This window comes from Coregonus clupeaformis, chromosome 1 (genome assembly GCF_020615455.1).
Source record: "Coregonus clupeaformis isolate EN_2021a chromosome 1, ASM2061545v1, whole genome shotgun sequence".
In the NCBI taxonomy this organism is placed as follows: domain Eukaryota; kingdom Metazoa; phylum Chordata; class Actinopteri; order Salmoniformes; family Salmonidae; genus Coregonus; species Coregonus clupeaformis.
In genome coordinates this window covers 25,658,987-25,717,380 of record NC_059192.1, presented here as the reverse complement: position 1 = coordinate 25,717,380, position 58,394 = coordinate 25,658,987, and the positions used below count along the sequence as shown (strand labels likewise).

The following is a 58,394-nucleotide window of genomic DNA, read 5'->3' as shown; positions in this document are numbered from 1 at the left end:
AGTGACCCATCGGTGTATTGAAACCCGTCAACCACTCGTCTCCCTCTCTGATCCGGACCATGTGATACACATTGCGTAGGTCTAGCTTGGTGAACACCGTAGCACCCTGTAAGGAGTCGAAGGCAGAACTCATCAAGGGCAGGGGATACTTGTTCTTGACCGTGATGTCATTCAACCCCCGATAATCAATACACGGTCGAAGAGAGCCATCCTTCTTACCCACAAAGAAGAATCCTGCCCCAGGGGTGATGACGAGGGACGAACGAGACCAGCAGCTAGGGACTCCTTGATGTAGGTCTCCAAAGCCTCACGTTCAGGGCGGGAGATACTGTATAACCTTCCCTTGGGGTAGACAGCTCCAGGGAACAGGTTGATGGCACAATCATATGGTCGGTGGGGAGGGAGTGACAGAGCCTTCTGCTTACTGAACACTTCCCCCAAATCGTGATATGTCTCGGGAACCAGGGACAAATCTGGGGGTTTAGCCTCAATCACCTGACTGGGAACCGAATGGGGACAGGCAGTCTTGAGACAGTTAGCATGACAATCAAGGCTCCAACTCGTTACCTTGCCCGTCACCCAATCGAACGTGGGATTGTGTTCCTTCAGCCAGGGGTATCCAAGGACCAGAGGAACATGGGAAGACGGCAGAATGAAGAATGAAATCATCTCCGAATGATTCCCCGACAACAGCATCTTAACCGGTTCAGTCCTCATCGTGATACGTGCCAGACTACTGCCGTTCAGAGTGGTCGCTTCAATGGCTTCCGGCAATTGCTCCTTGGAAAGCCCCAGCTGTTCCACCAACTCGGCATCAAGAAAGCTTCCATCGGCACCTGAATCGATAAAAGCGTTAATCGCTAAGCTCTGATTCCTGTTCACAAGGGTAGCCGGGAAAACGGGGTCTGACAGAGGTACTGAGAGGTTGAAACTGGCTCGCTAAAAGTCCTCCCAACTTTAGCGAGCCGGGCAGTTTGACGACCGCCGGGAACAAGTGGAGATGTAATGTCCCGAGCTACCACAGTAGAGGCAGCAGTTGGTCTTACGTCTATGTTGACGCTCCTCCTTGGTTAACCCGTGCCGCCCCACTTGCATGGGTTCAGAATCGGGAGAGAGGACCTCTCCACTAATCCTTTGTGGTGGAGCATGATCGACGTGTTCTGGTCCACCACCCGACCCGACTGGAACCTGAGAAGCTGATCGGTTGGACGGAGCCCATTGCTTCTCCCTCCTTCGCTCTCAGACTCGATTATCCACCCGAATAGACAAGGCTACCAAGCTGTCCAGGTCACTAGGCTCCGGATAGGAGATCAACTCATCCTTGAGCTGCTCCGACAGACCCTGGTAAAAGGCCGCTTGCAGAGACTCCTCATTCCACCCACTCTCCACAGCCAATGTCTTGAACTCGATCACGAAGTCGGCCACGCTGCGAGTTCCTTGGCGAAGCGAAAACAGGCGCCTAGCTGCGTCCCTCCCTCGGACGGAATGGTCGAAGAGCTTCCTCATCTCGGCCGTGAACCCCTGGTATGAAGCCATGCAGGGATCCTGTCGTTCCCAAACGGCTGAAGCCCACTCCAGCGCTCGACCACGCAGCAACTCAATCACAAAGGCTATCCTAGCCTTGTCTGTGGCATAAGAGTAGGGCTGTAGATCGAACACTAATCCACACTGCATAAGGAAGGAACGGCATCTTCCCAGCTCCCCCTCATATTTATCCGGCGTCGGAACCTTGGGCTCACGGAAGGACACAGCTCCAGAAGCGGCAGGCGAGATGGGTGAAACCGGTAGTGGATCCTCCACCGGACTCTTGCGTTGGTTCTGGACCTCCGTCAGACCGGTAGAAAGGTTCCGAACTGCCAACGCGATCTCCTGTAGCTCCGTGCTATGATGGCCCAACATCTTCTCCTGATGGGTAATGGCATGGCGAACAGAGTCCAGGTCCGCTGGGTTCATTACTGGCCGGATCGTTCTGTCACGAGTTACAAAGCCAGAACCCAGAAGCAGACCAGGACAAGGTAAGTTGAAAGCGAAGGTGAGTGTTTATTTACAAATTCAAGAGTGATGCTGAATAATCCAGGGAACAGAGCGGGCGGCGTTGATTAGTTGTTGGGGGTGCAGTGGTTGATCCCGTCATGGCTCGGCAGCCGCCGACCACCAGGCAGAGGTTGGATGAAGGCTCCGGACGAGTGACTGCAGATGGAACAAAACGGAGGTAAGTAAACAACAAACCAACAAGGTGCAAAAACAACAAAACTACCGCTAGAGGCTCTAAGACTGATACTCTGGTAAACCTACTGTTCATGGCTAACGATCCGGCAGGGAATGGATGTTAGGCCAGAGCCTAAGAAGGGTGATGATCAGGACCAGGTGTGCAGATTGCAGATGGGATGCAGGTGCGGAAATCAAGAGAGCTCCCCGGAGCGTTCCAGAACCCTCGGGAAACTGGAGATCCCGAGCAGAAAAACTAGTCCACAGACAGGACCCGACTCAGACTGCCGGGATCGTTACATTAACTATGTGCACTTGGTGCTGACCTGAGGATGCTTCAAAAACCAGGGATGGGACACTTATACATAAGCATTGTGTGGAATTGGAGCAAGTCACCTAAACCAAAAAATGGACAGAGGTAAAGGAAAACATTCAAAGAATTTCTGTGACTTTGAAAAAAACCTCTGAAAGCGAATTGTGTAAAACCACCCAATTATTGAGAACAAACAGCATGATTCATCAACAGAAAACCACAAAAATAATGCCTGGACTACCATTTGTAATCAATTCAACGCAAATGAAAAAGTAAACAAAAGGATGCTACAACAACTCCAGGTAAAATATTGTATTTATTGTGGGCCCACTTTTACAAATCAGAGTCACTTTGAAATGTTAGTTTTCTTACTGGCGGACCCCCAGTAAGACCAGAGACAGATGAACTGGGGGACTTGTTGACCGGGATCATTGATAGCCAGCAACCCCTGGATGGTATCCCCGATGATGACCATTTGGACAGTTCAGATGGGGGACCGTTCCAATCCTCATTTGGTAGGGCACATTCAGTCAACATGTGCCATCCCCAGACTGCAGGGAATATGCAATGTTGTCAGTCATCTCTTGCACTCCCATAATAAAAAATTATGTAATGAACTCAACTCTTGAATAAATAATGTTCTCTAATGAAGCAATGTAATAATGTTCTAAAGGCAAATGATCACCATAGCTTGGAGGGGATAAAACAGGGTGAAGGTCAGCCTGCTACATCTGCAGCAGCCAGGAGGGAAGATTGTGTCACTAACCCAGGCCGGAGGACAAAGACAGAGGCTGAGCATGCATGAGAAACTGGCCATGGAATTTCATGAGCGCAAACTAATGTATTTAAAAGAAGAGCATGAATTTAAATCCTTCCTGTTGAGTTGGCTATGAAGAAGGAGGAGAGAAACATGAAGCAGCAGCAGTACCAATGTTCTTCTCAAACCAGCACCAGTTCGGGGTCATGATATTTCCATTTGTGAATTAAAAACCTATTTGTTACCAATCCATGGCTATTGTTTGCTTCAATCACTTGAGCTATCTTTGTTGTGAGAAGTGCTGCATAGCAAAAGCATCTCTGCAGGCTAATCCATTTCTGTCATTGTCTGCCTCAACCATGGGAACATCTGCGTCATCCTCATCTTCAATGCGAAGATCTGGGCAGCCATGTTGTTTGAGGTAATTGTGAAGCACTGCTGTTGCAATTATGACAATGGAGCATCTTCTTGGTTGAAATGTGTTTCTGAGACACTGGAAACGACTCTTCCATACACCAAACATGCGCTCCACTACACCTCTGGTGTGGATATGAGCTTGGTTGTACCATTGTTGCTCAAGTCCTAATGCATGAAGATAAAGGGTGAACAAGAAGTTGGTCTGTGCATACCCATTGTCACCAAGTATGATTCCACTATGTTGTCCTCCATCAAGCTGAGCACACAAAGAAGAGTTTTGGAAAATCCTTGAGTCATGAGTTGCACCTTTCCAACGTGCAACAATGCTGGAGAACTGCAAATTGGGAGTGCACATACTTTGTACATTTATTGAGAACTCCTCAGCATCTGTTGTAGAGGAATACTTGATGGGAATATGACATCCATCTATACAGCCAATGACTCCAGGGAAGTTCTCATATTCATAGAACTCTATCTTGTAGTTGGCTTGGGCAGCAGCATCAGATAACTTGAAGTAATTGTCTTTCAGTTCACATATAGCATTGAAGACTTTGTGGATTATTCTGTATTACATTTTTGTTAGTCCAGTTTAAAAGTGCAATTTAGTCTAGGATTAGACTTAATCTGTGTCCGCGAAACCGCCCTATAGAGTACTGTACACATTACAATTACTTAGGTTTAAAAATAAGCTCAACTGGACACCTAAATTAGATAGTGAATGAACTGAGAGATAAAGCACGCAGGGCATTCTATGCCATAAAAAAAAACAATTTCAAATTGAAATACCTATTAAAATGTGGCTAAAACTAATTGAATGTGTCATTAAATCAATTGCACTTTATGGCAGCGAGGTGTGGGGTCCAGCACAAGATTTCACCCAATGGCACAAACACACAAAAAAAGACTCTAACCACTCAAGCCATAGACTATTCTCTTTGCTCCCGCACGGCAAGCGGTACCGGTACATCAAGTCTGACACCAACAGGCTCCTGAACAACCTCTATCCCCATGCCATAAGACTGCTAAATAGCTAACAAAATGGCTACACAGACTATCTGAGTTAACCGTTATATTTCATTCTAATTTTTTCTTATTGTCTTTATGCACACTCACAGGGCCCTACACACTTACGCACACTGACACTCCAACACATACAAACACTCACTCATTTGCTCACACACACATAATATGCACATACTGTACAGTACATTTATACTGACTCTACACACACGCACACCCACTCACAGTCATCACATACGCTGCTGCTACTCTGTTTATCATATATCCTGATGTCTAGTCACCTTACCCCTATACATATCTACCTCTATCGATCCAGTATCCCTGCACATTGTAAATAGGGTACTGGAACTGACCCTGTATATCAGAGGAGGCTGGTGGGAGGAGCTATAGGAGGACAGGCTCATTGTAATGGCTAGAATGAAATCAATGGAATGGTACCAAACACATCAAACATATGGAAACAACTTGTTTAACTCCGTTCCATTTATTCCAATTCTGCCATTACAATGAGCCCGTCCTCCTATAGCTCAACCCACCAGCCTCCTCTGCTGTATATAGTATTCTTACTTACTTTATGGTGTTATTATTTCTTATTTTTATATCTTGTATGTTTTTGTTCTACATTGCTATTGATTACTGCATTGTTGAGATTAGAGCTGGCAAGAAAGGCATTTCACTGTACTTGTGCATGTGACATTAAAACTTGAAACTTGAAACCCCATGTAAACCCTGCATGCAGAGTTCTGTAAGATTCTCCTATATGTCCAGAGGAAATCTACAAACAATGCATGCAGGGCAGAATTAGGCCAATATCCACTAATAACAGAAACTCAAAAAAGAGCAATTACGTTTTGGAAACAATGAAATATAGTAACCCCCTGACATATCATTACCAAGCCCTGCAATGTCAAGAGCTGAGCAAAGAAGAGTCTCCTCTTCCAGCTGGTCCTGGGGCTGAGTTCACAAACCTGTTGTCCTAACACACTGAAGCCTCAGGACCAGAACATCCAATCAATTAGAATAAAACAAATTACAACACAGTCAAAACAAAACTATATCATCTATTGGGTAAGAAACACAAGCACAAAGCAAAATACAGCGTTATCTGGCCTTAAATCGACAGTACATCATGAAACAACTTTGGAAAAACATTTGACAAAGTGCAGACTCAATGAACACAGCCCCTAGCCATAGAAAAGGGCAGACACAGAAAAAACTGGCTGCCAAAAGAAGAAAGGCTGTGTGATCACTGCATTATGAAAGAAACAGAGACAGAGCTGCACTTCCCAATAAAATGCACAAAATACACAACAATTTAAGAACATTACTTCCACAAATTTGAAATGATAATTAAACGTTTCAAAAACCTCTTTGATTAAGAAAAGCTACCAATCCTACTAGTAGAGGACATAGACAGCGGTAGGTTGGCAGCACACTACATCACATCCTGCCACAAGATGAAAGACAGGTAGTGACAATACATTTCATAAGATGTGGAAGAATGTGTATTTTCTATAGCTATTATCATTTTATCTAGTCCATTATGTATCAATACATCTTACCAATAAAGCCAATTGAAACTGAATTGAAGTCAGAGAGAGAGAGAGAGAGAGAGAGAGAGAGAGAGAGAGAGAGGATGGATGGATGGGTGAGATCTACAGAAATTACCTGCTAAAGGCCACTGTAAGAGGAAGTAACAGCTAGGAACAAAAGTGAACGGATGAGAACAAACACAAACAGAGATAAAGGTACACAAAATCACATCACCAATCTAATTGTTAGACAGTGCAAACAAGTTTATTTCTATCTTATCTCATGTACAGAATCGATTTACAGTTTACAAACAACTGACAGTTTTTTTTTCTTACACAGAATAATATACAACGTGTTGTGTCCTCTGCCACTCCCATAGGTCTTTTTAATGTACAGCTGCTCTTTATACACAAGAGTGACAATAATGTGTTTTTGTGCAATCAGGGTATTGGATGGAAATCAGGTGACCCCAACATCTATTGAATTCACAACCACAAGTAAGATTTGCAGGACATTATTCAGACTTTTATTTTGTAATATTGTGATATCGCAAAACGTTTTTTACAAATACTTTGGGAAAAACTTGAATGAGGTCTACATTTTGAATGCATCTATTTTGTAATTATGCTCAATTCGAGGTGTGGGGTCAAAATAAACAAATCCACAATTACACTAAAATCAAGATGCTGTCATATCTGGCCTAGTAGTAGGTACGGAGATTCTGAACATTTATTTTGCCTCTTGTAACCAACCAAACACCATATCACATTGTCTTACTGCATTGGAAAAGGTTATGGACAGCTTGTATGAAAAAAGAACATAATTTGGCAAGAATAGACCTGGGAATCCATTAGAATAGGGCTACACAATTTTTCATCCAGAGTCAGTGTAGCCATACTATACATTTAAGTCAACATTATTCAGAACAACTTTGAAAATAGCAAAAACAAGACATTCGTAAAAGTCTACTGTCAATATAAACTGAACAAATTCCTCCCCATTTATAACAGAGAGAAAAAATGTACTGCAACAAAATAATGTTGTTTTACAGAGCATTGTCGCAAGATTGTGTATTTCAATTTTTTATAACTTTTTGTCTATTTTTACAATCTCTCTCAATCGTATTACATCCATTTATAAATCTACTGCACCAACTCTTTGTGACTGTATTGTACTGTAGCTATGCATTTCTTCATTTACATCTGTAAGAAATATGATTCACAGTTGTTAAGTGTCATAGGCAATTGTGATGCAAGCTACAGTGAGAGCATTTTGGCCAGTATGTTGTACTTGTAAACATTTAAGACCGGAAGTGAATTTGTAAGAGTAGAGCGAAATTCAGTGTATCTCCATCTAAAATGTGTGTACATTTGGCAACAGAATTTGATATACATCATGTGTGCCAGCAACATTCTGGATATTATCAAAAAACGTTCCATTAAAAACACTCTATTCTACATTTTACATGCACATACATTACTTATACACACACAATCTTATATAGTTCTCTGAATTTGTCACTTATCAAACTTGTACAATAAATAGCAATCACTTAGTCTACACGTTTGGTGAGAAAGGATAGATACAAGAAACTATGAACACAAGGACATATTGAACACAAAATGAGTCATTGATCAATTTTGGCAGGCATGCTCTCCCCCGAGGAAGATATGTGTGTTCTTAACTAAATACAGTGTGCTTCCATTTTTGTGTCTGTCCATTTGACAAGACCAGCTTAGGTGATGTAATCCTTCTTGGACTGCATTTTGAAAAGGCCCTCCATGCCAGTCACTTAACCCTATGTAAAAGGCACTTACAGGAGAAAAGTGGTACAGATTTGCATGGCCTTTTTTGGTGCCTTCTACTTATTTCATACATGCAACCTTCAACCAAAGGGTCTCTCAAAGCTAAATATTATTTACAGCAAGCAAATAACCAAATGGCACAGGAGAAAAGCAGAAATGTCTAGAATTTTGGCATAGTTTATCACTACTACTACACAAATTAATGAAGACCCTGGATGTAAAGGAAAGGTTGTGCATCATGACTGACATTTCAAATTGTTATCATCATCTTTGATAGCTATATACACTACAATACACCAGCGGCACCCCGCCCTACAGGCGGTAAATCAATAGATCTGATTAATTTAATCTTTGTGGACTGCAACCATCCAAAATTGTTTACTCAATAACCCCACCTGCAAAGCACAAATTCATGCTGCTAATAAGCTATTTGCAACTTCCCGTTTATTTAAAATGTTATGGTTATTTAGCTCACTGCCAATTGGTCACGGAAAATGACACTGTGTGCAATATTATATGTGACTCCCCACCAGAGACCCGGGTTCAATCCCTGAGTTGACCCTTCCAACTTTTCCCCTCTTTACCTTTGTATCCCCTTGTAATTAAATCTGTCTAAATAAAAACTTGAAAATATACAGTACCAGTCAAAAGTTTAGACACACCTACTTTATTTTTACTATTTTCTACATTGTAGAATAATAGTGAAGACATCAAAACTATGGAATGACACATATGGAATCACGTAGTAACCAAAATAGTGTTAAACAAATCAAAATATATGTTTTATTTTAGATTCTTCAAATTAGCCACCCTTTGCCTTGGGCTCCTGAGTGGCGCAGCGGTCTAAGGCACTGCATCTCAGTGCTTGAGGCGTCACTACAGACCCCCTGGTTCGATTACAGGCTGTATCACAACCGGCCGTGATTGGGATTGGCCCAGCGTCGTCCGGGTTTGGCCGGTGTAGGCCGTCATTGTAAATAAGAATTTGTTCTTAACTGACTTGCCTAGTTAAATAAAAAATGACAGCTTTGCCCACTTTTGTCATTCTCTCAACCAGCTTCACCTGGAATGCTTTTCCAACAGTCTTGAAGGAGTTCCCACATATGCTGAGCACTTGTTGGCTGCTTTTCCTTCACTCTGCAGTCCAACTCATCCCAAACCATCTCAATTGGGTTGAGGTTGGGTGATTGTGGAGGCCAGGTCATCTGATGCAGCACTCCATCACTCTCCTTTTTGGTCAAATAGCCCTTACACAGCCTGGAGGTGTGTTTTGGGTCATTGTCCTGTTGAAAAACAAATGATAGTCCCACTAAGTGCAAACCAGATGGGATGGCGTATCGCTGCAGAATGCTGTAGTAGCCATGCTGGTTAAGTATGCCTTGAATTCTAAATAAATCACCAACAGTGTCACCAGCAAAGCACCCTCACACCATCACACCACCTCCTCCATGCGGAGATCATCCGTTCACCTACTCTGTGTCTCACAAAGACACAGCGGTTGGAACCAAAAATCTCAAATTTGGACTCATTATACCAAAGGACAGATTTCCACCGGTCTAATGTCCATTGCTCGTGTTTCTTGGCCCAAGCAAGTCTCTTCTTATTATTGGTGCCCTTTAGTAGTGGTTTCTTTGCAGCAATTCGACCATGAAGGCCTGATTCACGCAGTCTCCTCTGAACAGTTGATGTTGAGGTGTGTCTGTTACTTGAACTCTGTGAAGCATTTATTTGGGCTGCAATTTCTGAGGCTGGTAACTCTAATGAACTTATCCTCTGCAGCAGAGGTACAGTTGAAGTCGGAAGTTTACATACACTTAGGTTGGAGTCATTAAAACTAGTTTTTCAACCACTCCACACATTTCTTGTTAACAAACTATAGTTTTGGCAAGTCGGTTAGGACATCTACTTTGTGCATGACACAAGTAATTTTTCCAACAATTGTTTACAGACATATTATTTCACTTATAATTCACTGTATCACAATTCCAGTGGGTCAGAAGTTTACATACACTAAGTTGACTGTGCCTTTAAACAGCTTGGAAAATTCCAGAAAATGATGTCATGGCTTTAGAAGCTTCTGATAGGCTAATTGACATCATTTGAGTCAATTAGAGGTGTACCTGTGGATGTATTTCAAGGCCTACCTTCAAACTCAGTGCCTCTTTGCTTGACATCATGGGAAAATCTAAAGAAATCAGCCATTGTAGACCTCCACAAGTCTGGTTCATCCTTGGGAGCAATTTCCAAACGCCTGAAGGTACCACGTTCATCTGTATAAACAATAGTACGCAAGTATAAACCCCATGGGACCACGCAGCCAGCATACCGCTCAGGAAGGAGATGCGTTCTGTCTCCTAGAGATGAACGTACTTTGGTGCGAAAAGTGCAAATCAATCCCAGAACAACAGCAAAGTACCTTGTGAAGATGCTGGAGGAAACGGGTAAAAAAGTATCTAGAGTAAAACGAGTCCTATATCGACATAACCTGAAAGGCCGCTCAGCAAGGAAGAAGCCACTGTTCCAAAACCGCCATAAAAAAGCCAGTGTACGGTTTGCAACTACACCTGGGGACAAAGATCGTAGTTTTTGGAGAAATGACCTCTGGTCTGATGAAACAAAAATATAAATGTTTGGCCATAATGACCATCGTTGTGTTTGGAGGAAAAAGGGGGGGCTTGCAAGCCGAAGAACACCATCCCAACCGTGAAGCACGGGGGTGGCAGCATCATGCTGTGGGGGTGCTTTGCTGCAGGAGGGACTGGTGCACTTCACAAAATAGATGGCATCATGAGGAAGGAAAATCATGTGGATATACTGAAGCAACATCTCAAGACATCAGTCAGGAAGTTAAAGCTTGGTCGCAAATGGGTCTTCCAAATGGACAATGACCCCAAGCATACTTCAAAAGTTGTGGCAAAATGGCTTGAGGACAACAAAGTCAAGGTATTGGAGTGGCCATCACAAAGCCCTGACCTCAATCCTATAGATAATGTGTGGGCAGAACTGAAAAGGCGTGTGCGAGCAAGGAGGCCTACAAACCTGACTCATTTACACCAGCTCTGTCAGGAGGAATGGGCCAAAATTCACCCAACTTATTGTGGGAAGCTTGTGGAAGGCTACCCGAAACGTTTGACCCAAGTTAAACAATTTAAAGGCAATGCTACCAAATACTAATTGAGTGTATGTAAACTTCTGACCCACTGGGAATGTGATGAAAGAAATAAAAGCTTAAATAAATAATTCTCTCTACTATTATTCTGACATTTCACATTCTTAAAATAAAGTGGTGATCCTAACTGACCTAAAACAGGGAATTTCTACTCTGATTAAATGTCAGGAATTGTGAAAAACTATGTTTAAATGTATTTGGCTAAGGTGTATGTAAACTTCCAACTCCCACTGTAACTCTGGGTCTTCCTTTCCTCTGCCGGTCCTCATGAGAACCATTTTCATTATAGCGCTTGGTGGTTTTTGCGACTGCACTTGAAGTTTTCCGGATTGACTGTATACCAACCCTCCCTTGTCACAACACAACTGATTGGCTCAAACGCATTAAGAAGGAAAGAAATTCCACAAATTAACTTTTAACAAGGCACACCTGTTAACTGAAATGCATTCTAGGTGACTACCTCATGAAGCTGGTTGAGAGAATGCCAAGAGTCTGCAAAGCTGTCATCAAGGCAAAGGGTGTCTACTATGAAGAATCTCAAATATAAAATATATTTTGATTTGTTTACATTTACATTTAAGTCATTTAGCAGACGCTCTTATCCAGAGCGACTTACAGTTAGTGCATACATTTTATTTTATTTATTTTTGTATACATTTTCTTTTTTTTCCCCAAAAAAACATCATACTGGCCCCCGTGGGAATCGAACCCACAACCCTGGCGTTTGGTTACTACATGACTCCATATGTGTTATTTCATAGTTTTGATGTCTTCCCTATTATTCTACAATGTAGAAAATAGTAAAAATAAAGAAAAACCCTGGAATGAGTAGGTGTGTTCAAACTTTTGACTGGTACTGTATGTGAAAGTGGAATTCCCCTCTCCTATTCTTTTTTTTTTGGGGGGGGGGGGTGGCGTGTAAATAATTAGGCTACTCATTTTGAATCCACAGGTGCCATAAAAGTCTCTATGCGACCAGGTACAATACAATGATTTGGTTGCAAATGTTACTGGCAAATATAATTACTATTGTGATGCATAATTGCCATGGTAGCATTAATGCATAATTTCCAAGGTAATTTGGAATGTTCAGTCAATGAGCATTATAATATAATAAATGTTATTTTAAGCACTTTTCACGACACCCAAAGTCACTTTACACAAACACGAGAATCAGCAGGATGAAAAAGCATTAAAATCACATGATAAAATAATTAAGTATATAAAAGTACACTAACCATGGAGAACACTAAACATGATGACGGATTAACCAGGGAAGTGAACTAGACGGAGGATAAAAGCTAAGGCAACAGATAATCCAGGTAAGCCTGTGTGTATTTAGTGTGGACTTGAATATGTGTATGGATTGTGAGGTTCTGACATGGAGAGGGAGGGAGTTCCAGCCTTGGGGAGCTGTACAGCTAAAACCCCAGTCTCCCATGGAGCGGAGCCTGGTGCGAGAGATGGTGAGGAGGCCAGTGTCAGAGGAGCGCTTTGAACAGGTGGGAGTGTAGGGGTGCAGGAGGTCAGTAAGGTATGTGGGCACAAGTCCATTGAGTGCTTTGTAGGTGAGCATGAGCAATTTGAAGATGATCCTGTATTGAACTGGGAGCCAGTGGAGTTTGATGAGGGTGGGGGTGATGTGGTCCCAAGGTCTGGTGTGTGTGAGTACTCATGCAGCTGAATTTTGAAGTCTGCCCAGTGTTTTGTCGGGGAGTCCGTATAGAATGGCGTTGCAGTAGGCCAGGCATGATAAAACAAAGGTGTGGATGAGGGTTGTGGGGTCAGTGAGAGAGGGTCTGAGTCATGAGGTGTTTTTGAGGTGGAAGAAGGCTGACTTGGTGATGTTAAGGATGTGGGGTTCAAATGTAACACCATGTTTCCTGACTGTGAAGTTGGAGTGGATGGTGCAGCCGTTGATTGTCATGTTGAATTGACCCAGTTTCTTGATGACGGAGTTGGGGCCCATCAGCATGATCTCTGTTTTGTCGTCGTTTTGTTTTTAAAAGTTATTGCTCATCCAAGTTTTCAGACAGTCAACAACAGAGGGGGGTGGCATAGTGGAGTTGGGTTTTGTGTGGATGTAGATTTGTGTGTCATCTGCATAACAATGAAATCGGAGTCCAAATTGACGGAGGATCTGACCAAGGGGTAGCATGTAAATACTAAACAGTAATGGACCTAACACTGAGACTTGTGGGACACCTTGTGATACAGGGGCTGGGGCAGACCTGCAGTTGCCAAGGGAGACAAACTGTTGTCTATCAGATAGATAGGAGTGGAACCAGGCAAGGGGTGCTGCAGAAACTACAAGAATGCGGTCAGTTAAAATCTGATGACAGACAGTGTCAAATGCTGCAAACAGGTCCAGGAGGATGAGGATGGAGATGTTCCCACCATCAGCAGCACAGATGAGGTCATTCACTACCTTTACCAAGGCAGTTTTAGTGCTATGCATAGCCCAGAAGCCCGACTGGAGGGGTTTGAAAAGTTAATGAGAGGCCATGTTTTGTTGGATTTGTGATGCTACCACCCACTCAAGCAGTTTGGTGAGGAATGGTAGGTTTGAGATAGGCCTGTAGATGGTGAGGATCTCAGCGTCCAGGCCCTTTTTCTTCAGTATGGGAGTTTTAGCCGCTGTTTTCAAAGGAGTAGGAACAATGCTAGATGCAAGGGATGCATTTACAATCTTGACAACCAGGGGCATACCTTAACTAAGACAGTGGGCATGGGGTCAAGGGAGCAGGTTGTAGTTTTGGATTTAGACAAGAGTTCAGTAATGGTGGTTTCATTGACAAGGGAGGACATTAAGTCTGTTCACAGGTGGTGAGTCAGGTAGTCCTGGGGGTAGGTGGGGGCAGATGAAGGGTGAGACTGTTGCAGCTGTTGGTAGACAGCCTCCATTTTGTTTTGAAAGGACAGAAAACTGTCACAGAGGTCGGTGGTGAATGCAGTTATTCTACAGTTTCGAAATTCGCCTACAAATGCTTACATCATTTGCTTTGAGACAGCATGATCTCCCGTAGCAACCGTGGCATTCCAAACACAAAAACAGAAAAAAAGGGGGGGAAAAAACAGTGGAATATAAAGTGGCCAGTGGCAAGTAACAGGACGACATGCTTATTTTGAGCCTAAAATGAAGAAAATATGTGTAAAATTGTAGGACGAGATCCCCCCTCAGATAAGTGGCTTACAGTATTATACTAAATCATTACAACATAAAGAATTGCAAATACATTTCCCTGAAGGAGTAATGCATATTTCACATTAAAAGTACATAATTGTACGAACGACCTATCAAATGGAGATCAACAGATATTTACACTAACTATCAATCCATAAAAATCCTCCAAATAGAAAACCATAAAGAAAGAAACCACATAACCTCCACACATGTATGCTTTGGGATAATATGTGCTAATGTTTTAACAGAGATACAGTATCTCCTTCTTATAGTCCTGGAAGCAGGGTGACCAAAGTGACAGGATTACAACCACTAAAAGTCAAGGTGGGCCTCTATCAGGGTTTTGGTCAATTCCATTTTAATTCAGCCAATTCAGGGCGCAAACGCAAATTACACGTTTCTGTTTGCTTCCTGAATTGACTGAACTGAAATGGAATTGACCCTGGCCTTCATAAATGTGTAGTACACAAGTCCAGGAGAGAAGAGGTTAATCTTGTCCTCGAAGTGCCTTGTCTTTCTCATATAGAAATTCCAAGTCCATTCAAAATACTGGGCAAATTATTTCAGTCGCAACCAGATACTGTAGGTAAGTTCTCTCCAAATATAACCATTGGGGTTTTCTTTGTTAAGATGGTTATTTCCAAAGTCAGTGGCTCAGAGGTGAATTTACTGAGAGGGATCTCAAAAATGGATTTGGAAAGACAAGGAGAAGAATGATTGGGGGAAATGGGAATTAGGAGTGTGATCGAAAATGTGAAACACAATAACCCTTGAAAGAGGCTGTCATTACAATGTCATTACAATAGTATCATTTGACGGATTATCAAGCAGGCTTGTGCTTTTCTTCTTTCGGTCAAATGCTACTTCTCCACCTTCCTTTTATTGTTTCTTTAGGTATCTCAAAATGGCTGTATTAATGCCCTGACTACTGGACCAACTCTTATGTTCCATATGAGTGGGGCCTGAGATGTTAGCCTACAACTTTTTAGGGGGAAACACCATGAGAGGCCGGTCTTCGATCTTCTGCCACGGGCTCTTCTTGTTCTCATCCTTGCTGTCCGGGTCATCCTCTGGGCTAGTCATGGAGTCGCGACGGTTCTCACTGTTGCTGCTGCGCGCGCTGTTCATGCGGCTGCGGCCTCTCCGGGGGATGGTGGAGCCTCGCGACGAGGGCCCCTCGTCCAGCAGCGGGGTAAGGGAGTTCTCCTCGGGCGATACTGGGCGGCCCTCGCTGCTGCTGGGCTCGCTGTGGTCCTGGTATGCCAGCTTGGACATGCCCTTACTGCCACCACCCTTCCGTCCACCAGTTCCCCACCGTTCGTCCTTACCCTTACGGATTGCCGCGGCCTTGCGCTCTTGGGTGCCGTCCATGGGTCCTTCGAGGTTGGCTTCTCGGATTGTGCTGCAGCTGGGGCCGCCGCCTCCCCCACCAATTCCGCCGCTGCTGAGGTCGTTGCTCACGTCGATGTAAGAATGGCGCACGTGGTTGGCGCGGCCGTCCATTGAGATGAACCAGGCACGTGGGTGCTGCTTAATGCCCAGCTCCAGGAGCTTCTTCTCAGTCAGCCCCTGCAGCTCGCCATTCATCTGTGCCATGGTGGAGTCGTTAAAGAGCACAGGGATCCGCACAGGGCCCTGGGATGGGTCCGAGTTCCAGTTTTGACCCTCCGAGTCGTCCCCTTGGGAGCCGCCCTGCTGCTGGTGCTGCTGGTGCTGGCTCTGTTGCTGGGGATGGTGTGACTGACCGGCACCCATCTGCATCCCCGCGTCCTTATCCTGCTGCTGCTCCTTCCCGGAGAAGTCTGAGGACATGCGCATGTAGTGGGCCGGTATGACCAAGGTGGGCACCATGCTTCGGTACATGTTTTCCTTCATCTGGTCCATGGAGTGGCAGAAGATGATCTGGCCCGGTTGTGTGTTGAGCGATGTCGGGCGGGCCAGGTGGTCGGCAGCGGCCGCAGAGTACTCGGGAGGCTTGTCCGACTTGTCCGACAGGAAACGAGGTGGGGAGCCCCCGTCCGAGGTGTAGCCGCGATTGTCGTTGGCGTTGTGGCAGCGTATGTGGTAGTCCGAATCCTTGTCGTCCTCCATGATCGGGCTGTAGTTCCGTGAGTAGTCTTCTTGCAGCAGCAGGGGGTTGTCGAGATTGTTGGTGTCTGTGGCGCGGGTCACCTTCATAGGGAAGCTCTCGCCCCTCTGGGGTCCTGAGGCTCCTTTCCCCTTCGAATGCCGCAGCTTGTGGGCGGGGACGTGCTTGGCGAACTCCTCCCGCGAGCTCTGGTAGTCTCGTGAGGGGGATGGGTCAGATTTGCTGGCGTCATTGGATGGACCGGATTCAACGTGGCCGCCACAGATGAGGTTGAGGCGGGAAGTGGACGTGCCCTGGTCGCGCTTGGAGCTATTCAGAGCTGTGTGTGGCTTACCCTGTTGTCGCCGTGGTTTCAGACACTTCCGTCTGGAAAAAGAACAAAACTAAAAAGTCAGAAAAAACAAACAAAACCCCAGACAAAAGAAACAAAAAACTTGAGAAAAACATTGAAACGCCAGACAAAACAAACCAAAAAATGTATTATTTTGTTATTTGTTCCTAACGCATGTTCATAATGTAGAAGCCCATTAGAAGTGAGACCTGTGTCTACGTGCTCCACACCTGCAGTAGTAGAGCAGCACACAGAGCAGGATGAGCACCAGCAGGGCCAGCGAGCCCAGGATGGAGAGCAGGAACAGGGTGTGGTAGGTGGTGATGTCCCTCAGGCCCGAGTGACCCCCCAGACCCACGCCTGCATGGAAGACAAAGCCCATAGGAGCAGACCTGGGTCAGATACTGGAGCTGCGCTTGATTTAGTTTGCCTGATACAATTGAACCAATAGAGTAGTCCCAAAAGTGCAAACTCCATGCTAAATCAAGGGTGCCTGAAACCCAGGACCACGCCTGCGTGGAAGACAAAGCGGAGCAGACCTGGGTCAAATACTTTAAAATACTGGAACGGCGCTTGATTTAGTTTGCCTGGTACAATGGAAACAGTGGAGTAGTCCCAAAAGTGCCAATTCCGAGCTAAATCAAGCACACCAGTAATACTATAGTATTTTAGATAATGTATTTGAACCATACTTGAAGCAGAAGCCTACTTACAACTAAAGGGATTACAGTGCATTCGGAAAGTATTCAGACCCCTTGACTTTTTCTACATTTTGTTACGTTACAGCCTTATTCTAAAATTGATTAAATTGTTATTTTTCCTCATCAATCTACACACAATACCCCATAATGACAAAACAAAAACAGGTTTTTATAAATGTTTGCACATTTATTAAAAATTTAAAACGGAAATATTACATTTACATAAGTATTCAGACCTTTTACTCAGTACTTTGTTGAAGCACCTTTAGCAGCAATTACAGCCTCGAGTCTTCTTGGGTATGACGCTACAAGCTTGACACACCTGTATTTGGGGAGTTTCTCCCATTCTTCTCTGCAGATCCTCTCAAGCTTTGTCAGGTTGGATGGGGAGCTTCGCTGCGCAGCTATTTTCAGGTCTCTCCAGAGATGTTCGATCGGATTCAAGTCCGGGCTCTGGCAGGGCCACTCAAGGACATTCAGAGACTTGTCCCGAAGCCACTCCTGCATTGTCTTGGCTGTGTGCTTAGGATCGTTGTCCTGTTGGAAGGTGAACCTTCGCCCCAGTCTGAGGTCCTGAGCGCTCTGGAACAGGTTTTCATCAGTACTTTGCTCCGTTCATCTTTCCCTCGATCCTGACTAGTCTCCCAGTCCCTGCCGCTGAAAAACATCCCCACAACATAATGCTGCCACCACCATGCTTCACCGTAGGGATGGTGTCAGGTTTCCTCCAGATGTGATGCTTGGCATTCAGGCCAAAGAGTTCAATCTTGGTTTCATCAGACCAGATAATCTTGTTTCTCATGGTCTGAGAGTCATTTAAGTGCCTTTTGGCAAACTCCAAACGGGCTGCCGTGCATTTTAATGAGGAGTGGCTTCTGTCTGGCCACTCTGCCATAAAGGCCTGATTGGTGGAGTGCTGCAGAGATGGTTGTCCTTCTGGAAGATTCTCCCATCTCCACAGAGGAACTCTGGAGCTCTATCAGAGTGACCATCGGGTTCTTGGTCACCTCCCTGACCAAGGCCCTTCTCCCCCAATTGCTCAGTTTGGCCGGGCGGCCAGCTCTAGGAAGAGTCTTGGTGGTTCCAAACTTCTTTCATTTAAGAATGATGGCGGCCACTGTGTTCTTGGGGTCCTTCAATAATGAAAAAAAAATTGTACCCTTTCCCAGATCTGTGCCTCGACACAATCCTGTCTCTGAGCTCTACGGACAATTCCTTTGACCTCATGGCTAGCTTTTTGCTCTGACATGCACTGTCAATTGTGGGACCTTATATAGACAGGTGTGTGCCTTTCCAAATCATGTCCAATCAATTGAATTTACCACAGGTGGACTCCAATCAAGTTGTAGAAACAATTCATGGATGATCAATGGAAACAGGATGCACCTGAGCTCAATTTCGAGTCTCATAGCGAAGGGTCTGAAGACTTATGTAAATAAGGCATTTCTGTTTTTTATTTTGTGTAGGTTGATGAGGACATTTTTTTATCCAATCCATTTTAGAATAAGGCTGTAACGTAACAAAATGTGGAAAAGGGGAAGGGGTCTGAATACTTTCCGAATGCACTGTATATTTCATTCCAAGCAGTTCGATATGTCATGTGTTGTTTGTTTGTTTATGTTTATTTGAACATCTTGGTACATATGCAGCAACATACATACCATGTGATGTCATACAATATAAAACACAAGTAAAAGATATGATCAACCTAACTACATGGACAGTGCATCATCAATAAATCATTAGTCATAAACAACAAATTGGCATACCACTAAATCAATAAACATGCATATGAATGTCTTTAGCGATAGAGAGATCATTTGCATTTCGTTTGAGAGCTCTTGGCAAGAAAGATGTCTGGTGTCTTGTAGTGCGGCTTGTTGAAATGAAGTATTGCCTTGAACTCAGATCATATTGTCTCTGTGTAGGGGTTAGAAATGTGTGCAGTGGAGAAGTCTGGTCATGCAGGATGTTCCTTTATGTTTTTTCCCAGTCCTGTGACATCTGTGAAGGAGTGTGAATGAAGACAGTGGGAGCAACCTTCTGGAATGAAACAGCAGGGGACTGAGCATGAGGCCTGGGTCGTCAGCATCAGACCTGGGTTCAAATACATGCGTTTTTAAGTATTTGTATTTTAAATACTTATTTTCTATATATTTTAGTATTTTCTAATAATGTGGCAGAATCAACGACTTCTATTTTTAAATATGTATAGCCTATTATTTGAAACTATTTAAAAATACGTTTTGAAATACATTATTTAAAATACCCCCAGGACGAAACCGACCTGGGTTCAAATGCATGTAGTCTTTAAATATTTGTACTTGAAAATACACTCAAATACATGCCAATACTTTTCAAGTGTATTTCAAAATACATTCCAATATTCAACCACTTGTACTTCCAAAGAGAAAATATCCAAACACTTACTTCGAAATGTATGTGAAAGTAATTGAAATACAATAAATAGTATTTGAACCCAGGTCTGATCAGTATACTGTAGCATGGCTCATCTTCTTGGCGGATTGAAGAAAGGACATAACACCTGTGTCATTCCACCAAAGACGTTCAACGGAGAAAGTGCACCACTATACAGGAAGAATGGTACATACTGTACATGTTGTTTAGCATGGCAGAGCATTGATGTAGGAGATTATCACCTTTACACCTACAGTATTTCAAGTGATTAACGAAGTCCAAAAAGTGTTTATGCGCTACATAGGATGTCATATTTTTGGAGGAAAACATTTCCCAACGGGACATGGTACTGGGCCTCATTTCTCAGAGCCTTCATAGCCTGAAGATCCTCGTTAGAACCATCTTACGCTGTACCTTTAGTAGCCAATCTGTTTCCCAGAGCCTTGGTTAGTTAGGTGGCTCTTAAAAACCTTTTCACATCTATGAGTGATCCAGACCACTCGTAGAGCAGCCAAAGTGCATCGTTAGGGTTATTTTCTGCCTTACCTCACAATAAATCATTCTAAAACTATAAGTATTTTGTGTGAATGGGCATGATCGTACGATGATAAATGTTTAATTTGGGTAATGTATAGGATAACTTCTAACATTATGTCAAGCTTAGTTTTATCGAAAGCTGAATCTTATCCGGTACAAATTGGAAACACCTGGAACACTATAAACGCCAAGCCATTGTCAGAGGTCAGCGGAACAACAATAATACAGCATGGCTGCTATTCAGCGGATTGTTGCTCTCCAACATAAACACTGCGCCGGCAGAGCAGTCGGTTGATTTATATAAATGTGCATATTCGCAACAACCTGAGCCCGTTGCAGTCTCACAATGATGGGGCTCCCACGAGAGGAGATACTCAGACTGCTTGACTTGCACTGACATTCACAGGCAATGGACACATGGACATTCTATGGGCGAAAGGAGCCTAATCGAGCAGTAAGGCTCATACCCTCTGATAGTGAGGATAGGTTTGAGAGGCAGTGAAATACTAGTTTATGCCCAACTCAATTTGTAAGTCGATCTGGATAAGAGCGTCTGCTAAATGACGTAAATGTAAATGTAAATGTTGTATACAATAATTACTCCTAGAAGAAATAACTATTCCAAACCAAGAATAAAAGAGACAGACAGACACAGAGACAGGAGAGGACCGAGAGACAGACAGGAGAGGACAAAGACAGCTAGGACATACAGACAGGAGACAGAAAGACAGGGACAGGAGTGGACAGGGACAGGAGACGACAGAGAGACATTGACAGGAGAGGACAAAGAGAGAGACACAGACGAGAGAGGAGGGGAGACAGAGATAGATAAAGAGATTTGGATGGGACATATGGAGACAGAGAGACAGTGGGGAGGGACGAGGGGAAAGGGGAAAGGGCAGGGACAATTGTGCTTAATGCACAATACAAATATGTCTAGAACAAATGTTCTTATGAAAAGAGTGCTTGTTTCTACTATATTTTATTTAAAATAAATATTCTGAAAATATCAGATTTTCCTTGGAGTTTTAGTACCCTTATGGTACAGCTTTGCCCTGAGGCAACAAACAAATGTCTGGGTGTGGGGGGTAAAAGTAAAAAAAAACATTAGAAATCTTCTAAAAAATAGGATGGAATATTTTTTTTCTATGAAAAAACAAAACATGTGCAGTAGAGGGTTAGTTACTGGTACTGTATATTTGTGGGCTAAAAGAGAAATATCTGAGTGATATATTGTGGTGCAGTGTGCAAAAGCACTGTGGCGGAAAGAAGACGACCGGGGTTCAATTAACATTACATTTACATTTACATTTTAGTCATTTAGCAGACGCTCTTATCCAGAGTGATTTACAGTTAGTGAGTGCATACATTTTCCATTACATGACGAAAATGGTTAGTTTGTAGATGATGGTGTTAAAGATGTAGGATCTTAATTTGATCAGGAAATGCAAACGTGTAGTGTATTTGAGTGTTAAAATGGCTTCTAAAGTGTGTCATTTCGACTTTGACATTTCAGACTTGATTTACCCTAATGAGAAATGTATCAACCACAACAAAAATGTCCATTAATTATAATCCACATACTCATTCATATTTCCTGTTACTGCAGGATTATTTTCCTGCTGTAGCAAACTGGCTTAAATTAAGATCCTAACAAAATGTCCAAGACGTAGCACAAGGCAATTAGCCAGTTACAGTACCTGCAGATGAAGGGAAGGCTGCGACCCAATAGCCCAACTGAGGAACGACCACGTTCCAGATTAGTTGTGTGCCCTCTTTTTTAATGTAGCCAGTCCCATTCCTGACCCACAGACCTGCAACAAAATCCACACACCCAACATATAGATGTTTTAGCAGGCAACAAGTTAAAAGCATTCAAACATATGTCATTTTGGTAGTCTGAAATGGGTCTCTAAAAGCAAATAATCCAGGGATTTTACATTTTATTGATCTTTAACCTCTACGGGATCGGTGTCCCGTATACGGGACGGTTGAGCTAACATGCGCTAATGTGATTAGCATGACTGTTGTAAGTAACAGCAAACTTTCCAGGACATAGACATGTCTTATATGGGCAGAAAGCTTACATTCTTGTTAATCTAACTGCACTATCCAATTTACAGTAGCTATTACAGTGAACTAATACCATGCTATTGTTTGAGGAGAGTGCACAACAACAAAAAACTTATCACGGCAACTGGTTTGATACATTCACCTCTGAAGGTAAATAATGTACTTATATTCAGTAATCTTGCTCTGAATTGTCATCCTAAGGGTCCTAGAGATAAAATGTAGCATAGTTGTGTTTGATAAAATCAATTTTTATATTCAAATGTAGGAACTGAATTCTACAGTTTGAACCTCTGCTGTCTCTGGCTCCACACCCACCCCGCCCGGCCATCTAGATCTAGAGCTGTCCGCTCAAGAGGAAGCTTCTTACTGTAACCAGTGCCTGTAATCTGGTTCAGGTTATTAATCAACCTACCAGGGTATTTACAAACACTACAGGAACAAGACCATCCACATGTATCGATCACATTTTTACTAATACTGTAGAACTTTGTTCTAAAGCTGTATCCGTACCCATTGGATGCAGTGATCACAATATAGTGGCTATATCCAGGAAAGCCAAATTTCCAACAGCTGGGCCTAAAATAGTGTATAAGAGATCATACAAAAGATTTTGCTGTGACTCATATGTGGATGATATAAAAAATATTTGTTGGTCTGATGTGATTAATAAGGAGCATCCAGATGCTGCACTTGATGAATTTATGAAATTGCTTCTTCCAATTATTGATAAACATGCACCTATGTCACGGTTTCGGCCGAGGCTGCTCCTCCTCCTGGTTCGGGCAGGCTTCGGCGTTCGCCGTCCCCGGAATACTAGCTGCCACCGTTGTATGTTTCATGTGTTGATTGCTTTGGTCTGTCTGGTACACCTGTGTCTGTTTGTGTCCTAATTACGTGTCCTATAAGTTCCCTGTTTTGTGTTAGTTATATTGTGTGTTGTTGTCCGCGTGTCGTTTGAGCTGCGTGTTTTGCGCTCTACATGTTTTGTTTTACGCATGTTGCGTACTGTTCTCGCCTCTGTATTTCGAGGTCGTGTAGTGATTATTGTTCACTTTACTATAGTAAAGTTTGTTGGACTAAACCTCTGTGTCCTGCGCTTGACTCCTCATCACATCCATATCGGTGCCAAACTGATAGAACAACACACCATCTATGGAGTCAGCAGGATCAGCGACGACAACCTGGTCGCTAGAAGAACGGCTCAGTCAGCAGGACTCCATGATCCGGCAACTGGAGGCCGTTCTGGGCGAGGTGTCCAACACTCTGCACCGGTTGGCTAATGGAGAGGTGCCCACGTCCTCATACACCATCCCATCACCACCGGTCAGTCCTCCTCTCTCAGCGCCGGAACCCAGTGGTATTCGGCTCTCGCTCCCGAGGGCATATGACGGTTCTGCAGCCGGGTGTCAGGGGTTCCTCCTGCAGGTAGAACTATACCTGGCTACTATACACCCAGCGCCCTCGGGATACGAGAGCGTCTCCGCCCTCATCTCCTGTCTATCCGGAAAGGCGTTGGAGTGGGCCAACGCCGAATGGAGGAGAATAGACGCAGCTACCATCACCTACGCTGAGTTCTCCCGCCGCTTCCGGGCAGTCTTCGATCACCCACCTGAAGGGAAGGCGGCGGGGAGCGTCTGTTCTACCTCCGACAGGAGAAGAGGAGCGCACAGGAGTTCGCACTGGAGTTCCGGACGTTAGCTGCGGATGCAGGATGGAATGAGAGGGCCCTCATCGACCAGTACCGGTGTAGCCTGCGAGAGGACGTTCGTCGTGAGCTGGCCTGCAGGGACACCAACCTATGCTTCGACCAGCTGGTGGACATCTCCATCCGGCTTGACACCCTGCTGGCCACCCGCGGACGTCCCGAGTGGGGGGTCGTCCATTCCATCCTCCAGCACCTCCGAGCCAATTCCTATGGAGCTCGGGGGTGCTGGCGCTAGAGAGAGGAGGGGGAGAACCCGAGGGGGCCACCCTGCACCAACTGTGGCCGTGGAGGACACACCGCGGCCAGGTGCTGGGGAGGGTCTTCTGAGAGAGGGGACAACAGGTCACGCACTGGGGAGTCATTTCAGGTGAGTAGGCGCCCCACTTACCCAGAGCTCTCTGTTGGTCACATGAGTATTCCTGTGCGTTTTCCACAGGTGGCACCTCATTCCCAGCATAAGGCGCTAGTAGATTCAGGCGCAGCTGGGAACTTTATTGATCGGGCATTTTGTGCTAGGTTAGGAATTCCCCCTTCGGCCGGTAGAAGTTCCATTCCCTGTCCACGCATTAGACAGCCGGCCGTTGGGGTCGGGTCTGATCAGGGATGTCACAGCACCGCTGACGATGACGACGCAGGGGGGTCATGAGGAAATCATTCAGTTCTATCTGATTGACTCTCCTGCGTACCCAGTGGTGTTGGGGCTTCCCTGGTTAAGCACCCACGATCCTACCATAGCGTGGCAACAGAGGGCTCTTATGGAGTGGTCTGCCCAGTGTGTAGGGAGATGTCTAGGTGTTTCCATAGGGGCGACCTCGGTAGAGAGTCCGAACCAAGTGCCCGCACTGCGCATTCCCCCGAGTATGAGGATTTAGCACTAGCGTTTAGCAAATCGAGGGCAGCACGGCTACCTCCTCATAGACAGGGGGACTGTGCGATAAATCTCCAGACCGGAGCAGCTCTTCCCAGGAGTCATGTGTATCCCCTGTCTCAAGAGGAAACTGCGGCTATGGAGACTTACATAGCCGAGTCCTTGGCACAGGGATACATACGGTCCTCTACTTCTCCGGTCTCCTCGAGTTTCTTCTTTGTGAAGAAGAAGGACGGGGGATTGCGCCCGTGTATTGATTACCGTAGTCTCAATCAGATCACAGTAAAATACAGTTACCCACTTCCACTGATTGCGACGATGACGGAGTCATTACGCGGAGCGCGGTTCTTCACAAAGTTGGATCTCAGGAGCGCGTACAATTTGGTGCGCATTAGGGAGGGGGATGAATGGAAAACAGCATTTAGCACCACCTCGGGTCATTACGAGTATCTCGTCATGCCATACGGGTTAATGAATGCTCCTTCAGTCTTCCAATCCTTTGTTGACGAGATTTTCCGGGACATGCATGGGCAGGGTGTAGTGGTGTACATTGACGACATTCTAGTGTATTCTTCTACACGAGCCGAGCATGTAGCCCAGGTGTGCCGAGTATTGAGACGACTGTTGGAGCATGACTTGTATGTCAAGGCAGAGAAATGCCTGTTCTTCCAGGAGTCCGTCTCCTTTTTGGGTTATCGGTTGTCCGCGTCTGGCGTGGAGATAGAGGTAGATCGGGTAGCGGCTGTGCGTAATTGGCAAACTCCAACCACCGTAAAAGAGGTGCAGCGGTTCTTGGGTTTTGCTAATTACTACCGGAGGTTTATCCGGGGCTTTGGACAGGTTGCAGCTCCCATTACGTCCCTGCTAAAGGGGGGGTCCGGTGCGCTTGCGGTGGTCAGCTGAGGCGGACAGGGCATTTGTCAAGCTGAAGAACCTGTTCGTCTCGGCCCCGGTGCTGGCGCATCCGGATCCCTCTTTGCCTTTCCAAGTAGAGGTGGACGCGTCCGAGACCGGTATTGGGGCAGTCCTGTCACAACGGTCCGGCACGCCACCTAAGCTCCGCCCCTGTGCGTTCTACTCTAAGAAGCTCAGCTCGGCGGAGCGCAATTATGACGTTGGGGACAGGGAGCTGTTAGCTGTAGTCCAGGCCCTAAAGGTGTGGAGGCATTGGCTTGAGGGGGCTCAACACCCTTTCCTCATTCTGACTGATCACCGTAACCTGGAGTACATCCGGGCAGCTAGGAGATTGAACCCTCGTCAGGCTAGGTGGAACATGTTCCTGACCCGGTTTGTTTTTAAGATCACATACATCCCTGGGTCCCAGAACGGTAAGGCAGACGCCCTGTCCCGGCAGTATGACACAGAGGAGAGGTCCATTGAGCCTACTTCCATACTGCCGGAGTCTTGTCTGGTGGCTCCGGTAGTATGGGAGGTCGACACGAAATCGAGCGGGCGCTGCGTACCGACCCTACTCCCCCGAGTGTCCTGTGGGGCGGACGTACGTTCCGCTCGAGGTTCGTGATCGGCTTATTTCTTGGGCTCATACATCACCCTCCTCTGGACATCCTGGTATTGGTCGGACGGTGCACTGCCTTAGCGTGAAATACTGGTGGCCAACGTTAGCCAGGGATGTGAGGGTTTATGTCTCCTCCTGCTCGGTGTGTGCCCAGTGTAAGGCACCTAGACATTTGCCCAGGGGTAAGTTACATCCTCTGCCCGTTCCACAACGACCATGGTCCCACCTCTCGGTGGATTTTGTGACCGATCTACCCCCTTCCCAGGGTAATACCACCATTTTGGTCGTTGTGGATCGGTTTTCTAAGGCCTGTCGTCTCCTCCCATTGCCGGGTCTCCCTACTGCCCTACAGACCGCCGAGGCCCTCTTTACCCACGTGTTCCGGCACTATGGGGTCCCCGAGGATATTGTGTCCGACCGAGGTCCCCAGTTCACCTCCAGAGTCTGGGGGGCGTTCATGGAACGCCTGGGGGTCTCGGTTAGCCTTACCTCGGGGTACCACCCAGAGAGCAATGGGCAGGTTGAACGTGTGAACCAGGATGTGGGTAGGTTTTTGAGGTCCTATTGCCGGGACCGGCCGGAGGAGTGGTCGAGGTATATCCCCTGGGCAGAGATGGCCCAGAACTCTCTCCGCCACTCCTCCACCGGATTAACACCTTTCCAGTGTATTTTAGGGTATCAGCCGGTCCTGGCACCGTGGCACGAGAGCCAGACCGAGGCCCCTGCGGTGGACGCAGTGGATTCGGCGCTCGGAGGAGACGTGGGACGCTGCCCATGTCCATCTGCAGCGTGCCATCCGTCAACACAAGGCGAGCGCGGATCGCCACCGCAGTGAGGGGCCGGTGTACGCACCGGGAGATCGAGTCTGGCTCTCGACTCGAAACCTGCCCCTCCACCTGCCCTGCCGGAAGCTGGGTCGGCGGTTTGTGGGGCCCTTCAAAGTCCTGAGAAGATTGAACGAGGTGTGTTACAGATTACAACTGCCTATTGAGTACAAAAATATTAACCCCTCGTTCCATGTGTCTCTTCTCAGGCCGGTGGTAGCTGGTCCACTCCAAGAGGAGGAGATAGGAGAGACCCCTCCACCCCCCTTTGGACATCGAGGGGGCACCGGCGTACAGGGTCCAGACTATATTGGACTCGAGGCGCCGGAGGAGTGGTCTCCAGTATCTCGTGGAGTGGGAGGGGTGCGGTCCGGAGGAACGGTGCTGGGTGCCTAGGAGGGACATCCTCGACCCATCCCTCCTGACAGAGTTCCACCGTGGGCATCCCACGCGCCCGGGTCCGCGTCCTCCTGGCCGTCCCCGAGACCGGGGTCGGCGCACGGCTGGAGCCGCGCGTCAAGGGGGGGGTACTGTCACGGTTTCGGCCGAGGCTGCTCCTCCTCCTGGTTCGGGCAGGCTTCGGCGTTCGCCGTCCCCGGAATACTAGCTGCCACCGTTGTATGTTTCGTGTGTTGATTGCTTTGGTCTGTCTGGTACACCTGTGTCTGTTTGTGTCCTAATTACATGTCCTATAAGTTCCCTGTTTTGTGTTAGTTATATTGTGTGTTGTTGTCCGCGTGTCGTTTGAGCTGCGTGTTTTGCGCTCTACATGTTTTGTTTTACGCATGTTGCGTACTGTTCTCGCCTCTGTATTTCGAGGTCGTGTAGTGATTATTGTTCACTTTACTATAGTAAAGTTTGTTGGACTAAACCTCTGTGTCCTGCGCCTGACTCCTCATCACATCCACATCGGTGCCAAACTGACAACCTATTAGGAAACTGACTGTTAGAACTGTTTAGGCTCCATGGATTGATGAGGAATTGAAAAACTGTATGGTAGAAAGAGATGGGGCAAAAGGAGTGGCTAATAAGTCTGGCTGCACATCTGACTGGTTGACTTACTGCAAATTGAGAACTTATGTGACTAAACTCAACAAAAAGAAGAAGAAACTGTATTATGAAGCCAAGATCAATGATATAAAGAATGATGGAAAAACAACTTTGGAGTACTTTAAATGAAAGTATGGGTTGAAAGACAAATTCAACTCCATCTTTCATCGAATCAGATGGCTTATTCATCACAATGATTACTTAATTGGCAAAGTGCGCAAACTTAGGCAGGAAATGCCAACAATGAACAGTGAGCCATCGTATTCATGCATAAAAAACAAATAATGAAATAAAAGCATTGCAAGTTAGAATTTTGTATAGTTAGTGTGGGAGAGGTGGAAAAATTATTGTTATCGATCAATAATGACAAACCTCCTAGCATTGACAACTTAGATAGAAAGCTACTGAGGATGGTAGCTGACTCTATAGCCACTCCTATCTGTCATATCTTTAATCTGAGCCTAGAGGAAAGTCTTTGTCCTCAGGCCTGGAGAGAAGCCAAAGTAATTCCGCTACCCAAGAATGGTTAAGCGGCCTTTACTGGTTCTAACAGTAGACCTATAAGCTTGCTGCCAGCTCTTAGCAAACTGTTGGAAAAAATTATGTTTGACCAAATATGATGCTATTTCTCTGTAAACAAATTAACAACAGACTTTCAACATGCTTATAGGGAAGGGCACTAAACATGTACTGCACTGACACAAATGACTGATGATTGGTTGAATGAAATTGATAATAAGAAGATTGTGGGAGCTGTACTGTTAAGATTTCAGTGCAGCCTTTGATATTATTGACCATAACCTGTTGTTGAAAACATTTATGTGTTATGGCTTTTCAACCTCTGCCATATCGTGGATTCAAAGCTATCTATCTAATTGAACTCAAAGAGTTTTATTTGATGGAAGCTTCTCTAATGTCAAACATGTAAAGTGTGGTGTACCACAGGGCAGCTCTCTAGGCCCTCTACTCTTTTCAATTTTTACCAATGACCTGCCACTGGCATTAAACAAAGTATGTGTGTCCATGTATGCTGATGATTCAACCATATACGCATCAGCAACCACAGCTAATGAACTCACCAAAGCCCTTAACAAAGAGTTGCAGTCTGTTCTGGAATGGGTGGCCACTAATAAACTGGTCCTGAACATCTTTAAAACTAAGAGCATTGTATTTGGTACAAATCATTCCCTAAGTTCTAGACATCAGGTGAATCTGGTAATGAATGGTGTGGCTGTTGAACAAGTTGAGGAGACTAAATTACTTGGCGTTACCTTAGATTGTAAACTATCATGATCAAAACATATAGATTCAATGGTTGTAAAGATGGGGAGAGGTCTGTCCGTAATAAAGAGATGCTCTGCTTTTTTGACACCACACTCCAAAAAGCAAGTTCTGCAGGCTCTAGTTTTGTCTAATCTTGATTATTGTCCAGTCGTGTGGTCCAGTGCTGCAAGGAAATACCTAGTTAAACTGCAGCTGGCCCAAAACAGAGCGGCACGTCTTGCTCTTCATTGTAATCAGAGGGCTGATATAAATACTATGCATGCCAGTCTCTCTTGGCTAAGAGTTGAGGAGAGACTGCATCACTTCTTCTTTTTATAAGAAACATTAATGTATTGAAAATCTCAAATTGTTTGCATAGTCAACTTACACACAGCTCTGACACACACACTTACCCCACCAGACATGCCATCAGGGGTCTTCACAGTCCCCAAATCCAGAACAAATTCAAGAAAGCGTACAATATTATACAGAGCCATTATTGCATGGAACTCCGTTCCATCTCATATTGCTCAAATAAACAGCAAACCTGGTTTCAAAAAACAGATAAAGCAACACCTCACGGCACAACGCCTCTCCCCTATTTTACCTAGATAGTTTGTGTGTATGTATTGATATGTAGGCTACGTGTGCCTTTAAAATGTTTTTATGTAGTTCTGTCCTTGAGCTGTTCTTGTCTATTAATGTTCTGTATTATGTCATGTTTCATGTTTTGTGTGGACCCCAGGAAGAGTAGCTGCTGCTTTTGCAACAGCTAATGGGGATCCTAATAAAATACCAAATACCAAATACCATTCTCATTGACAGCAAGTCTAAGAAGCGGTAGATCTGTTCTATGTGCGCTATTTCTATGCTTCCCGTTCTTAAGTTAGTTTTTTGTGTCTTTTACTTTCAGTTTTGTACACTAGCTTCAAACAGCTAAAAATACTGTACAATATTTTTGGTTATGGAAAATATATTTCACAGCGGTTTAGCTGGTACAATGATTCTCTACATTATACATGGTTGTTTTGTCACATCAACTTAAATTAGGCAAACTACTACAATTTTTGCAACCAGGAAATGGCGGAGCTTACCTACCTATTTATCATGTTAGAGTCTATAAATATTACACAGAAGGATGGATGAATATGAGAATTTCAATCGGAACATATGATCCCAGTAGCTTTCACATACCCGTCTTGGGCTGGTACAGCCAGGCGGGAATGCTGGTGGCGATCCTGGTGCGAGTATCCGAGGGCAGCGGTACGGAGACGTGGACCGGATCGGACACCTGGATGACGGTCCCATCGCGGTCAAAGAGCTGAACGCTGACCACCGCCAGTGCTGTTAAGTCTGTCCATCCTGTCTCCGCCCCTGTAGTGTACATGTTATTGTTATGATATGTTGACCATCCATAGCCTATAACAACAAGCATTCCTAACACTATGCCCTTGATATCAACTACCACAAGTACCACCAAACAAGCTACTATCCTGCAGGCTTTCGCTCTAACTTTAATCTGCGCACAGCTAACATCACTACGTAGCTGCTCATCTGTACCTTGATAGCTGAATCAGATGTGTTACAACAGGGGTGGAACAAAAACCTGCATGCCTACTCAGTTGCTCTTCAGGAGGAGGTTGGGCCAATCGTGATTTTGTAATGATCGTCGTGATATGTAGTTATCTTACCTACTTTAGTAGAAGGCACTTATTGTGCGTCGCTCTGGATACGATCATCTGTTAAATAACTAAAATGTAAATTTTATTTCTCCCAAGCCAACCTGTGCTGTTGGTTTCCAGGCCCAGGAGGTAAGGGAAGCCCCCGATCTCATACTGGCTTCTGGCAGTAGTCAGGACAGCCGACAGTGCTGTGTAGTTGGAATCAGCTGGCAGCTGAAGGGACTTTCTCTGGAGCTGGACCAATGGCTGGTTCCGTGCACCTATAAAGGAAGTAACAGATGCCCACCCAGCCAATCGTGAGACATATGGGTCATGTTCATTAGCATAATTTTTTTTAAAGAGTATTTCTTATTGGACAAATCCTGGTGGTCCCTCGTTTCAGTCCCTTTTCTTGTCTGGTGCCTAATGAAAAACGACCCAAAATCTGGTACAACCATAACAGCACTCGCCTGGCAGTGACTATTTTGACATAAAAGCTACAGTATGTAGGGTAAAATACTACATCACTATCAACACTTAAAGGGGCAATCTGCAATTTTTGTACTTTTACATTAATGATATATACTGTATATATACCCATTGATTCTTAAAGAATGCAACTTATAAATACCTCATGGGCTTAGTTCAACTGTCGTACCCCATCAGAACCCAAAATATAAGTTTGTTTTATTTCATTGTTTGTAAACATGCTACTCAAATCAAAAACTATATAGCCTCAAAACATGGTTAAAACTATGATTTTGATGTCATGGATGGTCAGTCCTTGCATCCAGAGCTCGGTTTATATATTTGAGAGGTGACATTTCTCTAGCCCCAAAACTAAGCTGTTTACCAAAAACAGTGGCGGGGTGCCCACTTTGTTGTTGCAGCTACGGCAGATTGCCCCTTTAAGGCAATTGTACTGTATGTTTGAGACATGAGACATGCAGTCATGAATTTGGGAAATGGACTTGTACAAAACTGCAGCCAAGTACTCCACTGCAGTTGTTGCTATGGAGACAGCAGAAGGAAATAGTGTCACATGAGAACCTCTGAAGGCCGTTGAGTGCAAGAACAGAGAGGAGTCAGGTGAAAATTGCACCTTCACTCCCCTCTTGGAAGGAGGTGAATTCTGGACAATAAATGTTTGTTATTGGCCTCAGAGTAATTAAAGAACTCTGAACAGATTTCAAATAGTGCATAAAACCTGAAACACCACAATCCTTACACAATTTCTGTAATAGCCTGAGTAAAGACTGCCCCTTTTGGAGGAAAAGGTAAATCAGAGAGCAGAACAAAGAAGCAGTGTTTCCCATACCATTAGCAGTTAAGAGCATTGGGACAGTAACCAAAAGGTTGCTGGTTCGAATCCCTGAACCGACATGGTGAATAATCTGTCAATGTGCCCTTGAGCAAGGCACTTAACCCTAATTGCTCCTGTAAGTCGCTCTGAATAAGAGCATCTGCAAAATGACTAAAATGTAAATGTAAAATATATAGGCAGGAAGGGTCCCCCCACCTTAGAGAGTTTGGCTTCTATTAATTTCAATTGGTCATTTAGATCCTAGTTTGTCTGGATGTTGCTCTAGGGGAAAAGACCAACTAGTCAATACCACTTAGCTCATTATTGTAGCCTACCTGGGGATCCATGCAGCACCTGGATGACATCATCGTAGAGAATGAGGGTGCCTGGCCTCTGGACTAGGAGGTACAGGCTGACCGATGCATACACTGCAAGAGAGAAAAACACCAATGTTAATGAGCGACTGAGTCTAGCTAGCCAATTTCTTACATCTACCCTATGATTTCAGTTCTATAGGAGTGCCTAGGTAGAAGGGGTTAGGGGCACCAATTTGGAATTCAGCCTATTTTGAGAGACAGAGAAACAAAGGATAGGATCACTTCTGCGTGGGTCTGGATGTGGCAGACCAGCCTATTTTTTTTTATTTTTTTTATGTTGACTATTTTAAAAACACCCTCTCCCATTTAATCAGTGGATACAGTTACTATTAGAAGTTATAACATTATAATTATCAACAGCGAAACAATTGAGGCCTGGCAAATATACTTGACTGTAAAGAACAATCTCAGCTAAAGCCCCACACATACAAACCAATTACAGTGCCTTCAGAAAGTATTCATACCCCTTGACGTATTCCACATTTTGTTGTGTTACACCCTGAATTCAAAATGGATTAAAATATATATATATTGTGATGCCACGAGAGGCTACCGCTTCCAGCGGGGTTGCCCAAGTAGTGCAAGGAGTCCAGGTTCAACCAAAACAAGGATTTTTATTAAAGGTCTTCGGCAACTAACGAAATTATAACACAATTCTCTTCTTCCTCCAACCCACCCTCCAGACCGTGTCTCTTCCCTTCCAAAAACCTTCAGCTCATCAGCTCCTGATTGGTTTCAGCTGCGTGGGAAGATTGGCCATAGAGGGTTGGAGTTCCCGACCATACCAGCAGATGGAGCCATAGCTGTCTGGGTTTGCAGCCATCTCAGGGGGATGTAACGTCCCTCCAGGACACAGCCTCTCGTGACATCACACATCCCCCTCCTCGGGACCGACGTCCTCGTCGGGGTAAAGGCAGCGAAGAAGGCATCACGCCGGGAGAGGGCGTCCGCATTGCCGTGTTGCTTGCCAGCCTGCTCTCTCTTCAACTCCTCCACCTCTAGGACCAGGGACTCAGCCTCCTGTTGTCTCTCCTTGAGTTTCTTACTGAACGCATCAGCCTTGGTTTTAGCAGAATTTAGCTTCTGTTGAGCAGCTTTCAGTTCCTTCTCTCTCTCTGCCTCCGCATTCTTCATCTTGTTCTCCAACACCTTGTACTTCTCCTCTGCCTTCTTTTGGACCTCCTTACTACTGCGCAGGGTCTCCTCACACTCCTCGATGGTCCTGCGCAGCCTCTCCAGCTCCTCCGGTTGCTTAGGGAAGGAGCTCTGTTGGAGTTTAGCCTGGAGGATATCTAACTCTTCTGTCTTCATGTCTAACTGTTGCTTTAACAAACGATACCTCTCAGCGGTCCCCTTCAGACCAGACAGTTCTTTGTCCAGATTCTGTAGCTCCGTCTCTGTGTCGGTCTGGGCACCTGCCACCCCTATCAGAGCCCGGGCGGGAGTGAGTAATTCGGAGGATTGCACCGGAGCCTTCCCAGGATGAGTCTTGCCTCTCCGTTTCCGAGGTACTCGGGTTATCCTCTCCTGAGACTCTCTCCAGAGTGGGTAAAAGGCTGGGCAGTCTCGTCCAATTAGGACAGGGACGGGGAGGGAATCAACCACCCCCGCCGTCGTGTGTATGGTTCCCCGTGTGCTGGTCATTGTAAGTTCAGTAATGGGGTATTCTCTGGTGTCCCCATGGACACAGGAAACTGGGAGGACTTTCCCCGGGGTCAGACACGTTGGGCCCACCAAATCCTTACGCACCAGGGTGGCCCGGCTACCAGAATCCAGTAAGGCCTCCACATCATGGTGATTCACAGTTACCGGGCAGGTGGGGGTCGATCTGGGCCGCCATCTACGACTCCCAAGAGCGAGGCAACCCGGTGTGTGGGTGCTGAGCTGGAGGACTCCGCAGTGGGCATAGGTTCATCGGCTGGTTTCCCACACTGCCAGGAGATATGTCCCATCTCCCCACACCGGTAACACTGTCGAGTTTCCCCCTCCTGGTGTACTCTTCTTGGACCCGCCTGGTTTCTGGCTCCCCCTGGAGCCGGGATAAGTCCTGACGTGGCTGGGTTCGAGACCTTGGGGTCCTTTGGACGGGTCCTTCCCATTTGTGGTGGGGCCGCACTCCTGGGGTCTTTTCGGGAAGCATTCAGCATCTCCGCTGTGGCCTGGTACTTTTCCACCGCTTCCACGGTCAGATCAGCCGTGGTCAAGGCCTGTTGACTGATGAACCGTTTTGCCTCATAAGGCAGGGCGCGTAGGTAACGATCCACCACAACGGCCTCCACCACCGCCGCTGCTGTATTCCTCTGCGGATCCAGCCATTTCCTTGCGATTCGGACAAGTTCATGCATCTGCGCCCGAGGAGGTTGGTCTGGTTGGAAGGTCCAACTGTGAAAGCGCTGGGCCATACCAAATTTTGTGAGTCCATATCTGCTGAGGATCTCAGACTTCAGGGCATCATAGTCAGTAACCTGGTCAGGGCCCAGGTCCCGGACAGCATTCAGCGCTTCCCCGGTTAGAAAGGGGGCTAACAGACCAACCCACTGTTGCTTGGGCCAGGCTTCCCCTAGTGGCCGTGGCCTCAAATGCATGCAGGTATGCCTCAATGTCATCGGTAGCTCCCATCTTAGATATAAAGTCACTTGCCTTTATTGGGCGGGTATTTTGGACCACCCTCTGTCTCTGCAACTGCAATTCCTCTGCCTTCAGAAGGTTGGCTTTCTTTTGCTCCTCCAAGAGAGCCACGTTTGCTTGCATCTGGGCGTGCTGGCCAGCAACAAGGGCTTTCAATATGTCCTCCATTTCCAGTCGGCGGGGAGCCTACGGCCAACTTGGAAAACTGGGTGATCAAACCTTCGGTATCCTCCTCTGACATGCACTATTAACGCTTGAGCGTGCCCGTATTCTCCACCATCTGTGATGCCACGAGAGGCTACCGCTTCCAGCGGGGTTGCCCAAGTAGTGCAAGGAGTCCAGGTTCAACCAAAACAAGGATTTTTATTAAAGGTCTTCGGCAACTAACGAAATTATAACACAATTCTCTTCTTCCTCCAACCCACCCTCCAGACCGTGTCTCTTCCCTTCCAAAAACCTTCAGCTCATCAGCTCCTGATTGGTTTCAGCTGCGTGGGAAGATTGGCCATAGAGGGTTGGAGTTCCCGACCATACCAGCAGATGGAGCCATAGCTGTCTGGGTTTGCAGCCATCTCAGGGGGATGTAACGTCCCTCCAGGACACAGCCTCTCGTGACATCACAATATATATATATACAGTGGGGAGAACAAGTATTTGATACACTGCCGATTTTGCAGGTTTTCCTACTTACAAAGCATGTAGAGGTCTGTAATTTTTATCATAGGTACACTTCAACTGCGAGAGACGGAATCTAAAACAAAAATCCAGAAAATCACATTGTATGATTTGTAAGTAATTAATTTGCATTTTATTGCATGACATAAGTATTTGATACATCAGAAAAGCAGAACTTAATATTTGGTACAGAAACCTTTGTTTGCAATTACAGAGATCATACGTTTCCTGTAGGTCTTGACCAGGTTTGCACACACTGCAGCAGGGATTTTGGCCCACTCCTCCATACAGACCTTCTCCAGATCCTTCAGGTTTCGGGGCTGTTGCTGGGCAATACGGACTTTCAGCTCCCTCCAATGATTTTCTATTGGGTTCAGGTCTGGAGACTGGCTAGGCCACTCCAGGACCTTGAGATGCTTCTTACGGAGCCACTCCTTAGTTGCCCTGGCTGTGTGTTTCGGCTCGTTGTCATGCTGGAAGACCCAGCCACGACCCATCTTCAATGCTCTTACTGAGGGAAGGAGGTTGTTGGCCAAGATCTCGCGATACATGGCCCCATCCATCCTCCCCCTCAATACGGTGCAGTCGTCCTGTCCCCTTTGCAGAAAAGCATCCCCAAAGAATGATGTTTCCACCTCCATGCTTCACGGTTGGGATGGTGTTCTTGGGGTTGTACTCATCCTTCTTCTTCCTCCAAACACGGCGAGTGGAGTTTAGACCAAAAAGCTCTATTTTTGTCTCATCAGACCACATCACCTTCTCCCATTCCTCCTCTGGATCATCCAGATGGTCATTGGCAAACTTCAGACGGGCCTGGACATGCGCTGGCTTGAGCAGGGGGACCTTGCGTGCGCTGCAGGATTTTAATCCATGACGGCGTAGTGTGTTACTAATGGTTTTCTTTGAGACTGTGGTCCCAGCTCTCTTCAGGTCATTGACCAGGTCCTGCCGTGTAGTTCTGGGCTGATCCCTCACCTTCCTCATGATCATTGATGCCCCACGAGGTGAGATCTTGCATGGAGCCCCAGACCGAGGGTGATTGACCGTCATCTTGAACTTCTTCCATTTTCTAATAATTGCGCCAACAGTTGTTGCCTTCTCACCAAGCTGCTTGCCTATTGTCCTGTAGCCCATCCCAGCCTTGTGCAGGTCTACAGCTCTCTGGTCTTGGCCATTGTGGAGAGGTTGGAGTCTGTTTGATTGAGTGTGTGGACAGGTGTCTTTTATACAGGTAACGAGTTCAAACAGGTGCAGTTAATACAGGTAATGAGTGGAGAACAGGAGGGCTTCTTAAAGAAAAACTAACAGGTCTGTGAGAGCCGGAATTCTTACTGGTTGGTAGGTGATCAAATACTTATGTCATGCAATAAAATTCAAATTAATTACTTAAAAATCATACAATGTGATTTTCTGGATTTTTGTTTTAGATTCCGTCTCTCCAAGTTGAAGTGTACCTATGATAAAAATGACAGACCTCTACATGCTTTGTAAGTAGGAAAACCTGTAAAGTCGGCAGTGTATCAAATACTTGTTCTCCCCACTGTATATCTCACCCATCTACACACAATACCCCATAATGGGTGGTCCTCTGTAGCTCAGCTGGTAGAGCACGGCGCTTGTAACGCCAAGGTAGTGGGTTCGATCCCCGGGACCACCCATACACAAAAATGTATGCACGCATGACTGTAAGTCGCTTTGGATAAAAGCGTCTGCTAAATGGCATATTATATTATTTATATTATAATGACAAAGTGAAAACATGTTTAGACATTTTTGCAAATGTATTGCAAATTAAATACATAAGTATCTCATTTACATAAGTATTCACACCCCTGAGTCAATACATGTTAGAATCACCTTTGGCAGCGATTACAGCTGTGAGTCTTTCTGGGTAAGCCTCTAAGAGCTTTGCACACCTAAGAGCTATGGACAGTACAATATTCGACACATTATTATTATTTTTATTCTTCAAGCTCTGTGAAGTTGGTTGTTGATCATTGCTAGACTGCCATTTTCCAGTCATACCATAGATTTTCAAGCCGATTTACGTCAAAACTGTAACTAAGTCACTCAGGAACATTCAATGTCATCTTGGTAAGCAACTCCAGTGTATATTTGGCCTTGTGTTTTAGGTTATTGTCCTGCTGAAACATGAATTTGTTTGCCAGTGTCTGTTGGAAAGCAGACTGAATCAGGATTTCTTCTAGAATATTGCCTGTGCTTAGCTCTATTCCGTTTATTTTTATCCTAGAAAACTCCCTAGTCCTTGCCGATGACAAGCATATCCATAATATGTTGCAGCCACCACCATGCTTGAAGATATGAAGAGTAGTGCTCAGTGATTTGTTGTGTTGGATTTGCCCCAAACATTATGCTCTGTATTCAGGACATAAAGTTCATTTCTTTGCCACATTTTCTGCAGTTTTACTTGAATGCCTTATTGCAAACAGGATGCATGTTTTGGAATTCTCGTCTCGCCACATTTTCGTCAACTAAAATGAAAAGTAATTTGTAATAGCTATCATTTTTTTCCATGCCATCTCGTCTCGTTATCGTCATAGTTTTAGTTAGGAAAAATAGGTAGTTGACGAGTATTTTTCGTCAGTTATTGTTGACGAAATGAACACTGCTATGACTAAGGCATTTTCACTTACGAGGGATGCGGCTAGCGTGCCAGGGGACGGAGTTGGTGACATAGTCGTGTTTGGACGCTGAGATGATGACCCAGGTCCCCGGGTGGTACAGGAAGGTCACCCTAAGCACGCCATCACTGCCCGCCTGGCTGGACGCTAAAACAGACCGGTTCCCATGAACCTCTATGGCGGCGTCGGCCAAAGGTGATAGGTCACTGTTGTCGAACACCTGAACTCTGATCTGGACCTCTGCAAAGGAATGAAAACAATCAGTGCTTGAGGGGATCAGTGTGAGTGAGGCGAGGGGCAGAAATTGATCATCTTGATCACATAATTAGTAGTTATTTGGCATGGAGGGTGATTTTTAGATCAGTGATTCTGCGCAGTCTGACTGTAATCGATCTCAAACACGCACAATGGTGCAGTCATAATTCAGCTCTATTGCACATCCTATTGACATTGCGAGAGCTTGGGACTATAAGGTTGAATCTGCAAAAAGATGATTCTGAGATAATTGGCTTAAAGGTTTGAATGGTGTCAGAAATTTTTATATGGTATTTTTTTTAACTTAACAACATGAATTGGGGTATTTAGAGTAATGTATAGGTAGCAGTGGAAGCTGGTTGGAGGAGCTATAGGAGGACGGGCTCATTGTAATGGCTGGAATGGAATTAATGGAACAGAGTCAAACATGTGGTTTCCATAAGTTTGATGTGTTTGTTACCATTCCATTAATTCCATTCCAGCCATTACAATGAGCCCGTTCTCCTATAGCTCCTCCCACCAGCCTGCTCTGATAGCCTAGTTCTGTGCAATGTCCTCTATCTATGTCAATAACAACATTTTGACAAACCTTAATAGTCCCAAACTCGCGATTGCTAACTTGCAGAAGTAAACGTGTGTGCTGCTGGTGTTATTGTTGTTGTCAAAGTCCAGCATTTGGTCTTCAATTGCATATACCAATACAAGAAACACGGCCAACAGATAGAATGGATCAATACATCCGTTCCAAACCTATCCAACTCTGTGAGTGCTGTGTAGCTTCACACCCAAGATATCACATATCTGTTTTTGCTCTGTCATGTTCTCTACTGATCATTTTCTCTCAGAACATTTTGTTTCACATCTTGTTTCTTGAATGCCATAAATATGGGTCATGCTGTGGAGGTTTCCGTGGATACAGGAGTCTCCACTAGATGTGTTTCAAAATGGCAAATAAAAATGCAACTGGAATGGGTGTAGTCCTACAGTATGAGACCTAGGCTGACTGTTAAATAGACATATGTTGCCATTCTTAATTCCCACTTTCTGATAGCTCTAGCAATTCTGTCCAATAGTAGGCTACATGCATGCATTCCCTTGCATATGTTTCCCCTTCTGGCATGCATGCATCATTACAGAGCCCTACTGTTTCAACAAATGTATTTGGTTTGTTTGAGGACACAGGCTCCAATAAATAATTGCTGGGGGTGTATTTATACAATGAATATATTCCAGAGCCAAATAAAGAATATGAAGGGCCTGAATAGAATAGATACAGCAGATTTTTGGGGGGGAGTGGGACTATGCTTTACATACTATATAGGCCTGTTATATATATATATATATATATATATATATATATATATATATATATATATATATATATATATATATATATATATGCCAAGGCCTACATGAGCTGTTTATGAATGCACGAATGGCCGGGATACATTGTTACTGTTAAATTAATTACTATATTGACCCCTGGCTAGCATAGCTGCTAAAGGGACATATATTTAGGACCTAACAAGATAAATATGTGAACACCTAGGCCTATGATTTATTTTCCTCGACTAGGCTGGCTATATGTTTTACAGCGGCACATTTACCATTGTCATGATGAGCCCTTCAAATAGCCTAACAGGGAGAATTGGGTTGTAACAATTTGATAGCCCTATATTGAGTTCTGTGATTGATTTTACTGATTTTACATATCTTCAAAAAGCTGATAAGGTAAAGATTATTTTACCAATTGTTATAAACACATAAGCTTCGTGGCATCACTAGGTATTTCATTTGGTTGGGATGCTCCGAAGATCCATTTGATGCTAAATACACATTGATAAACAATACAATTTCAGAAAAACGGTGACTCGTGTCATTAGCAAGAATCATTTCAAACCAACGGTTGCAATTTCAGTAATATTTGTCAACAAAAGCCATATAAAATGCAACCACTCCCATCCTCCCTCATTGTGCAGCATCCCATATGGCGTGAGCTTACCAAGTGCTCCTTGATCTGAAAGAGATTTGGCTCGCGCCTCCCAGACCGCGGAGATAGAAATAAAGAGGAACAAACGAGAGATGTAGATGGGTGACATCCTTGAAACTACATCTCTATTCCAAGTTCGGTGGCCATACATCCATATTTCTCCCGGAGGGTTACTAGGCTATTGACAATTAATTCTCAGTCATTTCTCGGATACCCACCCCCTTAAATAAGGATGCTGATGTTGAGTCTGAGCTGCCGTCTGTCAGCTATCTCTTGCTTTTATTGTCTGGTGTGGACGCTAGGTTTCACTATACTACCATCTAGTGGTATCGAAATTAAACTGCGATAAACATCTCGAATATGGTTCCGATTAAGAAGTGAAGGAAGGGCAGTTGAATTTGATTTCCCTCGACCCTTTCAAGTTTAATTTAATTTATTAATTATTCTTAAAGTTAATTTGAACATGATTCTAGATTAGCTACTGTTTTTGTGCTTATTGAGTAAAGAAACGTTGGGACTTCCTTCCACTTTGTTTGCTGAAATCCATAGCCTACTTTTTAAGAAAACGTTTATCAAATACAACTGCCTCCTTTCTCGTGTACACTAGCACGCGCCTCGCTTGTGGGCATATGGCAGCACGTTCGATTTTGTGTCAAGAATTTAGCATAGCAAGTTTGTATGAAGGTCTGGTTATGAAATGGGTAAATAGTTGCATCCATTCTCCATTTCATTTATTCACAGGTAAATAGTAATGTACTCTAAAACGCTCTGGTGACAAACAAACTTTACTGCACTGTTTCCAATTGTCCACATGGCTGAGAGAACCTATTCAAGTAAGTAAATACATTTCGAAAATGTAAAAAACCCGATGTATTATTAGCTAACTAGCTACAGTGCAGGCTAACTAAAATGAGCTGCTAACGTAGCTAGCTATCTAGCCGACTTTACATACTGTATAGATAGCTAGCGAAGTGAATATCACCAGCAAACTAACTTCATATTAGCTAGCTATCTTGATGTATTCATCACTGTAAAAAAACAAACTCCAAACGCATTTGTAGGTAACGTTAGCTAGCTAACAGCCATGGAGGAGGGTGAAAGGATAGCAGCCCCAACTGTCAAAGTGAGAGTAGGCTATTCTGTATAGGGCAGCCAGGTACTTTTGTGTAGTTCCAGTCCCTAGAAGTGAGGACGGAGATAATAGTAACCTAATATTCAGTGCGGTCTAATTTGAGTATAATGAAGTCTGTTTCTTTTGAGATTTTCTGTCCTCAGATTCAGAAAGCTGTGAAAGCCTGTCTGCAGATGAAGAGGTCCCAATGAAGAGCAGTGGTTCTCAGTCCTGGTCCTGGGGACTGAAAGGGGTGCACCTTTTTGTTTTTGCCTTAGCACTACACAGTTGATTGAAATGATCAAGTCATCAACAAGCTTCAAGTGGTATTTATGTATTCATTTGTGATGCTGTCCTTGATATGATCATGCTATTGTCACATGATACACATGCACATGTGTGTGCACATGCATCTATCCATCCAATGTTATCAAATCACATTTTATTTGCCACATGCGCCGAATACAACAGGTGTAGACCTTACAGTGAGATGCTTACTTACAAGCCCTTAACCAACAATGCCGTTTTTTAAGATAAGAAAAAAAAGTGTTAAGTAAAAAATTGATAAGTAAAAAAGATAAAATAATTAAGAGCTGCAGTAAAATAATATAACAGTAGGGAGGCTATATACAGGGGGTACCGGTACAGAGTCAATGTGCGGGGGCACCGGTTAGTCATGATTTGTTATAAGGGATATTATACTTTATACCACAATGACCTGGTGATGTAAAAGTCTAATAATTTTTTGTCATTTAGCAGACACTCTTATCCAGAGCGACTTACAGTTAGTGAGTGCATACATTCTTTTATATACTTCAAACCCACAACCCTGGCGTTGCAAACAACATGCTCTACCAACTGAGCTACATCCCTGCCGGCCATTCCCTCCCCTATCCTGGACAACGCTGGCCCAATTGTGCGCCGCCCCATGGGTCTCCTGGTCGCGGCCGGCTACGACAGAGCCTGGATTCGAACCAGGATCTCTAGTGGCACAGCTAGCACTGGCCTTAGACCACTGCACCACTCGGGAGGATAATGACATTATCTTCCATATTCCTACAGATACCTTGTAACTGGAGATTCCTTCAAAATGATTGCCTACAGTTACTGTGTAGGGCACTGCAAGGTTGGGTGACCAGGGCCATTCAGGTGTGTGAAGGCTACCTGTGACCTGTATAACTTAATCAGGATGAACACAAGGACCAGGAGGGGATCTGCAGCTCTCCGCCGTGTGCCAGAGAGGTCTGCTGCTCTGCAGGATGTTTAAAGATGGAGGTCAACAATGCAGCACGGGAGGTAATCCGTGTGCGGGAGATCTTCACCTCCTACTTCTTCGAAGAGGGTGCTGTTCCCTGGCAACACCATAGACTACACTATGCACAACCAAATGCTATTTTAAGAGCCATCCACATTGCAATAAGAGTATTCTTCCATTTACTTAGCTATGTCAACTGCAGTTATTACATTCCCAGTTTATCTCCTTTTGATTTCTACTTCTCAGGTGAGGATGCTGTTCAGGTAAGGGTGATGTCTGTACAAAAACAAAACAGGCTCATTTAAGAGTCACCCATATTAATTTTTTTTAGAACAATTAGACACCCTATAACCCACATCTACACACCTGTGTATCAATCTGATTGATGGGTTGTGTTGTGCAGTAAGCAGGTGTATAACTGTGGCTCCTTCCACCTTCAAAGAATAGGCAAGATGACCAACCACGGAGAATAGTAAGACACTTCATTATTTATATTTATATAACTACGCTATATTGTTTGTCCTCGTGTCTTTTACACTCTTTCGTACACCTCTATACCCACCTCCTCTTTCTTCCTCTGTTTTTATAATGCACACCAGTTGAGCATTGAAGTACAGATTTAATTTATATTTACAATATAATATTACAATTATAATGTTTATAATGCATGTATTATGTATTTATAACACTTGGATAATGAACTTCTTTCAAAAAAGTGTTTCACATTCTCTACTGGTTGAAATTAAGTCTCTCATTTGATGAAATACTACACCTATCCGGTGTCCTCAGATCAATGCAGATGAAGGGAGTTTGATATTGAGATGAACCGGTTTTAGAGTATTTACTTGATGCATAGGAAGTGTAGTGTACTGTTTTTTAAAGTCTGTTTCTATATATGAATTACAAATCAGCCTTTAACTACTTAAATCATGTTTCTAGTCTATTGCATAGTTACAATGTGAAACCATTGATGTCCCAGGACCAGGATTGGTAAACACTGTTGAAGTGTATAATTGTAATACATACATGCAGACAAAGTGTTAATTAAAAGACTGGAGTTTGATACTAATGGTATTGGATATGACTGAAAAAGAATGTCTCACAGACATTCATACCTGAACTGCACCTTTATTTGCCAAGGTAGAGTACATGATCAGTGAATATATTCAATGTACAGGCTACTATGTGGGGATCTCATGCATGGTAATAACTACATATATATACACACACGACTTGCATCCTTGGCACAAAGTTATATTATATTCTACTCAATCCATAGGCTTCATTAATGTCATTCAGACTGTTCTGAAGTTGATACAACCAGCTATAATAGCTGAGGTTCATAGCTAGGTTCTGAACTAATATTTATACCAAACGTTTTAGAGTCCATACACAGATCGGCTACATAGCTAGCTACACATCCATAAGCATTCAGGTATTTTTTATCATCCATAGTTAGCTAGCTACGTTACTTGAGCTGCATTGCATAGCAAATATCAGCAAGGCAAGCTTACAAAATTGTACATTCAATTTGCAGTTAGCTAGTTTTCTCCCAACATCGGACACCCCCTAACTTCGGACACTCTAGCGGTTGGAGGACTAAATCACCTCGAGCTCAACATTTAAATGGACTGGAAAACAACGTTAAGTTTTGCGACTAAAGACACCCTTCTAGCTAGCTGACCACCGATTTTCAGTGCAATTTATGTAAGTTAAGTTAGGTTTTGAGAGTTTTCAAAAAAAATTATATACAGTATCTCACAAAAGTGAGTACACCCCTCACATTTGTGTAAATATTTGAGTATATCTTTTCATGTGACAACACTGAAGACATGACACTTTGCTACAATGTAAAGTAGTGAGTGTACAGCTTGTATAACAGTGTACATTTGCTGTCCCCTCAAAATAACACAACACACAGCCATTAATGTCTAAACCGCTGGCAACAAAAGTGAGTACACCCCTAAGTGAAAATGTCCAAATTGGGCCCAAAGTGTCAATACTTTGTGTGGCCACCATAATTTTCCAGCACTGCCTTAACCCTCTTGGGCATGGAGTTCACCAGAGCTTCACAGGTTGCCACTGGAGTCCTCTTCCACTCCTCCATGACGACATCACGGAGCTGGTGGATGTTAGAGACCTTGCACTCCCCCACCTTCCGTTTGAGGATGCTCCACAGATGCTCAATACTGTTTAGGTCTGGAGACATGCTTGGCCAGTCCATCACCTTTACCCTCAGCTTCTTTAGCAAGGCAGTGGTCGTCTTGGAGGTGTGTTTGGGGTCGTTATCATGTTGGAATACTGCCCTGCGGCCCAGTCTCCGAAGGGAGGGGATCATGCTCTGCTTCAGTATGTCACAGTACATGTTGGCATTCATGGTTCCCTCAATGAACTGTAGCTCCCCAGTGCCGGCAGCACTCATGCAGCCCCAGACCATGACACTCCCACCACCATGCTTGACTGTAGGCAAGACACACTTGTCTTTGTACTCCTCACCTGGTTGCCGCCACACACGCTTGACACCATCTGAACCAAATAAGTTTCTTGGTCTCATCAGACCACAGGACATGGTTACAGTAATCCATGTCCTTAGTCTGCTTGTCTTCAGCAAACTGTTTGCAGGCTTTCTTGTGCATCATCTTTAGAAGAGGCTTCCTTCTGGGACGACAGCCATGCAGACCAATTTGATGCAGTGTGCGGCGTATGGTCTGAGCACTGACAGGCTGGCAGCACTCATACGTCTATTTCCCAAAGACAACCTCTGGATATGCACGTGCACTCAACTTCTTTGGTCGACCATGGCGAGGCCTGTTCTGAGTGGAACCTGTCCTGTTAAACCGCTGTATGGTCTTGGCCACCGTGCTGCAGCTCAGTTTCAGGGTCTTGGCAATCTTCTTATAGCCCAGGCCATCTTTATGTAGAGCAACAACTTTTTTTCAGATCCTCAGAGAGTTCTTTGCCATGAGGTGCCATGTTGAACTTCCAGTGACCAGTATGAGGGAGTGTGAGAGCGATGACACCAAATGTAACACACCTGCTCCCCATTCACACCTGAGACCTTGTAACACTAATGAGTCACATGACACCTGGGAGGGAAAATGGCTAATTCGGCCCAATTTGGACATTTTCACTTAGGGGTGTACTCATTTTTGTTGCCAGCGGTTTAGACATTAATGGCTGTGTGTTGAGTTATTTTGAGGGGACAGTACATTTACACTGTTATACAAGCTGTACATTCACTACTTTACATTGATATACTCAAACATTTACAAAAATATGAGGGGTGTACTCACTTTTGTGAGATACTGTATGTACACATTTTGTGAGACACGCTGTATATTGTAAAATTCGACTGCGCAACAGACCACACATCATTTAATATCCAACTTTTTACCTCTGAAATATAGCTAACAGATTTTCTAATGTTGGTAGCTTAGTTGCTAAATGTTGATAGAACTGCTAAGACAGCAAAAAGGAAAGAAATTGTAAGCGTTAGATAATACATATAACGAAAACAGCTGAATGTTGTCAAGCTTTACCTTATCAAAATTGGAGTCCTCTGACGGAGGCATTTTGCACAATCTGCAAAAATGTATTTGGAACTTTGAACCATGAACTTTTTGACACCTATCACTGTTGTCTATGTTTCATATTACAACAGCTACATAGAGGCAGTATTTAGTCAAATGTTACAATGTATGCATCAATAATAAACTTATTGGGACACTAATTTTCAATACAGATAACATCAAATGCTTTAGCTAGCTAGATTCTTTACATCCACTGTTTCACAAGACGACAGCCTGGTTTGCTGGTTGTTTCAGGAGTCCCTAAAACATTAAACAAACAGAATTACAATTTCATACTCAGTGTCACAACGCCAATAAAGCTAGCCAGCTAGCTTGCTAAATAGCAATTTCCGTAAATTAACTTTATGACAGAAAAATATGCATAATCGTTTGTCTCTACATTAACTAACATATTCCTCTCAACTGTACATTTTTTGCATGAATCATTATGACGTTATAATTACTTACATTTGCTTCTATCCTAGTATTTTTGTCAGCCGTTTTTGCTGACGAAAGTCTCCAGCCTTGGGTCACATAGCGTCAAATTCGTCATGGGAACCACTCGATATGATTGGTCATCGCCCAGTGGTCGCCGCTGGTGATTTGCATAAAGTTGGGAAAGTAGAACTTTTTCACCACCTCCCACACGCCACCGAAAGGTCCCCCGCCCTCTCCGCTTCTCACAGCTTTCCTTCCATTGAAAATGAATGGGAAGCGGTGTTTCACCGCGTGCTAGTGTGCACGGGGCATCTAGTAACACGGCGCAAATGCACATGTGCAAATCAAATATCAACAAGAAAACAGTTGATTAAAAACATATGGAGATCAGCAAACAAGTACAGAGGACAAACATAGGCAGAAGGTAAGCGTTTCATCATTTTTTTTAGTATTGACCTTGGGCGAATCGATGTAGTCAGATATTTACATTCTAGTCATTTAGCAGACACTCTTATCCAGAGTGAGTACATTTTTCATACTGGCCCCCCGTGGGAAACGAACCCACAACCCTTGCGTTGCAAGCGCCATGCTCTACCAACTGAGCTACAGGGGACTATGAATTCCACAAAGCCTGGTCTCTGCTCAACTCCATTGGTGGAGTTCATCAGAACCTTCCTTCATCATGGAGTTGAGTTGTGTGCATGCATGTGTGCTAGCATCTGTGTGTCTGTCTGTCTGTGTGTGCATCTGTCTGTCCACATTTTCTCTGGGATATACTGTATATGTTGAAGAGCAGGTGAGAAAAATATTCTGCAATTTTTTGTTTAGGTTACAATACATAACGTGCTGGGGGCATCCAATCTCCATAGATACATGCACAGGTTTAATCATTGTAAATTGCTGTTCCTTTTTAGAGTAGAAGATCCTAAAGGGTATGGAAACCCCAGTAGGCCTAGAGCAGATGACCCAGTGGCAGTTTAAACTGGCTGATCAGCAATGGAGGGAAAGACCTCTCACAAGTACACTATATATACACAAATGTATGTGGACACCCCTTCAAATTAGTGAATTCAGCTATTTCAGCCACACCCGTTGCTAACAGGTGTATAAAATCGAGCACACCGCCATGCAATCTCCATAGACAAACATTGGCAGTAGAATGGCTTTACTGAAGAGCTCAGTGACTTTCAACGTGGCACCGTCATATGATGCCAACAAGTCAGCTTGTCAAATGTCTGCCCTGCTAGAGCTGCCCTGGTCAACTGGAAGTGCTGTTATTGTGAAGTGGAAACGTCTAGGAGCAACAACGGCTCAGCCGCAAAGTAGTAGGCCACACATGCTCACATAACGGCACCGCCGAGTGCTGAAACGCGTAGCATGTAAAGATTGTCTGTCTTCGGTTGCAACACTCGCTAGTGCCTCTGGAAGCAATGTCAGCACAAGAACTGTTCGTTGGGAGCTTCAGTAAATGGGTTTCCATGGCCAGGCAGCCGCACACAAGCTTAAGATCACTATGTGCAATGCCAAGCGTCGGCTGGAGTGGTGTAAAGCTAACCGCCATTGTACTCTGGACTGATGAATCACGCTTCACCATCTGGCAATCCGACGGACAAATCTGGGTTTGGCGGATGCCAGGAGAATGCTACCTGCCCGAATGCATAGTGCCAACTGTAAAGTTTGGTGGAGGAGGAATAATGGTCTGGGGCTGTTTTTCATGATTCGGGCTAGGCCCCTTAGTTCCAGTGAAGGGAAATCTTAACGCTACAGCATACAATGACATTCTAGATGATTCTGTGCATCCAACTTTGTGGCAACAGTTTGGGGAAGGCCCTTTCCTGTTTCATTATTACAATGCCCCTGTGCACAAAGCGAGGTCCATACAGAAATTGTTTGTCAAGATCGGTGTGGAGGAACTTGACTGGCCTGCACAGAGCCCCGACCTCAACCCCATCAAACACCTTTGGGATGAATTGGAACGCTGACAGCGAGCCAGGCCTAATCGCCCAACATCAGTGCCCGATCTCACTAATGCTCTTGTGGCTGAATGGGAGCAAGTCCCCGCAGCAATGTTCCAACATCTAGTGGAAAGCCTTCCCAGAAGAGTGGAGGCCATTATAGCAGCAAAGGGGGGGACCAACTCCATATTAATGCCCATGATTTTGGAATGAGATGTTCGACGAGCAGGTGTCCACATACTTTTGGTCATGTAGCGTATGTGATGCTTTAAAACTCTTCATTCTCCTTCTGTAGCCTTGTTAACAATGAATATACCATGTTCAGCTTTTCACTCTTTTATTAGATTAAAACTATTCCAAATCGCATGCATTTGTGTTCCATATTGAAGGTTTGAGCTGTTGTTCAAATGGAGGAATCAAATCCTCTATCGGATCAGGGATGACAAAGATCAGAGTTTGTTGAATGGTCCAAAGTCATTCCCACCTACCTGCAGAGCCCTGGACTTAAAGGGGCAACATTTCGGACCAAACATCCAGTTGTTGAGAAAGCGTCCCACTTTTTTCTCCTCCCTACTGAAATTGTTAACTGGTCCGACGTCAAGCCCAGCCACCTGCAGAGCCATATACAGTGCATTCGGAAAGTATTCAGACCCCTTCTCCACATTTTGTTACGTTACAGCCTTATTCTAAAATTGATTAAATAAAAATCTCCACTTACTGTGTGAGAAGGAGCGTCATCTGAAGCTCACCAGCGATCTGGCCCGAGACATCCTGTGTGAATTGGCCCACGTCTTGCATCTCCAGGGAGGTTTGAGGAGGGAGATCCTCCTAGACACAGATGTGCCTTGAAGTTTGAAGCGTTATCGGCAGACATCTCCTGGACAACCTGAGACCTCCAGACCTGTGAAGCTTTTGGGACTATGCCAGAGGATTTGATGGACCCTACCTCATGCCACCGATGGCGAGGCTCTAACAGCGCCTGGGAAAAGTCACCGAGATACAGATTCCAAAGCTTCACCAAGGTAAGACAACTTATGACAGCAGTACCATTGATGCTATAAAGGACAATGTGTATCTGAAATGGCACACTATTCCCTATGTAGCGCACAACTTTTGACCATGGCCAATAGGGCTTTAGTGCACCATATAGAGAATAGGGTGCCATAAGTGTGTCAATCCAGTCACCATTCATCTCTAACATGTATTGTTAACACTGATCATTCCTCTCTCTGTTCCAGCCCACTATTTGAAGACTTCCGAGACAGGCCTGCAGAGCCTGAGTGATGCGAAGTTAACCCTTGCTAAACATACACAGCTGAAGAACCAGATGTCCCAGAGCACGAGTCAGTTCTTGCGAGTGAACAAGTGTGTTGAAAAGATGCTCTGGATAGCCCCCTTGGGCTCCCGAATGCATAGCTCCCGAGTGGCGCAGCGGTCTAAGGCACTGCATCTCAGTGCTTGAGGCGTCACTACAGACCCCCTGGTTCGATTCCAGGCTGTATCACAACCGGCCGTGATTGGGAGTCCCATAGGGCGGCGCACAATTGGCACAGCGTCGTCCGGGTTTGGCCGGTGTAGGCCGTCATTGTAAATAACAATTTGTTCTTAACTGACTTGCCTAGTTAAATAAAGGTAAAATAAAAATTACATGCTCTACTTTATTATTATAATCTGAAGTGGTAGCAAAGGACAAATGCTTATGCCTTACTGACGTCACCTTGACATGAAACACACTTTTGTCATGAATATATAGCTAGCTACTGGTATGCATATGTATTAGTAGGCCTAGGCCAAATTGCTACTGCAACCTACGCATTTTTTAAGTAGGCTAGATTACTTATTATTGATTATTAAATTAAGTGTTGCAATCAAACTACGTAATTTTCCTATTTTTTCCTTTCTTGTTATCATCTTTTCTTAATGACTTTAGGAAAGATATTCTAGTTGTAAATCCATCTCAGATGTTCGTGTCATTTTCTGAACACCAGAGGGCACTTACATAATAGCCTATTAATGTGTAACATACAGATGCCATATCTTAGTTTGATCACTCTGTTGTCGCAGAGAATCTTCATGGAAAACAGGAAATTCAAATTATTTTTCTAACAGGGAAGACATAGAGACAGGTCTCTTTTCCAAATGTGCCCTGTATAATACTATATAAATATACACATTATACACTATCTATATTAAAAATACAAAAAGTCATGGTAAACACAAAAATCAGCCAGAAAAACTGTTACATTCCTCCACAAATAAGTTAAGAACATCAAGATGAAATGTATTTAGAATTCTGTTCCAGCAAAACGGTGCATTAAAACTAATAGCAGATTTACCTAGCTCGGTGGAGATCCTAGGAACCTCAAGAGTTTACCAACCCTGTGAACGGTTTAGGCAACTCAGGTGTCTATACTTCAACAGCAAAGTTAGACAAGACGGAAGTTTATGAAGTAGGGCCTTGTAAACAAAAAGGGAAACATTTAGAGATCTATAGGTCTTTAGCGAAGTCTAGCCAACCTTTCGATACAGGATTCAGTGATGAGTGTCAAAACTGTCGCCTGTAACAAAACGAAGGGCGCTATGGAAGATGGCTGTCACGTCTACCCCAGCTCCGGCATTCGACGTCGCCGGTCTACTCACCACTGGTCCTGACAACCCATCATTACGCACACCTGCACCCCATTATGAGACACACCAGGACTTCATCACGCCCTGATTACTTTCCCTTTATCTAGCACTTCGTTGTATCACCCATTAGGTAGTATTGTTTCCTGTTTTTCATGTTTAGACGCTACTCCTGTTTTTGTATTCACTCCATGTTCGTTCCTATTAAACTCACCGACTGCGCCTGCTTCCTGACTCGCTGCGTCTCCATTACAATGCCATCCAAAGGTTTAAGAGTAGTAGTAGCAGCTGCACTTACATAATATCACCATAATCAAGAACAGATAAAAAGGTTGACTGAATAATCTGCTTCCTACTGCTTAGAGAAAGGCACGATCTGTTTCTCTAGAAAAAGCCAACTTCTTAGAAAAAGCAAAATCTTAGCTTCTTAACCAGCTCATCTAAATATTTTTTAAACGTCAAATCCATATCAATCCAAATGTGCAGGAACACGTTCGATTAGAGAACCATCTAATGAGTGAACATGAAACATATCAGTATGGATGACGGATCACCACCTCAAGCTGAACCCTGGCAAGACGGAGCTGCTCTTCCTCCTGGGGAAGGACTGCCCGTTCCATGATCTCGCCATCACGGTTGACAACTCCGCTGTGTCCTCCTCCCAGAGTGCGAAGAGCCTAGGCGTGACCCTGGACAACACCCTGTCGTTCTCCGCCAACATCAAGGCGGTGACCCGCTCCTGCAGGTTCATGCTCTACAACATTCGGAGAGTACGACCCTGCCTTACACAGGAAGCGGCACAGGTCCTAATCCAGGCACTTGTCATCTCCCGTCTGGACTACTGCAACTCGCTGTTGGCTGGCCTCCCTGCCTGTGCCATTAAACCCCTACAACTCATCCAGAATGCCGCAGCCCGTCTGGTGTTCAACCTTCCCAAGTTCTCTCACGTCACCCCCCTCCTCCGCACACTCCACTGGCTTCCAGTTGAAGCTCGCATCCGCTACAAGACCATGGTGCTTGCCTATGGAGCAGTGAGGGGAACGGCACCTCTGTACCTTCGGGCTCTGATCAGTCCCTACACCCAAACGAGGGCATTGCGTTCATCCACCTCTGGCCTGCTGGCTCCCCTTCCTCTGCGGAAGCATAGTTCCCGCTCAGCCCAGTCAAAACTGTTCGCTGCTCTGGCACCCCAATGGTGGAACAAGCTCCCTCACGACGCCAGGACAGCGGAGTCACTCACCACCTTCCGGAGACATTTGAAACCCCACCTCTTTAAGGAATACCTGGGATAGGATACAGTAATCCTTCTACCCCCCCCCCCCACAAAAAATTGTAAAGTGGTTATCCCACTGGCTATAGGGTGAACGCACCAATTGGTGAGTCGCTCTGGATAAGAGCGTCTGCTAAATGACGTAAATGTGCCCTTGAGCAAGGCACTTAACCCTAATTGCTCCTGTAAGTCGCTCTGGATAAGAGCGTCTGCTAAATGACTAAAATGTAAAATGTAAATCAGCAAAGGATTCCTGCATAGCTTTAAAATCTGACTAGTTTTGGCACAGCCAGATCAACAATCAGTGCAATAGCATACATAATAGTGTCATCCACATAGTTTTTATTTTTTATTTTTTAGATTGACCAATGGTGTTTATATGAATAGTGAAGAGAACAGGTCCCAAAATCGGCCCCTGTGGTACACCTTTAAGTACTTCAAGAAATTCAAACTTAACTCCATCAATCAAGATGGCCTGAGTTCTGTCATTAAGATGACCATGAACAGGCGTCAGAGCTCAGGCCTATCAATGACAATTTATTCAATAAAATAGCATGATCAAAGGAATCAAAAACTTTTGACAGGTCCACAAACATAGCAGCACATTTCATTTTAGTGTCTAAAGCATTGACAAGATCAACAACTAAAGTGGTTGCTGTAATAGTGCTATGCCCAGGCCTGAACCCTGATTGGTTTTTACATTCAAAATACTTTTCTCAGATACAAAAAAGAGCAAAGTTGTACATTTACCAAAGATTCAAGAATCTTAGCTAGCCAAGGAAGCCTTGAAATGGGGCAATAATTATTAAGACCACTACTATCCCCGCAATTATGGAGTGGCAGCACAATATCTGAATTACATACTTTAATTAAATGCATTAATGATTGCATTGTTTCCGTAATGATGCCAGTGTCTGAATTAATTTGTTATGGCAGACAGGAGGAAGTAGAACCCTTCAGAGATTTGACAGTTTTCCAGAATTTAGCCAGGTTCCCATTACAATCCTAAAGAGCAGTTACATAATAATCAGATTTAGCCTTTTCGATTTGTCATACACAATGTTGCTTAAAAGCTTGCTAATTCGGGCCTAAGCCTGTGTTCCTGGCCTTGACCCTAGTGTCATCTCTTTTATGAATGACTTCTGATCATTCCAGAGTGTACCAGGCATTCGATCTACCTTTAACCCTTCATTTTTGGAAGGGAGCATTGTGATTTACATATATTCTATGAAAACCCGCACTCTCTTTCTGGCTTGCTCAAATGCTAAAGCACCAGACAGATAAATATCCTAGTACTGTAGGTCCTACTACTGCGACATTCAAATATACAAAAATGTATCTGAAATGCAGCCATTCACATCAACAACCGCCATTTTATATAGCTTAATAACACAAAATAGATATTGGTCTCCAGTACGACATACGACATAAGTGTATCCGAAATGAAGCCCTAGGCTACACCTAAACTATAGCCTACTGTAGCCTATCAAAACACATTTCTCATTAGAAATTAGCACTTTTTAACAGGAAATTATCCCACACCTGTATCAATGTATGGACTGCCAGACAGTTGCACAGTGTGTATTTGAAAGTATACTCTGACACTATTTGAGAGATAGTGGTACTGATGTATCCTCAGATGTTAGCCTATACCACACCAGTACAAGTCTGAAATATGATGAGCACGAAGAACACAACACTCATCACCAGTAAATAGGTCTTGTTACCATTAATACAACTACTTGTGTTACCATTTTTGGAAATACAATTTAGTATTTATAAAGAAAGGGTCCATACCCCATTATACGTATTTTTTTTAAACAAGTTTGTCAAAGACCGTCAATGTTACAGTCTGACTAAGCAGGGCCAGCCCTAACCTTTTGGGGACCCTAAGCGAGATTTGGTTAGGGGGCCACCCACCTCTGTTGACCGCAGAGAGAAACATTTTATGTTTAAAGTTAATAAGTGCAATTCTACACATTTTGCAGTGGCACTTGGAGAAAATGTTGCAGTCTTAAAGCAAATGTTCTGCAATTCTACACATTTTGCCATGGGGCGGAGAAAACATTTTAGAAAACGTATAACTCATTTATTGCAATTCAACCAGTGGCTTCATTAGGCCTGGGCTTCTGGGGATTCAGCCAAAATGTTTTTGGTCCAGCCCAGAACCTTTTGATGGTTACAATTATTTTTATTTTTTTCAGTCAGATATGAGTTTCCATAACCACAGATCACTTGTGCTATGCAGTATAAAACAAATACATGTATAATACAATATATTGCACTAGGCAGTAGCAGACACTGCAAGAAGCCACTGGAGTGACACACTGCCGATTTGCAGAGATTTCACAATGCAGTCGACCGCTCACTTCCTTTGACCCCTCCCCCACAGCACTGGTTAGATGTCAATGTCGTCACTCAGCAAAACGCCTGTCAGTCAGAGTCTGCAGCATAGCACAGAGCAAATATGGATATTTTGAACTTCTTCCGAAAGAGAAGCAAAAAGAGCAGCAGGTTGAGGCAGCAGTGAATGAGGTGGAGAGGCCAGAACAGCCAGAAAGTCAAAGTGCAGCAGCAGCAGAGTAAGCCACAGGCTTGTGCAGGGTTGATGGTAGCTAACTAGCTAGTCTCCCTCAGCATAATGGTTGGCTAATGCTACTAAGCTAGCGTTAGCTCTCAGCTTCCTTAAGCTATTGGGTGTCAGTCCGAGTTATTTAACAGTATATTTAGTGAATGGGCAAGCTAAGGATGTTGATATAAGTCATGATATTAGGAAAAGTGTTTACTTCCAGCGAGTGTATTTGATGGGTTTAGTTTCTGTAGTTAGCTTGGCTGGCTAGTTCGGTAGCTACTGGCTGGCTAGCTAGCTGAGACCGAAGAAATGAGAGAACGTTTTTCTGACTGAAGCGCATATCTTTTGACAGTGACAGCGCCCCCCTGTGGACTGAAACTGAACTTTACTACAATATTATATTTAACCCTGTTTAAAATTAGCAATGTTGAGGCGGTAGAACTGACTAAATGAAATTAATCATAGAGGTCTTAAAACCTATTACATTCTACAGGTAAACATGCTTGGCTCATGTCTGTTATTTCCATATAGGCTATGTAACTATTTGTTTAAAAAAAAAAAAAAAAAAAAAAAGACCCATTATTAAATTGGTGAAATTATTTAATTGAGTTTTTATTTTTATTACTATTTTTATTCACTTACTGTAGCTACTTACCTTTTCTATTGTTGTTGCATTGTCGAGAAGTTAACCTACAAGTAAGCATTTCATTGCGCTGTGTACTCCATGTATATCATGTGTATATGACAAATAAACAAACTTGAACATGCCACAGCTTTGTGTTTAGATTGTAGGTTAACAAAACATTGAAAATGCATAGGCCATTAAGCTATGTGTCCTCAAATGTTATGTAATCTAAAAATCTCACATTAGCTGGTAGAACTGACAAATTGAAATGAATCAATTATAGAGGTCTTATAACTTATTCAATTTTACAGGTTATTTTTTGGGGCTCATGTCTCTTTATGTTCATATAGCATAGGGGCTATGTAGCTTCTTATCTGTCATGTTTGGAGTTGTGTTGTGCTGTTATACGGGCATTTGAATTTTTCTTTACAGTTGAGTTGCCCTGGTCATACGTTAAAGAGTAACGTTAAAGAGCAACTGCCCCTAAAAACCAACTTCTCATTTAGAAAACAGACTATGTGGCATCGATATGAGTCAGAAACCTTTATTCTACTGTCAAAATTGCCTACAAAGTTTAAATAGGATAATTTGCCATAAAGTCAGTCTCCTCCAAAACACTTATGGTCGTCACTGCATCACAACGTAAATGAAGGTTGGGTTTGTTTCAATCCTGCCCACAGCTGGCAGCACACAAGTAATCATCATTTCGGAGTGCAGCTGCAGGCAACCCAATCGTAATACCTGTGGTAAATTGGGGTTGACTTTGGATATCCCTATTTGTATTTGTATTTATTATAGATCCCCATTAGCTGCTGCCAAAGCAGCCGCTACTCTTCCTGGGGTCCAGCAAAATTAAGGCAGTTATACTTTTTTTTTTAACATTACAATACATTCACAACAGATTTCACAACATATTAAGTGTGTGCCCTCAGGTCCATACTCTACTACCACATATCTACAACACAAAATCCATGTGTACGTGTGTGTATAGTGCGTATGTTATCTTGTGTTTGTATGCATTTGTCTGCCTATGTTTGTGTTGCTTCACAGTCCCCTCTGTTCCATAAAGTGTATTTTTATCTGTTTTATAAATCAAATTTTACTGCTTGCAAGAGTTACTTCATTTGGAATAGAGTTCCATGTAGTCATGGCTCTATGTAGTACTGTGCACCTCCCATAGTCTGTTCTGGACTTGGGGACTGTGAAGAGACCTCTGGTGGCATGTCTTGTGGGGCTAGTTAGGGACCATCGGTAAATTACACAATATACATGGGACAATATGTTAAAATTCATTTACATTGTGTAATTCATTGACAGTCCCTAACTAGCCCCGGAGATAGGCTATCCAAAGTCAAAGTCAGGTCGCACACCAGCCGACTGAAGCTAATTGGCTAAATCATTTGGCTAACTCTTTCCACCTGCAAACACACACGAGACAACCACATTAAACCACACCCAAAACCAACTCACGTTTGAATTCAGTAATGGCTGCTATCATTTCTTAATTAACCAAATCTAAAACAAGGCCAAATCAGGAAGTGCAGTCGCCCTTTAAAATGAACTAATGACATGTTGCACCTCTACCTTGCTACCTTTCAGATGAGCCAAGGAAGAGGACAGATGAGAACAACAGGCCAGGGGAGTACTTAGAACAACAGCAGC

General features: G+C 44.2%; 1 protein-coding gene and 1 long non-coding RNA gene across 2 annotated transcripts; one reads left to right on the top strand and one right to left on the bottom strand.

Moving 5' to 3' along the window:
* Positions 1-12,020: 12,020 nt before the first annotated feature.
* On the bottom strand, positions 12,021-41,568 carry LOC121563515 (protein FAM171A2). The gene is made up of 8 exons (XM_041875422.2): positions 41,325-41,568; positions 39,080-39,307; positions 33,081-33,173; positions 31,565-31,723; positions 30,976-31,155; positions 22,183-22,296; positions 17,057-17,186; positions 12,021-16,861 (listed from the first exon to the last, which is right to left on the bottom strand). Exons 1-8 carry the CDS (start codon positions 41,461-41,463, stop codon positions 15,382-15,384), a joined length of 2,523 nt encoding a protein of 840 aa, XP_041731356.1. The 5' UTR covers positions 41,464-41,568; the 3' UTR covers positions 12,021-15,381.
* Positions 41,569-47,901: 6,333 nt separating this feature from the next.
* LOC121582281 lies at positions 47,902-51,110 on the top strand. Its single transcript, XR_006003341.2, has 3 exons — positions 47,902-48,109; positions 50,445-50,662; positions 50,879-51,110. It is a non-coding gene; the product is annotated as an uncharacterized LOC121582281 (long non-coding RNA).
* The last annotated feature ends 7,284 nt before the right edge of the window (positions 51,111-58,394 follow it).

Coding starts and splice junctions, on each gene's coding strand:
- LOC121563515 (XM_041875422.2), bottom strand. CDS start 41,463: ATGTATGGCCACCGAACTTGGAATAGAGATGTAGTTTCAAGGATGTCA. Junction 31,724..33,080: donor GGTGCTGCATGGATCCCCAG/GTAGGCTACAAT, acceptor CTTCCTTTATAG/GTGCACGGAACCAGCCATTG. Junction 16,862..17,056: donor GTGCTGCTCTACTACTGCAG/GTGTGGAGCACG, acceptor TTCTTTTTCCAG/ACGGAAGTGTCTGAAACCAC.